This window comes from Ranitomeya imitator, chromosome 5 (genome assembly GCF_032444005.1).
Source record: "Ranitomeya imitator isolate aRanImi1 chromosome 5, aRanImi1.pri, whole genome shotgun sequence".
Taxonomy (NCBI): Eukaryota; Metazoa; Chordata; class Amphibia; order Anura; family Dendrobatidae; genus Ranitomeya; species Ranitomeya imitator.
Genome location: NC_091286.1, coordinates 63,857,106 through 63,929,194, shown reverse-complemented (window position 1 = coordinate 63,929,194; position 72,089 = coordinate 63,857,106). Strand labels below are relative to the sequence as shown.

Sequence of the window (72,089 nt, the reverse complement as noted above, 5' to 3'; positions counted from 1 at the left end):
TGGAAATAATTTAAAGGAGACGCGACAGGACAACACTCGGTGGATGCCATATCTGTGTTAACAACTCCAAAAAACTTTCAGTTAACTTCTTGCAGGAGAAAGAAATTGTAGCTGTTGGACCTTTGTAGTACAGTTCCAGATATTTGTTGTGTGTTTGTTTTGATTGTTAAAATGTCTGCATTTGAGATCTCAACACGATCTTATTTTTTATAATCAAATTAATTTTTTAAATATTTTATTAGGTTGGTTCAAGGGGTACACGGGCCGCAGTAGACAGGTCAGTGGAGGCCTAGTGGAAGGAGGGACCGCAGATGCGCCACTGTTTCACCCATACACAATTAGTAGGCCTAATGCAGCGTAGTTTCCAACAGCTACTAAACGAGAGCCGGAAGATCGAAGCTCAGGAAAGGCAACCTGGGGAACACCTTGGAGTGTAACACAACCTCTCTCTACACCACGGAAGGGCTGATTCTTAGGAAGGAAGGCTGTTTTAAATAAGCATTGCGCGTCCGAGGGTGATTATATTCTTATTCGGTATCTACTCACCCTCGGACGCGCCATGCTTCTTGATTTGTAATTAATGTTTATTTGCAATGTGCTTTTGACTTACTCAATTATTTTTTTAATTATTGATTTTATTAAATTAATAGTTTAACATCTTATTGGAAATAATTTAAAGGAGACGCGACAGGACAACACTCGGTGGATGCCATATCTGTGTTAACAACTCCAAAAAACTTTCAGTTAACTTCTTGCAGGAGAAAGAAATTGTAGCTGTTGGACCTTTGTAGTACAGTTCCAGATATTTGTTGTGTGTTTGTTTTGATTGTTAAAATGTCTGCATTTGAGATCTCAACACGATCTTATTTTTTATAATCAAATTAATTTTTTAAATATTTTATTAGGTTGGTTCAAGGGGTACACGGGCCGCAGTAGACAGGTCAGTGGAGGCCTAGTGGAAGGAGGGACCGCAGATGCGCCACTGTTTCACCCATACACAATTAGTAGGCCTAATGCAGCGTAGTTTCCAACAGCTACTAAACGAGAGCCGGAAGATCGAAGCTCAGGAAAGGCAACCTGGGGAACACCTTGGAGTGTAACACAACCTCTCTCTACACCACGGAAGGGCTGATTCTTAGGAAGGAAGGCTGTTTTAAATAAGCATTGCGCGTCCGAGGGTGATTATATTCTTATTCGGTATCTACTCACCCTCGGACGCGCCATGCTTCTTGATTTGTAATTAATGTTTATTTGCAATGTGCTTTTGACTTACTCAATTATTTTTTTAATTATTGATTTTATTAAATTAATAGTTTAACATCTTATTGGAAATAATTTAAAGGAGACGCGACAGGACAACACTCGGTGGATGCCATATCTGTGTTAACAACTCCAAAAAACTTTCAGTTAACTTCTTGCAGGAGAAAGAAATTGTAGCTGTTGGACCTTTGTAGTACAGTTCCAGATATTTGTTGTGTGTTTGTTTTGATTGTTAAAATGTCTGCATTTGAGATCTCAACACGATCTTATTTTTTATAATCAAATTAATTTTTTAAATATTTTATTAGGTTGGTTCAAGGGGTACACGGGCCGCAGTAGACAGGTCAGTGGAGGCCTAGTGGAAGGAGGGACCGCAGATGCGCCACTGTTTCACCCATACACAATTAGTAGGCCTAATGCAGCGTAGTTTCCAACAGCTACTAAACGAGAGCCGGAAGATCGAAGCTCAGGAAAGGCAACCTGGGGAACACCTTGGAGTGTAACACAACCTCTCTCTACACCACGGAAGGGCTGATTCTTAGGAAGGAAGGCTGTTTTAAATAAGCATTGCGCGTCCGAGGGTGATTATATTCTTATTCGGTATCTACTCACCCTCGGACGCGCCATGCTTCTTGATTTGTAATTAATGTTTATTTGCAATGTGCTTTTGACTTACTCAATTATTTTTTTAATTATTGATTTTATTAAATTAATAGTTTAACATCTTATTGGAAATAATTTAAAGGAGACGCGACAGGACAACACTCGGTGGATGCCATATCTGTGTTAACAACTCCAAAAAACTTTCAGTTAACTTCTTGCAGGAGAAAGAAATTGTAGCTGTTGGACCTTTGTAGTACAGTTCCAGATATTTGTTGTGTGTTTGTTTTGATTGTTAAAATGTCTGCATTTGAGATCTCAACACGATCTTATTTTTTATAATCAAATTAATTTTTTAAATATTTTATTAGGTTGGTTCAAGGGGTACACGGGCCGCAGTAGACAGGTCAGTGGAGGCCTAGTGGAAGGAGGGACCGCAGATGCGCCACTGTTTCACCCATACACAATTAGTAGGCCTAATGCAGCGTAGTTTCCAACAGCTACTAAACGAGAGCCGGAAGATCGAAGCTCAGGAAAGGCAACCTGGGGAACACCTTGGAGTGTAACACAACCTCTCTCTACACCACGGAAGGGCTGATTCTTAGGAAGGAAGGCTGTTTTAAATAAGCATTGCGCGTCCGAGGGTGATTATATTCTTATTCGGTATCTACTCACCCTCGGACGCGCCATGCTTCTTGATTTGTAATTAATGTTTATTTGCAATGTGCTTTTGACTTACTCAATTATTTTTTTAATTATTGATTTTATTAAATTAATAGTTTAACATCTTATTGGAAATAATTTAAAGGAGACGCGACAGGACAACACTCGGTGGATGCCATATCTGTGTTAACAACTCCAAAAAACTTTCAGTTAACTTCTTGCAGGAGAAAGAAATTGTAGCTGTTGGACCTTTGTAGTACAGTTCCAGATATTTGTTGTGTGTTTGTTTTGATTGTTAAAATGTCTGCATTTGAGATCTCAACACGATCTTATTTTTTATAATCAAATTAATTTTTTAAATATTTTATTAGGTTGGTTCAAGGGGTACACGGGCCGCAGTAGACAGGTCAGTGGAGGCCTAGTGGAAGGAGGGACCGCAGATGCGCCACTGTTTCACCCATACACAATTAGTAGGCCTAATGCAGCGTAGTTTCCAACAGCTACTAAACGAGAGCCAGAAGATCGAAGCTCAGGAAAGGCAACCTGGGGAACACCTTGGAGTGTAACACAACCTCTCTCTACACCACGGAAGGGCTGATTCTTAGGAAGGAAGGCTGTTTTAAATAAGCATTGCGCGTCCGAGGGTGATTATATTCTTATTCGGTATCTACTCACCCTCGGACGCGCCATGCTTCTTGATTTGTAATTAATGTTTATTTGCAATGTGCTTTTGACTTACTCAATTATTTTTTTAATTATTGATTTTATTAAATTAATAGTTTAACATCTTATTGGAAATAATTTAAAGGAGACGCGACAGGACAACACTCGGTGGATGCCATATCTGTGTTAACAACTCCAAAAAACTTTCAGTTAACTTCTTGCAGGAGAAAGAAATTGTAGCTGTTGGACCTTTGTAGTACAGTTCCAGATATTTGTTGTGTGTTTGTTTTGATTGTTAAAATGTCTGCATTTGAGATCTCAACACGATCTTATTTTTTATAATCAAATTAATTTTTTTTATATTTAATGATGTTGGTTCAAGGGGTACACGGGCAGCAATAGACAGGTCAGTGGAGGCCTAGTGGAAGGAGTGACGGCAGACAGGCATCAAAGGCCTAACATTGGGCTGGCTGTAGGCAAGTTAAAATTGGTTCCAGGGGAACACGGCCATCAGTGGCCTGGTCAGTGTAGTTGTAGTTGAAAGAACGGGACGCAGACAGGCTTCGAAGGCCTAACATAATAACATAGGGCTGGCTGTAGGCAAGTTAAAATTGGTTCCAGGGGTACACGGGCAGCAGTGGTCTGGTCAGTGTAGTTGTAGTTGAAAGAACGGGACGCAGACAGGCTTCGAAGGCCTAACATAACAAACTTGGGCTGGCTGTAGGCACTTTTAAATTGGTTCCAGGGGTACACGGGCAGCAGTGGTCTGGTCAGTGGAAGTCTAGTGGAAGGAGTGACCGCAGACAGGCTTCCAAGGCCTAACATAACAAACTTGGGCTGGCTGTAGGCACTTTTAAATTGGTTCCAGGGGTACACGGGCAGCAGTGGTCTGGTCAGTGGAAGTCTAGTGGAAGGAGTGACCGCAGACAGGCTTCCAAGGCCTAACATAACAAACTTGGGCTGGCTGTAGGCACTTTTAAATTGGTTCCAGGGGTACATGGGCAGCAGTGGTCTGGTCAGTGGAAGTCTAGTGGAAGGAGTGACCGCAGACAGGCTTCCAAGGCCTAACATAACAAACTTGGGCTGGCTGTAGGCACTTTTAAATTGGTTCCAGGGGTACACGGGCAGCAGTGGTCTGGTCTGTGGAAGTCTAGTGGAAGGAGTGACCGCAGACAGGCTTCGAAGGCCTAACATAACAAACTTGGGCTGGCTGTAGGCACTTTTAAATTGGTTCCAGGGGTACACGGGCAGCAGTGGTCTGGTCAGTGGAAGTCTAGTGGAAGGAGTGACCGCAGACAGGCTTCCAAGGCCTAACATAACAAACTTGGGCTGGCTGTAGGCACTTTTAAATTGGTTCCAGGGGTACACGGGCAGCAGTGGTCTGGTCTGTGGAAGTCTAGTGGAAGGAGTGACCGCAGACAGGCTTCGAAGGCCTAACATAACAAACTTGGGCTGGCTGTAGGCACTTTTAAATTGGTTCCAGGGGTACACGGGCAGCAGTGGTCTGGTCAGTGGAAGTCTAGTGGAAGGAGTGACCGCAGACAGGCTTCCAAGGCCTAACATAACAAACTTGGGCTGGCTGTAGGCACTTTTAAATTGGTTCCAGGGGTACACGGGCAGCAGTGGTCTGGTCTGTGGAAGTCTAGTGGAAGGAGTGACCGCAGACAGGCTTCGAAGGCCTAACATAACAAACTTGGGCTGGCTGTAGGCACTTTTAAATTGGTTCCAGGGGTACACGGGCAGCAGTGGTCTGGTCAGTGGAAGTCTAGTGGAAGGAGTGACGGCAGACAGTCTTCGAAGGCCTAACATAACAAAATTGGGCTGACTGTAGGCACTTTTAAATTGGTTCCAGGGTAACACGGCCAGCAGTGGCCTGGTCAGTGTAGTAGTTGTAGAAAGAAGGGACCGCAGACAGGCTTCGAAGGCCTAACATAACAAAAATGTCAAAACAATGGTATTGTCAGTGCCAGGCATTGAAGGATGTCAGCGCCTAGACTACACATTGGTGAAGCTGTGAGAGATAATTTTGCTAGTGGTAGAGCACTGTTTGAGCTGGGGGGGGGAACTGTCTTGTGGCCGGCGGTACAGGCACAGGGCCCCTCATATTACAACGGTGTGTCTGACGTTGGGTGCGCACCACCACCGCCAGAGACACTTTATTGTACTATGAGGGACCCAGTGGCAGTGCCGTCGACCAAAAGCGGCCACACCCACCTCTTCAGACAAACAGCACTCTCAAGGGTCCAAGCGCAAAGTGGCGATAGCACGGCCCCGTGTGGGGAGTTTGGCCATTTCGTGAGGTGGAAACATGTCGTATGCTGGACAATCAGGTGAAGAAAATTACGAGATTGGAAAAGTCATTCAGAATAGTCCACAGGCAAGACCTTTTCATAGGAAAGCTAGGTGTCAGCCGGGCAGGGTGGGGCAAAAGATTTTGAAATCCAGTTGTGGTTCATTTTAATGAAGGTTAGATCATCTACATTTTGGGTAGCCAGACGAGTCCTTTTTTCTGTTAGTATTGAACCTGCAGCACTGAATACTCTTTCTGATAGGACACTAGCTGCCGGGCAAGCAAGCTCCTGCAATGCATATTCTGCCAATTCTGGCCAGGTGTCTAATTTGGATGCCCAGTAATCAAATGGGAATGACAGTTGAGGGAGAACGTCGATAAGGGATGAAAAATAGTTTGTAACCATACTGGACAAATGTTGTCTCCTGTCACTTTGAATTGATGCTGCAGTACCTGTCCTGTCTGCGGTCATAGAAAAATCACTCCACAACCTGGTCAGAAAACCCCTCTGGCCAACGCCACTTCTGATTTCTGCCCCTCTAACACCTCTGGTCTGCTGGCCCCTGGAGCTCGTGTGAGAACGATCACGGGCGCTGTGTGCAGGGAATGCCAGAAGCAAACGGTCAACAAGAGTTGATTGTTTTGTTGCTAATATTAGTTCCAAGTTCTCATGTGGCATAATATTTTGCAATTTGCCTTTATAGCGAGGATCAAGGAGGCAGGCCAACCAGTAATCGTCATCGTTCATCATTTTTGTAATGCGTGTGTCCCTTTTGAGGATACGCAAGGCATAATCCGCCATGTGGGCCAAAGTTCCCGTTGTCAAATCTGCGGTTGTGCTTGGTTGAGGGGCAGTTGCAGGCAAATCTACGTCACTTGTGTCCCTCAAAAAACCAGAACCCGGCCTTGCCACGCCACCAATTTCCCGTGCCCCCGGGAAAGCTTCCTCATTAAAAATATACTCATCCCCATCATCCTCCTCATCCTCCACCTCCTCTTCGCCCGGTACCTCGTCATGTACACTGCCCTGACCAGACAATCGCTGACTGTCATCAAGGCTTTCCTCTTCCTCTGGTGCAGACGCCTGATCCTTTATGTGCGTCAAACTTTGCATCAGCAGACGCATTAGGGGGATGCTCATGCTTATTATGGCGTTGTCTGCACTAACCAGCCGTGTGCATTCCTCAAAACACTGAAGGACTTGACACATGTCTTGAATCTTCGACCACTGCACACCTGACAACTCCATGTCTGCCATCCTACTGCCTGCCCGTGTATGTGTATCCTCCCACAAAAACATAACAGCCCGCCTCTGTTCGCACAGTCTCTGAAGCATGTGCAGTGTTGAGTTCCACCTTGTTGCAACGTCTATGATTAGGCGATGCTGGGGAAGGTTCAAAGAACGCTGATAGGTCTGCATACGGCTGGAGTGTACAGGCGAACGGCGGATATGTGCGCAAAGTCCACGCACTTTGAGGAGCAGGTCGGATAACCCCGGATAACTTTTCAGGAAGCACTGCACCACCAGGTTTAAGGTGTGAGCCAGGCAAGGAATGTGTTTCAGTTGGGAAAGGGAGATGGCAGCCATGAAATTCCTTCCGTTATCACTCACTACCTTGCCTGCCTCAAGATCTACAGTGCCCAGCCACGACTGTGTTTCTTGCTGCAAGAACTCGGACAGAACTTCCGCGGTGTGTCTATTGTCGCCCAAACACTTCATAGCCAATACAGCCTGCTGACGTATGCCAGTAGCTGCCCCATAATGGGAGACCTGGTGTGCAACAGTGGCAGGTGCGGATGGAGTGTTTGTGCGACTGCGGTCTGTGGACGAGCTCTTGCTTCTGCAGGAGGACGAGGAGGAGGAGGAGGAGGAGGGGGTGCGAACGGCTACAGACAACTGTTTACTAGACCGTGGGCTAGGCAGAACTGTCCCAAACTTGCTGTCCCCTGTGGACCCTGAATCCACCACATTTACCCAGTGTGCCGTGATGGACACGTAACGTCCCTGGCCATGCCTACTGGTCCATGCATCTGTTGTCAGGTGCACCTTTGTGCTCACAGATTGCCTGAGTGCATGGACGATGCGCTCTTTAACATGCTGGTGGAGGGCTGGGATGGCTTTTCTGGAAAAAAAGTGTCGACTGGGTAGCTCGTAGCGTGGTACAGCGTAGTCCATCAGGTCTTTGAAAGCTTCGCTTTCAACTAACCGGTAGGGCATCATCTCTAACGAGATTAGTCTAGCTATGTGGGCGTTCAAACCCTGTGTACGCGGATGCGAGGCTAAGTATTTCCTTTTTCTAACCATAGTCTCATGTAGGGTGAGCTGGACTGGAGAGCTGGAGATCGTGGAACTAGCGGGGGTGCCGGTGGACATGGCAGACTGAGAGACGGTGGGAGATGGTATTGTTGCCGCCGGTGCCCTAGATGCAGTGTTTCCTACTACGAAACTGGTGATTCCCTGACCCTGACTGCTTTGGCCTGGCAAAGATACCTGCACAGATACAGCAGGTGGTGCGCTAAATGGTGGTCCTACACTGCCGGAAGGGATGTTGCGTTGATGACTAGCTTCATTGGCCGAGGGTGCAACAACCTTAAGGGACGTTTGGTAGTTAGTCCAAGCTTTCAAATGCATGGTGGTTAAATGTCTATGCATGCAACTAGTATTGAGACTTTTCAGATTCTGACCTCTGCTTAAGGAAGTAGAACATTTTTGACAGATGACTTTGCGCTGATCAATTGGATGTTGTTTAAAAAAATGCCAGACTGCACTCTTTCTAGCATCGGATACCTTTTCAGGCATTGCAGACTGAGCTTTAACCGGATGGCCACGCTGTCCTCCACCAGGTTTTGGCTTTGCCACGCGTTTTGGGCAAGATACGGGCCCGGCAGATGGAACCTGTGGCGATGTTGATGCCTGCTGCGGCCCCTCCTCCTCCTCTGCTTCAGAACTGCTGCCGCCTGCACCCTGTTCCCCCAATGGCTGCCAATCGGGGTCAAGAACTGGGTCATCTAATAACTCTTCTTGTACCTCCTGCGCAACTTCGTCTGTGTCACCGTGTCGTTCGGTGGTATAGCGTTCGTGATGGGGCAACATAGTCTAATCAGGGTCTGATTCTTGATCAGCACCCTGCGAGGGCAATGTTGTGGTCTGAGTCAAAGGACCAGCATAGTAGACTGGCTGTGGCTGTGCGTCAGTGCACTCCATGTCAGATTCAATTTGTAATGGGCATGGACTGTTAACTGCTTCACTTTCTAAGCCAGGGACGGTATGTGTAAAGAGCTCCATGGAGTAACCCGTTGTGTCGCCTGCTGCATTCTTCTCTGTTGTTGTTTTTGCTGAAGAGGACAAGGAAGTGACTTGTCCCTGACCGTGAACATCCACTAACGACGCGCTGCTTTTACTTTTACCAGTTTCACGAGAGGAGGCAAAAGAGCTAGAGGCTGAGTCAGCAAGATAAGCCAAAACTTGCTCTTGCTGCTCCGGCTTTAAAAGCGGTTTTCCTAATCCCAGAAAAGGGAGCGTTCGAGGCCTTGTGTAGCCGGACGACGAACCTGGCTCCACAGCTCCAGACTTAGGTGCAATATTTTTTTCCCCACGACCACCTGATGCTCCACCACTACCACTACCCTCATTACCAGCTGACAATGAATGCCCCCGGCCACGACCTCTTCCACTAGACTTCCTCATTGTTTTAAAAACGTAACCAAACTAACGTTATTTGTTGCAGTCACACAACTTACACGGTGAGCTATAACTTCAGTATGATTTAGCTACCCCTTTACAGGTTGGTGAGACCACAGCGAAAATCAGGCCCAATGTTACACACTCTTTTTTTGGTGGCTGCAAATTAGAGAGATGCCCCACACGCAGGACTGTCACTGAAGCACAAATGTTAATATTAATGTCACACTATTATTTTTTTTTTATTTTTATTTTTTTCAGGAACACTTTAGAAACCCCCCCCCCAAAAAAAAATAGATTTTTGCAGGGAGAATTTAGAAAACAAATGTAACAAACTATATGCTTTCTATGGGCCACTGAGTGAGAGATGACGCACACAGGAATCAGGAGTGGCACACAAGCCCAGAGGCCAATATTTTTCTACCAATGATTGATGGAGTTATTTTCTCTGGTAGATTTTGGAACCCAAATCAAGGAAAAAAAATATAGGCTTTCTATGGACCACAATTGGAGAGAGAGAGAGAGAGAGAGAGAGAGAGAGAGAGAGAGAGAGATGGCACACCCAGGAGTCAAGACTGGCACACAAGCAGAAAGGCCAATATTAATCTCCCACTGTTTTTTTTGTTTGTTTTTTTTTTTTTTTTTTCAGGGAGACTTTAGAAAAAAAAATAATAAAAAAAATATGATTTTATCAGGAAGAATTTAGAAACCAAATAAAATAAAATGATTTTTTCAGGGAGAATTTATAAAACAAATAAAAACAAAAATAGGCGTTCTATGGCCCACTGACTGAGAGATGACGCACACAGGAGTCAGGAGTGGCACACAAGCCCAGAGGCCAATATTTTTCTACCAATGATTGATGTAGTTATTTTCTCTGGTAGATTTTGGAACCCAAATCAAGGAAAAAAAATATAGGCTTTCTATGGACCACAATTGGAGAGAGAGAGAGAGAGAGAGAGAGAGAGAGATGGCACACCCAGGAGTCAAGACTGGCACACAAGCAGAAAGGCCAATATTAATCTCCCACTGTTTTTTTTGGTTGTTTTTTTTTTTTTTTTTTCAGGGAGACTTTAGAAAAAAAAATAATAAAAAAAATATGATTTTATCAGGAAGAATTTAGAAACCAAATAAAATAAAATGATTTTTTCAGGGAGAATTTATAAAACAAATAAAAACAAAAATAGGCGTTCTATGGCCCACTGACTGAGAGATGACGCACACAGGAGTCAGGAGTGGCACACAAGCCCAGAGGCCAATATTTTTCTACCAATGATTGATGTAGTTATTTTCTCTGGTAGATTTTGGAACCCAAATCAAGGAAAAAAAATATAGGCTTTCTATGGACCACAATTGGAGAGAGAGAGAGAGAGAGAGAGAGAGAGAGATGGCACACCCAGGAGTCAAGACTGGCACACAAGCAGAAAGGCCAATATTAATCTCCCACTGTTTTTTTTGTTTGTTTTTTTTTTTTTTTTTTCAGGGAGACTTTAGAAAAAAAAATAATAAAAAAAATATGATTTTATCAGGAAGAATTTAGAAACCAAATAAAATAAAATGATTTTTTCAGGGAGAATTTATAAAACAAATAAAAACAAAAATAGGCGTTCTATGGCCCACTGACTGAGAGATGACGCACACAGGAGTCAGGAGTGGCACACAAGCCCAGAGGCCAATATTTTTCTACCAATGATTGATGTAGTTATTTTCTCTGGTAGATTTTGGAACCCAAATCAAGGAAAAAAAATATAGGCTTTCTATGGACCACAATTGGAGAGAGAGAGAGAGAGAGAGAGAGAGAGAGATGGCACACCCAGGAGTCAAGACTGGCACACAAGCAGAAAGGCCAATATTAATCTCCCACTGTTTTTTTTGGTTGTTTTTTTTTTTTTTTTTTCAGGGAGACTTTAGAAAAAAAAATAATAAAAAAAATATGATTTTATCAGGAAGAATTTAGAAACCAAATAAAATAAAATGATTTTTTCAGGGAGAATTTATAAAACAAATAAAAACAAAAATAGGCGTTCTATGGCCCACTGACTGAGAGATGACGCACACAGGAGTCAGGAGTGGCACACAAGCCCAGAGGCCAATATTTTTCTACCAATGATTGATGTAGTTATTTTCTCTGGTAGATTTTGGAACCCAAATCAAGGAAAAAAAATATAGGCTTTCTATGGACCACAATTGGAGAGAGAGAGAGAGAGAGAGAGATGGCACACCCAGGAGTCAAGACTGGCACACAAGCAGAAAGGCCAATATTAATCTCCCACTGTTTTTTTTGGTTGTTTTTTTTTTTTTTTTTCAGGGAGACTTTAGAAAAAAAAATAATAAAAAAAATATGATTTTATCAGGAAGAATTTAGAAACCAAATAAAATAAAATGATTTTTTCAGGGAGAATTTATAAAACAAATAAAACCAAAAATAGGCGTTCTATGGCCCACTGACTGAGAGATGACGCACGCAGGAGTCAAGACTGGCACACAAGCAGAAAGGCCAATATTAATCTCCCACTGTTTTTTTTTTTTTTTTTTTTTTTTCAGGGAGACTTTAGAAAAAAAAATAATAAAAAAAATATGATTTTATCAGGAAGAATTTAGAAACCAAATAAAATAAAATGATTTTTTCAGGGAGAATTTAGAAAACAAATAAAACCAAAAATAGGCGTTCTATGGCCCACTGACTGAGAGAGAGAGAGAGATGGAACGCTTAGTACTGGCACACAAGCCCAAAGGGCAATATTAATCTCCCTTTTTTTTTCAGGGAGAATTTCTAAAACCCAAAAAAAAAAAAAATAGGCTTTCTATGGCCCACTATTTGTGAGAGAGATGGGACGCTCAGGACTGGCACAGATGGCACGCTCAGGACTGGCACAGAAGCCCAGAGGCCAATATTAATCTCCCTTTTTTTCTGGGAGAATTTATAAAACCAAAAAAATATTTAAATAGGCTTTCTATGGCCCACTATTTGTGAGAGAGATGGCACGCTCAGGACTGGCACAGATGGCACGCTCACAACTGGCACACAAGCCCAGAGGCCAATATTAATCTCCCTTTTTTCAGGGAAAATTTATAAAACCAAAAAAAAAATTAAATAGGCTTTCTATGGCCCACTATTTGTGAGAGAGATGGCACGCTCAGGACTGGCACAGATGGCACGCTCACAACTGGCACACAAGCCCAGAGGCCAATATTAATCTCCCTTTTTTCAGGGAAAATTTATAAAACAAAAAAAAAAATTAAATAGGCTTTCTATGGCCCACTATTTGTGAGAGAGATGGCACGCTCAGGACTGGCACAGATGGCACGCTCACAACTGGCACACAAGCCCAGAGGCCAATATTAATCTCCCTTTTTTTCAGGGAGAATTTATAAAACCAAAAAAAAAATTAAATAGGCTTTCTATGGCCCACTATTTGTGAGAGAGATGGCACGCTCAGGGCTGGCACAGATGGCACGCTCAGGACTGGCACACAAGCCCAGAGGCCAATATTAATCTCCCTTTTTTTCAGGGAGAATTTATAAAACCCAAAAAAAAATAAAATAGGCTTTCTATGGCCCACTATTTGTGAGAGAGATGGCACACTCAGGACTGGCACACAAGCCCAAAGGCCAATATTAATCTCCCACTGTATTTTTATCAGGGAGAATTTATACACCCCACAAAAAAAAATACAGAAAAATGAAAAGGCTTTCTATGGCCCACTATGTGAGAGAGATGGCACACACAGGGATGGCACTCTAGCAGAAATGCCAAATTGCCAATCTTAATCTCCCACCAAAAAAAAAAAAAAAAAAAAAACAGGGAATGTCCTACAATTACTATCTCCCTGCCTGCAGTAATCTCAGCCAGGTATGGCAGGCAGCTACTATCTCCCTGCCTGCAGTAATCTCAGCCAGCTATGGCAGGCAGCAATAAGGAGTGGACTGATGCACAAATGAAATAAAAAGTGTGGACAAACAAAAAAGATAGCTGTGCAGAAAGGAAGGAACAAGAGGATTTGTGCTTTGAAAAAAGCAGTTGGTTTGCACAGCGGCGTACACACAGCAATGCAGCTATCAGGGAGCCTTCTAGGGCAGCCCAATGAGCTACAGCGCTGAGGGGAAAAAAAAAAAAAAAAAAACTTCCACTGTCCCTGCACACCGAGGGTGGTGTTGGACAGTGCAAATCGCTGCAGCACAAGCGGTTTTGTGGTTAATGGACCTTGCCTAACGCTATCCCTGCTTCTGACAAAGCGGCAGCAACCTCTCCCTAAGCTCAGATCAGCAGCAGTAAGATGGCGGTCGGCGGGAACGCCTCTTTATAGCCCCTGTGACGTCGCAGACAGCAAGCCAATCACTGCAATGCCCTTCTCTAAGATGGTGGGGACCAGGACCTATGTCATCACGCTGCCCACACTCTGCGTTTACCTTCATTGGCTGAGAAATGGCGCTTTTCACGTCATTGAAACGCGACTTTGGCGCGAAAGTCGCGTACCGCATGGCCGACCCCGCACAGGGGTCGGATCGGGTTTCATGAAACCCCGACTTAGCCAAAAGTCGGCGACTTTTGAAAATGTTCGACCCGTTTCGCTCAACCCTAACAGTCACTTCTACGTCTTGATGATTTTGCTGGCTGTGGTTCCACGAGCCATCCACTTGTCCATGCCCCACAAGTGGAAGATATTGAGTGTGTGGCACCCCAGGAGACCGGTTGCCACAGTGACATTGCCTCCCTCACAGGGGGGTGATGACATGCCTGGAACCATGGAGGGTTTCCCTGACTTACATCCAACACCTTTCCTACTCAAGACCAGAAGGGGAGATCTAACACCTGATTTCAGGGGAGCTTCTCTACAAGTTCTGGCCTGGAAGGAGGAGTCAGTCAGTGTCTGGAAGAAAGAGAGAGACAGAGTCTGACTGAACAGAGGAGAGAAGTAAAAGAGAATCTGGGGAGTGGAGCTGTGACCAAGCTCATCTCAGAGTACAGCACTAGAAGTCGGACACCGGAGTCTGTGGCTGACGAGTACAATAGTCCTAGCTAAATCCGGAGGGCAGGGGATTGCAGGTCTCCTGGCCCAGCAGATACCCAAAGGCACAGCAGCAGACCAGAGCCCGAAGCCGCCATAAAGGAGCGATACCTGCAATTGGCTTAAGTTGCCTGCCATACGGGCAAGTACTTCAGAGCAATAAGGAACAGAGGACTGAGCATAGCTTTAGGCAGCAAGGACCTTAGAGGACAGCACAGTTAGGAGGCGTCAAAACCCATCTGGCTTAGTGAATCCTAAGTTGCTTCCAGGCTCCCTGGACCTCCATTGTCATCTGTAACTAGTGCCCCTGCCTGCACTTCAAACCGTGATTAAAGTGTGGAAACTGCACCCTGCTGTGTCCTCGGAGTTATTTACTGCGCCATTCACCCTGCACTGTATCCATCAACACCATGTTTAACAATATAAATGCCCTGGGAATAAGATCTACCTGTGGAGAGCTGTAACAACTCTGCTGCATCACCATAAGCCCCAGCGGTCTCTTTAAGCAGCGTCGGCCATCCCAAGCCGAGTACTACAGGTGGCGTCACGAATCATCTCTTATAAACTTTATTTCCCCTTTAATGATCATTTTTCATTGGACACCCAGGACCACGGACTGGGTCACTGTTGCTGTGACACATCCCATTAAGAACGAACCAGGTACCGAGTATCCCCAGGGCCCTGGCGTGAGCTCCAAGTGCACTGATGCTCAACTACTTTTTCAGTTGGAGGATGTGTATGTGGGAGGGTTAGTGGAAACGATCAGCGGATCACTGCAGCATATCTCTGTTGATGATGATAATGATGATGAAACACAGGTGCCAACTGTTGCGTCTTTCTACAGTGTGCAGACTTACAAGGAGGGCAGAGGTGAGGAATGGGTGTGTAAGATAATGCGGATAATAATGAGGTCCTAGAAGCCACATGGAGCGAAGGCCATCCTAGTGTCGTGCACAGTTCGGAGGAAGGGGAGGTGGCTATGCTGCTCCAGCAGTACAACAATAGAGAAAGCAATATGCAATGGCACAGCGGGCACCCCCTAGGCAGTATGTTGGCTGCTACTGCCCACTGCGCCACTGAAATGAGCACATGAAATGAAGCTCAAAAGAGCTCCTTGGCATGGCGTTTTTTCAGGGGATGTGCTGACAATAAGAAACAGGTGGTTTGCACTCTGTGCTGTCAGTACCTGAATCAAGGCATAAATCTTCTGAACCTGAGCAGCAAAATGAAAGGCTCCTGTACATGTTTGCTCATCCATGTGTCAGTAGTGAAATGCATATTGGCAGACACAGATTTTTTTCACAGAATGGGTGATGTTGTCTGCCACATTCTGGGGTAGAGTAGGCACAGATTTCTTAGAGAAGTAATGGTGACTGGGAAACTGGTACTGGGGGACTGCAATGGCCATCAACTTTTGAAACCATCTGTATCCACCAGGCTGAAAGCCAGCATTTCCATGGCCAACAGATTGGAGATGGTGGCGTTCAAGCTCTTAGCTTTGGCATGTTTAGGAGGAAACATTTTTTTATGGGACCAAACTGCAGGACCAAGAGATGGCTGCTGTGCTGAGAGAGGGTGGAGTAGAGTGAACAGGACAGACTGCTGGACTGTGAGTGAGGTGTAGGCAGAGATGTTATGGTGAATTGAGGAAGATTTGCTGTGCCAGGCAAGGCAAAAACAGCATGCATGCCCACTTCCACAGCTGATGACCTCTCACTCTCCCTGACTGTAGGGGGTAAACAGTGGATTTTCTGTAGCTGGAAACATGTGAGAACAGCTGGCATGGATGATTGGGGAGGAAGAAGATGCAGATGTGGTTGATGGGACGGACGGTGGTTTGCGAGTCATCATTTTTGCGCAGTGAGATTCCCAGACTAAGGCATGTTGATCATGCATTTGGCGGTTCATGCATGTAGTATTCAAATTATTGCAACTTTTGCCTCTACTGTTTTTTTCTGCAAATTTGGAAGATAATGTGAGTTGGGTCATGCTTTGCAGTCTCAAAAAGGCCCAGACCGTTGCTGGTCACAGCCAGAGTTGGGACTGAGGAGACGGTGCTAGTCGTGGTTGCATTACTTTGTGTCTTTTCATGAAGCTGCAGCATAACCTCTTTGTCTTCCTCCTCCACCTCCTCTGCTGAGCTATTCAGGTGTGTACCTCTAGGTTTACACCAATTGGGATCTACATCCTCATCGTCATCCTCTCTGTTCTCACACTTCTCACCGAGTCACCCTCCTCTTCCAGCCCTGACACCACAGTACAGTCCGTGTGCACCTCTGAGTCTTATCAGGATCACCTCCACCCCCAGAGGTTAACATCTGGTGGCGAGGGTCTGGATTCTGCTCGGACCCTACTTTGTCCGGCACCGAATCCAACATGAAAAATTATGGGCATCAGTGCAGATGCTTTTCTCCTCTGGATTCTGTGAATCTTTTGAGCAGACCTCTGATGCCTACGGAACATAATGTGTGAACACCTCTGCAGTATGGCCCCACAGTCAGTTGGGTGTTTGGAAATTTTTGACTTGGGGGGGGGGGGAAACAACTGTGATTGGGGTGCCACTACTGAGGATTGCACTGTGTGTGATGTTAAGGTGGAGGAAGAAGAGGAGAGGCCACTTGATGCAACGTTTGCCATCCACTCGAGCACATGCTTTTTCTGAGCCTCATCTACAAGGCATACAACTGTGCAGCTGCCAAGGAAAAGGATGGAGTAAGCCGTCCAGTAACAGATGTTGTCAGTGGTCTTTGGATAGAACAAGATGGTGTTTGCTCATTTGAGCTTTCATTCACATTAACACCTAACCCACGTACACATCGAACACCAAGCCTCTTCCCCTTTCCACCACGACCTTGCTTTTTCCCACTCATGTTGTAAGTAGCCATCCCCTTTTGTAACCTGCTGTTTCACAACCCACAGCTGTCTGTCACCTGTCACTAAATGAACAATCAATTTATTTTCTTAGCTAGTGTGCCCGAACAACACTGTTATACCTAACGATTTTTAAGTGGAAATATGGCCTTCTTATTTGCCACTGAAACACAGTTTTAGCACAAACGATTTGGAGTAGGTAATTGGGCCTCATGGCTGTACCACTATATTAGGCCTAACAATTCTTAATTGGAAATCTGGCCTTCTGATTTGCCATTGAAACACAGTTTTAGCATAAAAGATTTGGAGTAGGAAATGGGGCTTCCGGAGACTGCCACACAGTTTAACATGAGGTCTAATGTATATGCCAGACTATTATCGCAATCGATTTGGATTATGAAATGAGGCCTAGTGCCTGCACCAGACTATTATCCCAAACAATATGGATTATAAAATGAGGTCTGGTGTTTGCACCAGAGTGTTATCCCAAGCGATTTAGATTATTATCTAATGAGGCGCTGTGCCTGCACCAGAGTATTAGCCCAAACGATTTTGATTAGGAAATGTGGCCTTTTGATTCCTCACTGCAACACAGTTTTATCCAAAACTATTTGGATTAGCAAATATAGCCTCCTGGCTGAACCCTTTTGTTAGGCCTAACAATTTTTAAATGGAAATATGGCCTTTTGATTTCTCACGGCAACACAGTTTTATCACAAACAATTAACAAATGAACAAATGTTGCCTCCTGGCTGAACCCCTATATCAGGACTAACAATTTTTAAGAGGAAGTTTGGTCTTCTGATTCCTCACTGTAAGACAGTTTTTGCCCAAATGATTTTGATTAGCAAAAAGGGCTTTCTGAAACTGCAACACAGTTTTAGCACAATCTAGTTAGATGCTGGAAAAATCTATTTCACACATGACCGGATCCTACCTAGGTAGGTCTGACAAGCTCACGTTCAGCAGCAGCAGCACTAGCAGGAACGCCTTCTCTGCACGATGACACTGAGAAAATGGTGCCAGCAAAACAAGATGTCTGCTTATTATATGGAGAGGAACATGTGACTTCAGCAGTCAATCAAAGAAGCCCTTGTGTCATGACGTTACGGATGGTTCTGATTGGCTGCTGGAATGTACACACATTAAGTTATTAAAACAAATACACTCTGCAGCTCCTCTGACCTAGACACACTCTCTCTTCTCATCAAATATGTCCCCCCTTCACACCGCTCATCCTACAGCACCACTATCCTAGCCAAAGGCATAACAAAAACATTAGTGGAAGCGCAATGATTTACTGAACTGTGACCAAATTTTGCCAATTTTGAGTTAAAAATGCTCTTGAAATCGAACATGAATCTGAATGTGCTTCGCTCATGCTGAATTTGAGATTGGCAAACATTTTCCTAGCAAGTTCGCTCATCTCTAGACATGGTCATCAGGGATTGGGCGTTAAGGTGAGTTTACGTTGTTTTTGTATTTAATTTTTTTTTAGAAGAAAAGGCCATCGGGGATTTGGTGATGGGTGAGTAAAATGTGTTTTTTTTATTTTTATTTGAATATGCATTTAATTATTTTAAGTGTTTTATTTATTTATTTTTTTTTAAGTTTGAGCACAGACACCGGCTGGCGAGAGACTACCTCTCCCATCAACAGCACCTGCTATCACTGTTATCAGTGACAGCAGATGTCGGCTGATAGGAGCAGTAATCTCTCAGCAAGAGGATCCATTTTGTGCATGAGGACACTGCAGTACATGGTCACCCTGAGTAACGGTTCCCTCGGAGTTTCAAAGAATTCATGAGACCTGTCCGGCCCCTATCTGAAACTAGTTGCATGCACATAACACAAGGTAGTTTTATTTAAAGCATGACATACCAAAAAGAGACAGAGTATGAAAAAAAACCCTGTTAAAAACACATGTAAAAAAAGCAGATAACCTAATTTATCTAACTGGTGTAGAAAATCTGCAAGATCAAAAGCTCACCAAATGCTCATTGTGGGAACTTAGTCTTAGGTTACATTCACACATCGGGATGACATGTCTGAGTGATGTCCAATTTTTTTCCCTTTGGCAGCATACTGTCCCATAGCGAAGACTGGATGTATTCACAAATCATGGATCCTGATCGTGAGATCCATGTGACTCAGAGCGGGTCCTATTCTCATCTGATTTGCACATCACACTCAGCCATTCAAGTCTATGGGAATCTGTTACTTTCAGTGGGTACGGAAAGTATTCATACCCCTTTAGATTTTCCACTCTTTGTTTTATTGCAGCCATTTGGTAAATTCAAAAAAGTTCATTTTTTTCTCATAAATGTACACTCTGCACCCCATCTTGACTGAAAAAAACAGAAATGTAGTAATTTTTGCAAATTTATTAAAAAAGAAAAACTGAAATATCACATGGTCATAAGTATTCAGACCCTTTGCTCAGTATTGAGTAGAAGCACCTTTTGAGCTATTACAGCCATGAGTCTTTTTGGGAATGGTGCAACGAGTTTTTCACACCAGGATTTGGGGATCCTCTGCCATTCCTCCTTGCAGATCCTCTCCAGTTCCCTCAGGTTTGATGGTGAATGTTGGTGGACAGCTATTTTCAGGTCTCTCCAGAGATGCTCAATTGGGTTTAGCTCAGGGCTCTGGCTGGGCTAGTCAAGAATGGTCACAGAGTTGTTCTGAAGCCACTCCTTTGTTATTTTAGCTGTGTTCTTAGGGTCATTGTCTTGTTGGAAGGTGGACCATTGGCCAAGTCTGAGGTCCAGAGCTCTCTGGAAGAGGTTTTCAAGCAGGATATCTCTGTACTTGGCCGCATTCATGTTTCCTTCAATGACAAACAGTCGTTCTGTCCCTGCAGCTGAAAAACACCCCCATTGTATTGGTCAGGTGATGAGCAATGCCTGGTTTTCTCCACACATACCGCTTAGAATTATCACCAAAAAGGACTATCCTTGTCTCATCAGACCAGAGAATCTTATTTCTCATAGTATGTGAGTCCTTCATGTGTTTTTTTTAATAAACTCCATGTGGGCTTTCATATGTCTTGCACTGAGGAGAGGCTTCCATCAGGCCACTCTGCCATAAATGCTCGACTGGTGGAGGGCTGCAGTGATAGTTGACTTTGTGGAACTTTCTCCCATCTCCCATACTGCATCTCTGGAGCTCAGCCACAGTGATCTTGGGGTTTTTCTTTACCTCTCTCACCAAGGCTCTTCTCCAACGATTGCTCAGTTTGGCTGGATGGCCGGACAGGTCTAGAAAGACTTCTGGTGGTCCCAAACTTCTTTCACTTAAGGATTATGAAGGCCACTGTGCTCTTAGGAACCTTGAATACTGCAGAAATTGTGTTGTAACCTCGGCCAGATCCGTGCCTTGCCACAATTCTGTCTCTGAGCTCCTTGGCCAGTTCCTTTGACCTCATGATTCTCATTTGGTCTGACATGCACTGTGAGCTGTGTGGTCTTATATAGGCAGGTGTGCGCCTTTCCAAATCAAGTCCTATCAGCTTAATTAAACACAGCTGGACACCAATGAAGGTGTAGAACCATCTCAAGGAGGCTCACAAGGAAATGGACAACATGTGACTTAAATATGAGTGTCTGAGCAAAGGGTCTGAATACTTGTGACAATGTGATATTTCAGTTTTTCTTTCTTATTAAATTTGCAAACATTTCTACATTTCTGTTTTTTTCTGTCAAGGGGTCTGAATACTTTCCGTACCCACTGTAGTGATAAGCTAGAATAAAAACGTGACCTTCCAAAGGGTTTTTGTTGGCTTGGAAGCAAGCACCTCTTCAGTGGAACAGAACGGAAGAGAAAAAAGCCGAAGCTACTTGGGTGACACCCGAGAAAAAATTGGTCCTTTTCTCTTGGATTGATATTACTAGTAGGGAGCGTGACCACTTAAAGTGCCTAGGGCAGCATGAATGCCAAATACGGCCCTGCCATATTATCATATGTAGAACATTGTCTTACTGCTTTATTTGTCTTATTTTTTTTAGCAAAAGAGGGAGAAATGTAAGCTTACCGTATATTGTTTAAATGACAGTGAATTTTTGGAAAATAAAAACATTTATAAAAACAAACTAAGAAAATTTGTTGTTACCCTTCGCGACCAATCGGCACTCAGCTTTCATTTCTTAAACTGCTGTGATGATGTGAAAGTTGCGCTGTGTTATTGGCACTTTTTGACAGATGAGGCCATATGTGCACAACTTATATAGTTTAGCTTATTTTTTTTTACTTTTTAATCAATATACAACATTTATATTTTATAGTGCTTGGAAGAAGACTTTAATGTGATATATTAGCAAAATCGCTTAGCTCTACCATTAGCCTAAGTCATAAACCATGTATCATGTTTGTCAAAGTGACATCTTTGATAATGGAGAATCATTGTAAATAAAGTTCCATTACTCTGGCAATGTACATTAATGGAGCACAAAAAAGAATAATTTTCTTCTTTTTTTTTGTTTCTTTTCATAATATGAGATACAATTCAGAAGGCCATTTTAGTTAAATGGATGATTTTAGAAACCTGTAATGTCAGGTTGCTCTGTCCATTAACTTAGACAAAAGATTTTTCGTCACCATACTTTTTTTTTCTATTTTGACCATATTGTATGACCTGAGTGTTGTCTTTCTATGAGAAATAAAATGGAAAATACAAGTACAGTAAGAATTTCAGGTTCTTTGCTAAACAGTATTTTGTATACAGTATTTTAGGTGAAAATTAATGGTATTTTGTGTCTTTTATGAAAAATTGTACTGCTTTTTATTATCAAATTAATTGAAATGAAAAAAAAAAACAAGACAATGTGTAAAGCATGAATTCCTTTTGCGTCTGTGTATATTACTTTGTGCTATATAACCTATGTAAAAATATTAAAATGGTTTCATTTTTTGGGGCAAATTTATATCTTGAGGGTCACATCTAGGGCAGGTACGGACGAACGTGTATTCTCTCGTCCAAGAGAATTGGGTCGATTATGCAAATGACACTCTGATCAGGGTTTGATCAGAGTGTGATCATATTGTGATCTGATTCTCCTGGGTGAGGAGAAGATGGAGAAAAAAATTCTCCATCTTCTTCATCCTGTCAGTGTGTGGAAATCAGACTGCACTAAGATGTCATCCAAGTTCAGTTGGATGATTCCTAAGAACTCATTGACTGGCATGGCCAAGAGAGATCCAAATATCGGAGAAAATTAGGACACACAAAACATTGGACATTTGGACATGTGCACGGCCCCATGGGGTAACATTGGTCTGAATGCAATTGGATGTTTTGTTGGATAGCACTCGGACCGAAAATAGGCTCGCCTGCACCTGCCCTTTTACTGTATTTATATGCAAGTATTGCTGCACCTTAGTTATTGAATACTGGCAGAGGATGAGGAGCACTGAACAGTAGGATCTGTTTTTGCACTATATTTTATTGTGCTTGGAAGAAGACTTTAATGTGATATATTAGCAAAATCGCTTAGATCTACCATTAACCTAAGTCATAAACCAGCATGTCAGCATGCTATGTAATTAGACAGCAGCGTGAGGTAGCGACAACAGAGACCCTGATTCCAGCTATCTATTACTTAATTTACTGAATGCGGCAGCTTTGATACAATCATAGCTTTCTCTGTTGCAGAGCTAGAAAAGCTTAGAATGCTGAGCTCTGTGTAACCCTGTCCACACCACTGATTTACAGCTCTCTGTGTACAATGTATATTGACAGAAATCTGCTATTCATTGATGGAGGGCCATTTTGGACCGGGAGGCATGAGGCAGATTGTCCTGTAGTGATAACCTCCTGCTGATAAAACACTGATTGTCTTTGAACAGTAAAGGTACCGTCACACTGAACGATATCGCTAGCGATCCGTGACGTTGCAGTGTCCTGGCTAGCGATATCGTTCAGTTTGACACGCAGCAGCGATCAGGATCCTGCTGTGATGTCGTTGGTCGCTGCAGAAAGTCCAGAACTTTATTTCGTCGCTGGACTCCCTGCAGACATCGCTGAATCGGCGTGTGTGATGCCGATTCAGCGATGTCTTCACTGGTAACCAGGGTAAACATCGGGTTACTAAGCGCAGGGCCGCGCTTAGTAACCCGATGTTTACCCTGGTTACCAGCGTAAAAGTAAAAAAAAACAAACACTACATACTTACCTTCCGCTGTCTGTCCCCGGCGCTCTGCTTCTCTGCACTGGCTGTGAGCGCCGGCCAGCCAGAAAGCAGAGCGGTGACGTCACCGCTCTGCTTTCCGGCCGCTGTGCTCACAGTCAGTGCAGGAAAGTACAGCGCCAGGGACAGACAGCGGAAGGTAAGTATGTAGTGTTTGTTTTTTTTACTTTTACGCTGGTAACCAGGGTAAACATCGGGTTACTAAGCGCGGCCCTGCGCTTAGTAACCCGATGTTTACCCTGGTTACCGGCATCGTTGGTCGCTGGAGAGCTGTCTGTGTGACAGCTCTCCAGCGACCAAACAGCGACGCTGCAGCGATCGACATCGTTGTCGGTATCGCTGCAGCGTCGCTTAGTGTGACGGTACCTTAAAACACAGTTCAGTATATGATTAAGGATGCGCGAATAGCATGCATGTGTTGGACTGCCACACAGCTGCGAAAAATATTTAGAATTGAGAGTCCTCAGTGGTTGATACCTTTTAATAGCTAACTGAAAAGATGGTAACAAATTGCAAGCTTTCCAGACTACACAGGTCTCTTCATCAGGCAAAGACTAAAAGAAATTCTGAAGAATCACATATTTATACACAACACAGCACAGAAATAATGCAATAGATAAGAAAGGTGACGTGAAGCACAACTACCATTATGTGAGTGATAAACAGTTATGTCCATAAATATTGGAACAGTACATAGATAAGGAGTGTGAATGTTTTATTGTCTTCTGATTGGGGTCTGGTTCTATGTTATGATGCCCCCACATGGTCTGAGGAGGAAATTCCTTAACTGATTCTAAAAAGACATAAATCCATGTGACACATGCAGCTGCGGCACCAAACACCTAATTATTGGGAGAGCTTCAGGTATCCGGGTTCCCGATGCAGCTATTTGGCAAGTGCTATAGCTATTCGGATAATGAGCTATCCAAAGCCATTCGCTCATCCCTATATGTGATTCATCTATGTAATCAGAGTGTCTTGATCTACATCATGGTGCTTTTAGGTTACGCAGCAAAAACCTGCTGATACATTTCCTTTAAGCCCTGCTAGCAATCAGTATCTTGCTCCAACAGGAAAGCCCCATTCTGAGAACATATCCTGTGCATCTCAAAATGCCAATTCCTTCCGCTTCTTGGTCAAGGAGGCCCAGAAAATGTAGAAGACTTGGCAACTATGCTAACATGTATGGTAGTGTCCGTACTATGCAGGGAATAAGGATAGTGCTTTTGGATTTTAATATATCTGATCCTTCAATCATTTAGGAAGAAGAGCTGCTACTAGAAGTGTAAGACGTACATGGTTGCAATAGTGGGGATGTTCTCTGATTACTGCTGTCCAATTCCTGCTGCCTCCTATTACCCAATTATAAGCAAAATCTATAATATAACGCTGGGAGCGTCACTCTGTCCGAAGCCTTTATAGACTGCGCAGGCGCAAGCGCCGGCGCAGTCTGGGCCTCACAGAGTGACGCTCCCGGGAGATCGCGGTATGCGTTCACACTGAACGCACACCGCGATCTCCAACAGAGAAGCAGGGACCGCCAGGAGGGTGAGTATCGGCCATATTCACCTGTCCCGTTCCACCGCTGAGCGCCGCCATCTTCCTGGTCTTTGGCCTGTGACCTTCAGTTCAGAGGGCGCGATGACGCGCTTAATGCGTGCCGGCGCCGCCCTCTGACTGACCAGTCACAGCCAGGAGACCGGGAAGATGGCGGCGCCCAGCGGTGGAACGGAGGACAGGTGAATATAGTAAGTGCTGGGGGGCCTGAGCTGGTGGCGATACCGGCACCTGACCCCCACAGCGCGCCGGTGTCCCCGCCTGCTGAGGCCCCCGGATGGGTGCAGCACATGACCGGATGGGGACGCAGGATGGGTGCAGCACATGACAGGATGGGGACGCAGGATGGGTGCAGCACATACCAGGATGGGGACGCAGGATAAGTGCAGCACATACCAGGATGGGGACGCAGGATGGGTGCAGCACATGACAGGATGGGGACGCAGGATGGGGACGCAGGATGGGTGCAGCACATACCAGGATGGGGACGCAGGATGGGTGCAGCACATGACAGGATGGGGACAGCACATACCAGGATGGGGACGCAGGATGGGTGCAGCACATGACAGGATGGGGACGCAGGATGGGGACACAGGATGGGTGCAGCACATACCAGGATGGGGACGCAGGATGGGTGCAGCACATGACAGGATGGGGGCGCAGGATGGGTGCGGCACATGACAGGATGGGGACGCAGGATGGGTGCAGCACATGACAGGATGGGGACGCAGGATGGGTGCAGCACATGACAGGATGGGGACGCAGGATGGGTGCAGCACATACCAGGATGGGGACGCAGGATGGGTGCAGCACATGACAGGATGGGGCGCAGGATGGGTGCAGCACATGCCAGGATGGGGACGCAGGATGGGTGCAGCACATGACAGGATGGGGACGCAGGATGGGTGCAGCACATGACAGGATGGGGACGCAGGATGGGTGCAGCACATGACAGGATGGGGACGCAGGATGGGTGCAGCACATGTCAGGATGGGGACGCAGGATGGGTGCAGCACATGACAGGATGGGGACGCAGGATGGAGCAGCACATACCAGGATGGAGACCATATACCAATATAAATGCTCGCCACCCGGGCGTAGAACGGGTTCAATAGCTAGTTGTCAAATAATGCAGGAAGTACGAGGACATGTGCCACCAGACTTAAGGCACCCATCTCGTTTCTTGACTTAATATCGTATTTAATTGATTCCACAAAGAGGTTATCCACTACATTGTATAATGCCCCTACCGATTTACACCTTGTAAAGAAGTATTTTTGTAAATACCTCTTGTTGCCATCCGTGCCTGTGAGCGATGCTATCGTTGACCGCTTACTCGGCATCACGTGACCCCAGTTGCAGCCACCTCTGACATCCACTGATGTCACATCAAGTTCCGGATGCCTTCCCCCGGGTGCACCCCAGGAGAATGCAGGAGATCCGTTACTTGACGTGACATCACTGGATGTCAGCAGTGGCTGCGGCCGCAGCCATGTGATTCCGAGTGAGTGGTCAGTGATAGCGCCGCTCACAGCCATGGATGGCAACAAGAGATATTTACAAAAATACTTTTTTACAAGGTTTAAATGAGTGAGGGCATTGTAAAATGTAGTGGACAACCTCTTTAAAAAAAAGGAGATGGACTAATAAAACTTCAAAAATGTAAACTCACTCTGTTCCTTGGCCTTAAATTATTATCATTAAACGACCTAGTAATAATCATATGTGGTGAAATAATTTAGGAATGACACCTAATCCTCCCGGATTTGAAACAATATGGCATTTAACAGCCAAAACCCTTCCTGTGTGAAGAGCTGTAAATGTTTTGTTTTTTTGAGGCTTAACACTATACGCTTTGTGACTTCACGTTCTATGTTCCGTGATGGCTTGAAAATGTTCCCCTGGTGCTAAAATGTAACTCTGAAGGCTATAGCTCCAGACTCTTTGGTTGTCAGGAAATTAGAGAAACAATTAACAACTGCTGCCCCAGCAGCATATAGACATTAGAAATGAGCAGGTTGTCAGAATCTATTAATCTTCATTAATATAAGAGAAAACAAGACACTTAAAGTGCTGAGTATTTTAAATGAGTCATCTCTATAGCAGTGTGTGTGTCAAGTTGTCCTTTTTTCCTTTCTTTCATGTTTAACCTCCCCGCCTAATGTGGTTTATTTTGTTTCATGTCAACCAATTAAAAATCAAAAATAAGTGAGGAAAAAAAGTAATTTGATGTACGGCTATAAAAACTTCACTACAGGGGCTTCATCAGTCATATCACAGTGCCTGGGCCTTATCAAATAGACCGCAAAACGTAAATATTGCTCACTTTCACTAGTGCAGAAATTGTTTGCTTTGGATTAATAGTAGAGCTTGGCATCCGGACATTTGGGGCTGGTGAATTTTATATTCTGACTGTGTTAAGCTCACTTAGAGATTTTTCTCTTTTAGCCTCCAAGAAGTTTAGAGGTGAAAACCATGCAGATCTGGCAAGCACATCCAAACTGTGTGCCGCATTGTCTGCTACAGTGTTAACTGTATCAGCATCTCCAGGCTGACAATACTTTTAAGAGTTGTGGTGTATCAGAAAGCCACTAACTCCATGCTCCATGCTCAGTCACTTTCTCTGGCCATGCTCCTTCATTTACTCCAGCAGGCCAGAAGATGCTTTTCTGCCAGCTAGAGCCGGCACCATGCAGGGCATGTCGGGTGACATGATGACTTTACATCATTGCGCCGCATGCATCCACTGCGAGGTAGGATAAAAGAGGAGATGCAGTGGAGACTGGCTTAGGTGAGTATAAGGGTTTTTTTTATTTTTGGGGGCGTTGTGGGGGACCATCTGTTAGGAGTCGAGTTTCCTCTGCTGCACAGGGGGAATCTCGATCTGTGTCTGCTGCGGTCTCCCATTCTGCATCGGCCGCAATGGAGCCTGCTCAGAAGAGACGTCGCTCCCAGCATCTCACTGAGACTGGTACTGTGCAAAGGGTTACTACTGCCTCTCCAGGCTCAGCTATTGTACCCTGCACTGATCTGCAGCGAGCAGGCTTTTCTGGGTCTAAGTCCTGCTTTGCACACACTGAGTATGCCCAGGGCAAGTTCTCTCAGTGGAGATCTAGGGTCACATGCTCAGGAAGGTCCTGCAGGTGCCAAGACTAAATCCTGCTTTGCACACACTGAGCATGCCCAGGGCAAGATCTCTCAATGAAGATCTAGGGTCACATGCTCAGGTACTGCTACAAATCCATTGGTCTTTCTTTGAAGGGTCCTGAACGTGCTGCCGCTATATAAGCTTGGCATGACCGCACGGCCATGAGCTAGTATACTATTGTTATCATGTGTGTGTTGATCAGTGCAAGTCGTTCCTTAAAAAACCCATCCCTTGTGTATGACTGTTCGCATAAGGTGTATGGTTGCAATCTAGCGCCCGGCTGAACTCACAGCTTTAACACACGAAGCAGCGTCTACTGCTGTGACCACCAGTGCAGCGCCGTGCGCTATTAGTGCGCTTACCTTACCCAAGTCTGGGTGGTTAGTGGCGTCCGCTAGTGTGGCACAGCATGCACTTCTGTGCCTAATAGTTTCCTCGGATACCCAAATGTGGTGTTGATCGCAAGAGGTCTACACTAACTCCAATCCTGTGTCCTGGGATAGAGTTCTGTGGTTCCTTGCTTGCGCTCTCTGTGTGGTACCGCGACCCTGTAACTTAACAGGGATTGCTTCCTTCACACAGGGTGAAGTTAACCCGTGTGTGTAATCACATTGTACTGCCATATAATGCCGCCATTCACTTAGCAGCAGGTTCTTTCCTGCACGGTGGATCCCGGGTGGCAAACGCCCCAATCTTACCTAATAAATATATTCGGTGTATTCCACCAACCCTAACACCATCATACTATATGGGTGGCTTTGGGGGAACAATAATACTGTTTAGAGGGCTGTGAGGGGACCATCATCTCAAATATGGCACTCTGGGGGGGGGGGAACCATCATACTGTATTGAGGCTGAGGGGGACTATCATGCCATATAGGAGGCTGTGGAGGACCATCATACTGCGTGGGGTGGCCGTGTAAGGGTGGGATTACTATACTGTGTGGAGTGATGGTGGGACGACCATTATACTGTGTGGCATGGTTGGGAGGGGATCATCATATTATATATGGGGCTTTGGGGGACCTTAATACTATATTGGGGCTCTTGGGGACCAACGAACTGTGTGGCGAGACCATCATACTGTATATGGCACTGTGAGGGAAGGACCATCATACAGTATGGGAGGCTGTGAAGGAAGATGTAATTCCCTTAAAAAGTAAATGTTTATTTAATATATTTATTTAAAATACACCAAGTAGAAACCTTGCTTGTAGCCATTAAGAGTAGACAATGAAGGTCACAGGCACTTATCTCCAGAATGAGCCTGTGGCCTTCATTGCCTACCTTTAATAACAACAAGCGTCTAGATGAGCCTGGAAATATTTGGAAACGTTTCGAGGCACAAGCAATGAAAGATAAGTTGTTATCTTTATACCTATGATTGCTTTTCAAACTGTGGGCTCTCAGTAATATACTTGATAAGTGTTGTACTATTGTTACCATTATCCCTATCTATAAGGGATATTTTATTACAACAGGGTCTCCTAAGGCTATCTAGGGAGAGCCACCATCTGAGCGGTGACACCACGTCTTGTTTATTTATAAGGTAGCAACCTCTGTGGCTAGGTAGTACTAGTTTAGACTAGATAAGGGATTCACAGGGTTCTCAGCATTGCCTGGTGTTTTTGGTTGAATTAATCTATTTCCACATTTCTGGACCACAACATCATAGGTCCATAAGGCTAACTAATATATTAAATAAACATTTTAAGGGGAATTACATGTTTCACAGAATATAAATTCCTTCCAGGTATCAGCTATGTTATATACAACTAATTAGGCTGTGGAGGACCATCATACTTTGAGGGGTGGCTTTGGGGGAACCATCATACCGTATGGTGGTCCATCAGATTGTGGGAGTTGGCTGAGAGGGGAACCATCATAATGATGTGTGGAGTGGCTGTGGATGACCATAATACTATGTAGGGTGGCTGTGTTGGACTATCATGCTGTATTGGGGGCTGTGGAAGCCATCACTCTATGTGGAAGTCTATATGGGCCATTATACCATGTGGGACTCATCATACTGGATGGGAAGCTGAGGTGGCCATCATACTGCACAGGGACTGTGGTGGACAACATATTGTATATAGGGGGCTGTGGTGGACATCATACTGTATATTGGGGAAGTGGTAGACATTATACTGTATGGATGGCTGTGGTGCACAGCATTCTCTTTATCATTAGCTGTGGTGAATACCATACTCTATGGGGGACTGTGATAACAATCATACTGTGCTGTGGGCCATCTTACTTTGTGTGAAGATTATGGGGCAATCATACTGTATGGGGATCCTTCCGTATGTGAGCATCCTACTGTGTTCGGCATCATACTCTATATGGGCCATGAAAGGGTTTTATAGTCATTGAGAACACTAAGGGGCTTCAGTAGGGGTGACTTTACTGTGTAAATACTGCAATACATATCCTTCTCCATTTCTTAAAAAGCTGGGAGGTATGCCCTGTGACTGCACTTTTGTGTTGTGATAGAGCTTTTACTATGGGGTTGTTATTATTAAGGAGGGTATTATTATAAGGAGGAATTATCACTGTAGGGGAAGAAGAGGAGGCATTATAATTATTGTTATAAGAAAGCACAGGTGAGGTTTATTATTAAAAGAAGGTACTGGGTCATTGTTATAAGAGGTCAAGGTGGAGTATTATTAAAGGGGGCACAGATGAATTATAAGACAGCACATTGGGAAATTTATTATTTGGTGTTTTATAGCTGACAAGAGGCACATGGAAGCACTATTACTATGAAGAGGCACAGTGGGGTATTTCTATAGGGTGCTGAAAAGAAGCACAGTGGAGCATTATTACTATGAGGAAATACAAAGGGGCACAGAGGGGGACCTGTTTTCTGAGGGGCACAATAGGAAGGTACTATCACTATACAGAGCACAGAAGGGGCATTATTACTGTATTGGCTCCTGTTAATAACTATATGGGTGGGTGAATGTGAGACCAGTCAGTCCTAGAGAAGCAGTAAACCAAAGATGTCTGTTACATTTTACCTGCCCTGCCCACTAGTCCCAAATTCAATTCATATAAGCAAAAAACTCTATTTCACTATTGAGTCCTGCTGGCATAAGAGTTTATGCTTTATTTTTTGTGAATAGATTTTGGCTTAGCTATTTATTTATGGCCATATATACCACCATAATCGAAACATTCTTAACCCCTTTACCCCCAAGGGTGGATTGCACGTTAATGACCGGGCCAATTTTTACAATTCTGACCACTGTCCATTTATGAGGTTATAACTCTGGAACGCTTCAACAGATCCTGGTAATTCTGACACTGTTTTCTCGTGACATATTGTACTTCATGACAGTGGTAAAAATTATTTGATATTACCTGCGTTTATTTGTGAAAAAAATGGAAATTTGGCGAAAATTTAGAAAATTTTGCAATTTTCCAAATTTGAATTTTTGTGCAATTAAATTACAGAGATATGTCACAAAAAAAACTTAATAAGTAACATTTCCCACATGTCTACTTTACATCAGCAACATTTTGGAACCAAAATTTGTTTTTGTTAGGGAGTTATAAGGGTTAAAAGTTGACCAGCAATTTCTCATTTTTACAACACCATTTTTTTTTTAGGGACCACATCTCATTTGAAGTCATTTTGAGGGGTCTATATGATAGAAAATAACCAAGTGTGAGACCATTCTAAAAACTGTACCCCTCAAGGTGCTCAAAACCACATTCAAGAAGTTTATTAACCCTTCAGGTGTTTCACAGGAATTTTTGGAATGTTTAAATAAAAATGAACATTTAATTTTTTTTCACAAAAAATGTATTTCAGCCCCAATTTGTTTTATTTTACCAAGGGTGACAGGAGACAATGGACCCCATATGTGATACCCCATATGTGGGGGTAAACCACTGTTTGGGCGCATGGCAGAGCTCGGAAGCAAAGGAGCGCCATTTGACTTTTCAATGCAAAATTGACTGGAATTGAGATGGGACGCCATGTTTCATTTGGAGAGCCCCTGATGTGCCTAAACATTGAAACCCCCCCACAAGTGACACTATTTTGAAAAGTAGACCCCTAAGGAACTTATCTAGATGTGTGGTGAGCACTTTGACCCATTAAGTGATTCACAGAAGTTTATAATGCAGAGCCGTAAAAATAAAAAATAATATTTTTTCACAAAAATGATTTTTTTGCCGCAAATTTTTTATTTTCCCAAGTGTAAGAGAAGAAATTGGACCCCAAAAGTTGTTGTACATTTTGTCCTGAGTACGCTGATACCCAATATGTGGGGTAAACCACTGTTTGGTAGCATGGGAGAGATCAGAAGGGAAGGAACGACGTTTGACTTTTCAATGCAAAATTGACTGGAATTGAGATGGGACGCCATGTTGCGTTTGGAGAGCCACTGATGTGCCTAAACATTGAAACCCCCCACAAATGACACCATTTTGGAAAATAGACCCCTTAAGGAACTTATCTAGATGTGTTGTGAAAACTTTGAACCCCCATGTGTTTCACTACAGTTTATAACGTAGAGCCGTGAAAATAAAAAGTCTTTTTTTTTCCACAAAAATTATATTTTAGCCCCCAGGTTTGTATTTTCCCCAAGGATAACAGGAGAAATTGGACCCCAAAAGTTGTTGGCCAATGTGTCATGAGTATGCTGATACCCCATATATTGGGGTAAAGCCCTGTTTGAGTGCACAGGAGAGCTCGGAAGGGAAGGAGCACTGTTTTACTTTTTCAATGCAGACTTGGCTGGAATTGAGATCGGACGCCATGTCGCGTTTGGAGAGCCCCTGATGTGCCTAAACAGTGGAAACCGCCCAATTTTAACTGAAACCCTAATCCAAACACACCCCTAACCCTAATCCCAACCGTAACACTAACCACACCCCTAATCCTAATCCCAACCCTATTCCCAACCGTAAATGTAATCCAAACCCTAACCGTAACTTTGGCCCCAACCTTAACCCTAACTTTAGCCCAAACCCTAACCCTAACTTTAGCCCCAACCCTAACTGTAGCCCTCACCCTAGCCCCAACCCTAACCCTAGCCATAACCCTAGCCCTAACCCTAGCCCTAACCCAAACCCTAGCCCTAACCCTAACCGTAGCCAAAACCCTAGCCCTAACCCTAGCCCTAACCCTAACACTAACCCTAACCCTAACCTTAGCCCTAACCCTAGCCCAAACCCTATCCCTATCCCTAACCCTAATGGGAAAATGTAAATACATTTTTTAAATTTTTAAATTTTTCCCTAACTAAGGGGTGATGAAGGGGGGTTTGATTTATTATTTATAGCGGGTTTTCTAGCGGATTTTTATGATTGTCAGCTGGTACACACTAAAAGACGAATTTTATTGCAAAAAATATTTTTTGCATTACCACATTTTGAGAGCTATAATTTTTCCATATTTTGGTCCACAGAGTCATGTGAAGTCTGGCTTTTTGTGGGACGAGTTGACGTTTTCATTGGTAACATTTTCAGGCACGTGACATTTTTTGATCACTTTTTATTCTGATTTTTGTGAGGCAGAATGACCAAAAACCAGCTATTCATAAATTTCTTTTTTTTTTTGGGGGGGGGGGGGGGGTTTATACCGTTCGGCGTTTGGTAAAATGGATAAAGCAGTTTTATTCTTCGGGTCAGTATGATTACAGCGATACCTCATTTATATCTATTTTTTTATGTTTTGGCGCTTTTATATGATAAAAACTATTTTATAGAAAAAATAATTATTTTTGCATCGCTTTATTCTGAGGACTATAACTTTTTTATTTTTCGCTGATGAAGCTGTATGGCAGCTTGTTTTTTGCGGGACAAGCTGACGTTTTCAGCATTACCATGGTTATTTATATCCGTCTTTTTGATCGCGTGTTATTCCACTTTTTGTTCAGCGGTATGATAATAAAGCGTTGTTTTTTGCCTCTTTTTTTACGGTGTTTATTGAAGGGGTTAACTAGTGGGACAGTCTTATAGGTTGGGTCGTTACGGACGCGGCGATACTAAATATGTGTACTTTTATTGTTTTTTTATTTAGATAAAGAAATGTATTTATGGGAACAATATATATATATATTTTAGGAATTTTAAAAAGAATTTTTCTACACGTCTGAATTTTTTTTTTTACACTATATCATTGCCCCGGGGGGGGGCATCATGTTAGAGTGTAAGAACGCTGATCTGACACTTTGCTGTGCACTGTGTCAGATCAGCGATCTGACATGCACTCCTGGAGGCTTCCCGGCGCCTACTCTGAGCAGGCGCTGGTATGCCACCTCGCTGCAGGACCCGGATGCAGCCCCGTGGCCATGTTGGATCCGGGCCTGTAGGGAGGAGGAGGTAAGAGACCCTCGGAGCAACGCGATCTGTTGTGAATTCTGTGGCAGAGCTCCCTCCTGTGGTCACAAGTGGTACTTCGGCTGATTCTCTCTATGAGCTTCCGTTGGTGGAGGAAAGTGGTACTGCGGCTTCTGAGTTTCCTTCCTCAGGTGATGTGGTGAAGTCGTTAGGTGCTGCTCTATTTAACTCCACCTAGTGCTTTGATCCTGGCCTCCAGTCAATGTTCTAGTATTGGACTTGCTTCCTCCTGAATCGTTCCTGTGGCCTGCTGCTCTGCATAGCTAAGTTGCTCTTGTGTTATTTTTTGTTTGCTGTTTTTTCTGTCCAGCTTGTTTATTTCTTTTTCTTGCTTGCCGGAAGCTCTGGGACGCAGAGGGTGTACCTCCGTGCCGTTAGTCGGTACGGAGGGTCTTTTTGCCCCCTTAGCGTGGTTGTTTGTAGGGTTTTGTGTTGACCGCAAAGTTACCTTTCCTATCCTCGCTCTGTTCAGAAAGTCGGGCCTCACTTTGCTAAATCTATTTCATCTCTACGTTTGTCTTTTCATCTTAACTCACAGTCATTATATGTGGGGGGCTGCCTTTTCCTTTGGGGTATTTCTCTGAGGCAAGGTAGGCTTATTTTCTATCTTCAGGCTAGCTAGTTTCTCAGGCTGTGCCGAGTTGCATAGGGAGCGTTAGGCGCAATCCACGGCTGCCTCTAGTGTGGTTGGAGAGGATTAGGGATTGCGGTCAGCAGAGTTCCCACGTCTCAGAGCTCGTTCTATGTTTTTTGATTATTGTCAGGTCACTGTATGTGCTCTGACTTCTATGTCCATTGTGGTACTGAATTACCTGATCATAACAGCGGTCACATTGCGTTGCTCCAAGGGTCTCAGATAAGCACACAGGGAGCCCCCTCCCTGCGCGATGCTTCCCTATATCGCCGAAACACTGCGATATTGTTTGATCGCATTGTGCCGGGGGTTAACCTTCCTCTAGTGTTAGCTTTCTGTTACTCTTTCTTATGTTAACGGGTCGGTTTTGACCCGTGTCTTAAATCACCACTAGGATACACTAAAAACAGTTATTTATGATCCAATTTGATTCTTACCTCTTAGTTACCTTGATAGGGTTTCTCATCCATGGAAGGATTGATTTTTATATTTTTGTTGTGGCCCCCTGGGCCTTTCATTTGAGAGCATACCCTTCATTTTCAATATAAAAATATAGTCAAATGAACCTCAAGAGAATAATATAAACTTAAAAAAGTTTGTTGTATTACCTGACTATTACTGAAGGGTTTTAGAACACATTTCTTAAATGTAAAAAAAATATACATATATATATTTTATATTATTAACTCTAGTAACATCTATGGTGTTACGGGTCAATTTTGACCCATATCTAACTACTTTATGAAAAAGGCAAAAAAACAGATTTTTTTTATAGAACTTTAATACAAATAAAAGATGAAAATTATATTAACATTAATAGCAATAATAATAAAAAGTAGCTTTTCTAGGTCAAACAAACAAACAACAATCAATCAAGCAAATCAAATCAACAGAAATCAAGTACTAGTTTTTAGATGCATTAGTATTTAGATGCATGTGTGGCAAAAAGTGACACTTTTTGTGTGTTCTTTGCAGAGGTATTTTTTGCAGGCGAAGCACTATGTGTTTGTCATTCTGTCCTTATTGCTAGGGCAGACCTGACACCTCTTTCTTTTAGAATCAGGTGGTCTCACTGGGGTTGTGGCTGTTGTGGTTGATGTTGAGGCAGGCCTGGTTGAGGAGGATGCTGGTGATGATGCTCTTTGTGTTGCTGTGGGTGTGGACGAAGCTCTTGTTGAGCTCTGGAGTTGTCGGACCAAGTCTGCAGCGGACCAAGTCACGGGGCACTCGTTCACTTTGGTCAATGTGTGCCTTGACAAGGGATCTCCCTAGTTCCTCAAGAAACATCCTCCGCTTGTTTTTTTTCTTTGAATTCCATCCTTGGTGAATGTGGGTCCACAACACAAATGAATTGCATGCTGACACATCAAGGATGTTGTAAAATACAACCATTGGCCATCTCCTAGTCATTCGCTGGCAAGTGTAGGTGGCAGTCAGCTTGTCCAGGTTGTTCACTCCTCCTTTGTTTTTGTTATGGTCCAGGATAATTCTGGGCTTTTTGTCACTTCCTGATGACACAGCTTCATCTTTGTGAAGTGTGGACATCAGTACCACATTCCATCGCTTTTTGGGGCAGTATGAAACAGCAGTGGTGGTGTCTGTAAAAACAAACTTTGAGGAAAGTGGAGCCCTGTCCTTCATCTGCAACAATTCAGCGGGCAGCTCAGGTTTGTTTTTTTTCACTGTGCCCACCATGGTGATTTTCCTCCTGAGAAGTTCTTGTCCAAGGTCATAGCTGGTAAAACAATTGTCACAAGTAATGTTGTGACCCTGCAGTCCAGTAGTCATATCAAGGACTACACGTTTTCCTTGTTTTTTTCAGGGATGCCGCTTGCAGACTTGCCTGTGTAAATCTGTAGATTCCTTGCATAGCTAGTTTTTGCATCACAGGCTGCCCAGATTTTTATGCCGTATTTACCTGGCTTACTTGGCATGTATTGCCGGAAGGGGCATTTTCCGCAGAAAGGGAGAAAACGTTCGTCTACTGTCACCTCTGGCCCTGGGTAGAACATCAGTTGAAGGAGCTGCACCCATTTCTCCCAAACATCCCTGATGGGAGCAGGTTTGTCAGATTTTGTTCTGGTGTCTCTGTTGTCAAATCTGAGGACTCTTGATATTATTTGAAACTGTTGAAGTGACATTGTTGCCCGGAAAATATTCCTGCCTGTTGATGCGTCCCAGAGACTATCAATGGCCTCATTGCAGGATTTGTACACTCCAGCAAGGAGAAGAACACCAATGTAGGCATCCAGGACATCATCATGAGGGTCATTCCACATGTTGCCGTGGACTTTTTTTCCTTCAAGGTTTGTCATAGCAATAATGACTTCTTTTATTGACAATGGCATAAACAGATCAAAACATGTCTTGATGTCACTTACTCTTGTCACAGCAAACCTTGTGATCCCAGGGGTCATTTTTATGACATTTGCAGCATCTGCCCTGCCATGTACATCTGGAGGTACTGAGCTCCAACTGATCTTGCCACTTTTGGATTTGAATCTTTCAGCGGGAGCAGCTTCAGCACCAGTGACCTCCTCATCAGACTGATCAGAACTGTCTGTGTCTTCCGGTTTATACTCGACATCATCTTCCTCCTCAGAAACCTGTTCATCTGTATCAGTTTGCTTCTGTGTGTCCTCTGATTCATTATCATCTAAGATATAATCCAGAATTTGGCTTACATCAAATCTTCTCCTCATTGCATGTGTAAACTGGAGATGTATACTCTGCAAAGTACCAACTCTAAGCTGATTTGGCCATCCATGCCTGGACATGTCCCTAACTCAAGTTGTTGGAGGTAGAGCTGGCTGTGGGCTATTGTCTTGTTTATGAGTTTTGTTTATGAGTTTTGTTTATGAGTTTTGTTTGTGTTTATGAATTCAGTTTTGGGACTCATTATTGTTTTTTTACTCTTATATTAGACCTGGCTCGAAATTGACCCCAACAACACAAATGTTATAATTTTAACAAGAGCATTTTGCAATTTAGTAAAATAGTTTTATTTTATTGTAATTTGTTTAACAATAAGTTCCTGAAAAAGTCAAAAAGTCTTGATGCAATAAACAAATGTATGTAGAATTTGTATGCATTTCAAACCTAAAATGGGTCGGTCACAACCCTACCACTAGAGGAAGGTTTTAATGTGACAGGGCGGTCCGTGACTGCTCCCGGCACATAGTGCCGGATGTCAGCTGTGATAGTCAGCTGACACCCGGCCACGATCGGCCGCGCTCCCCCCGTGAGGGCGGCCGATCACTATGACCTACTATCCTGTCGGTGGGCATACGGGTCCACCCCACCTCGATGGGATAATACATCTAATGTCAGAAAGGGGTTAAGGAGCTTTTACTGACAGTATGCATTCTAAAAAATGGAACTTATTGATATACAAATAAAAGTAGAAAACCTTTTCTAAGTCCTTGTTTTTTCAGGCACCCATTTATTGGCTGCAATTTTGATTTACTAATACATACCACCAGGAGCCAATACGTTCTAGGATTAACCACACAGGCAGAGACACACAAAGATAGATACAAAGACAGACAGACACACAGAGACACAGACAAAAGAGAACGTACCACCAGTCCATCACCTCTTCAGTTCTACTGACTCCCGTGGAGTGCCGGACCTGTGGAGACATCACAGTCAAATTATCATGATGTCACCAAAGGTCCTGAAGTCCTTCAGAGTACAAGACCTGTGATGACATCACGGTCACATGACAGGTCATATGATCGTGATGCCACCAAAGATTCTGAACCAGTCTCCACCTTAGAAGTTACACTGATAGTTTAGCAGTTTAGCTTCTACTTTAGATGCTGGAGGTCCCTAAGGGATTGGGGGCCTTGTGCAATTGCCCAGACTAGGACCCTAACAATGACCCTGTGGCTTTGAGCTGGATTTTGTTTATTGGAGGAAATGGAACAAAATAAAAAACTTGAATTTAACCTGAATCCTAAAACTTTTGTCTCAATAGTGTAGTTTCTTATGTTTCCATTACATCCTTTTTCAAGTATATTTCATGGATGTTCCTTTATCAATCACTGACCTAATACATTTGTTTGTGCTATTAGGCCCCAATGTTTTTTTTAAAGAACAAAAGTAACTGATTACACCTTACAAGCATAGCATCATTCAATATCTTCAGTAGTGAAAATGGCACAAGAAAAAGAACAGGAAATCTACCTGTTACTTTTACTATAGATCAATACTCATCCGACACCTTCTAAGCCATTTACTTCAATCTTCATTTAATTGCTGTTGTGTGCTACAGCCTACAAATAATAAGTGTAAGTTAGGTGAATTGGGTTTAATTTGTTGTGCCATTTAGGAAACTCATGCCTTGGACATGTCCAATGCTCACTTACTAAAATGTGCTTGTTCACACATTTAAATGTTGGGGAAGTTTCCATACAATCTCATTAATAAAGGATTTAAATAAACTGTTTTTTTCATGTATGTTTGCTAAAGAATAGAATATGTATTCAGCAAAATTTGACATACTGTTATTCTGTAGCTCAACTGCCTACAAGAGAAAACAGCAGCAGAGTCACAGGAACCCATCTTAATCTTCCTGCCCGGCTTTTTCCCTATGACTCCTTAATTTACTAAAAAGGAAAGGAGCAATGCTGCAGTGAAGTGAGTGATTATTTTTTTTAATGCAGTGGAGAGAACATGATGGGGGGAAATGGTGTATAATATGCTATATAGGGTTTCATGTCTGCCATCAGGAATTTCAGGGCCCCATACTGGCAAAATCTTCGGGCCCCCTTGAGACTCCGTCCAAGTTCCAACCCAGCTTCCCCTCCATCCCTTCCACGGTCCCATCGCCCACTCTTGGAAAAACTCCACTTCTGCACCTTGTTCTCACCAATCACACATTAATAGTTTCCATTAAACACCACATCACATTCACAGCCATCAGCTTGTTTTGGCCAAAAGATGTTTTAAGCTAATGTAGACTCTTTTGGCCGAGCCCTACTCTACTCTAACCTATTAAACATTTCTTAAAGTATCTAATACTCTTTTTAGATAAATGTTTATTTATTTTTCTTTAAGGGTTTGTATCGCATACATTTTTTAAAATGACCATTAATACCACATGCAAGGAACAAATACCACCACACCATGACGACCACATATTACCACCACTCAGTGACCAAATAATACCACACACAAGGAACAAATACCACCAAACCATGACCAGACCAAATTTTACCACCACATAGAGACCGAATACTACAATACTGATCATTAATAAAGAAAACAAAATAATAATATTACCACAAGTGCCATTATACAGGAACTCTGTATATAGTATACAGGTAATACAGGTATCACCATTGACATTATACACAGGAGCTGCGTCGGGTCTTATGATGTGTGCTGTATCCTACACTACAGGTATTGCTTCATGTGTAATACATTTGTATACTGCTGCTGAAGTGGAATGGGTCCTTTTGTTTTGCATTAGGTGTGAGTTTATCAGAGTGGCAAGTAATGTTTGGCCATGTAGTGTCCTTGGTTAACATTTAACTATAGGTACTTACTCCCTTATTTGTATGCATATCCCCACCATAGGTATCTGTTTAACTGCCCTATTTTCAATTACAACTTAACAATGACTCTGTAAGCTTTGTGTGTGGAGGTGATTTCACGGTATGAGGGGGCACATTTTATAAGTGTTTATTTCAGCGTATGCAAGGAGCATAACTAAAAGAGCCACCTTGTCCAAATGCAGCATTAGTGCTGCACAAGGTGGCTCTTTTAGTTACAAATGCCTGGGGGGTGACAGGTTCCCTTTAAACGTTGACCAGAGATTTCTAATTTTTCCAACAAAATTTACAAAACCATTTTTGTAGGGACCACATCACATTTGAAGTGACTTTGAGGAATCTATTTGACAGAAAATAGCCAAAAGTGGCACCATTCTAAAAACTGCACCCCTCAAGGTGCTAAAGGACATTCAAGAAGTTTATTAACTCTTCAGGTGCTTCACCGTGAACTGAGGCAATGAGGAAGGAAAAAGTGAACATTTAACTTTTTCCGCAAAATTTTTATTCAGACCCATTTTTTTATGGTTACAAGGGTAAAAGGTAAAAATTGACCTAAAAAATGGTTGTGCAATTTCTCCTGAGTACGCCGATACCCAATATGTGGAAGAAAATTATTGCTTGGGCACATGGCAGGGATCGAAAGGGAAGGAGTACCATTTGACTTTTTGAATGCAAAATTTGCTGGAATCATTAGTGGATGCCATGACATATTTGAAGAGCCCCTGATGTGTCTAAACAGTAGAAACTCCTCACAAGTATCACATTTTGTAAACTATGTTCCTCAGGGAACATGTCTAGATGTGTGATGAGCACCTTGAACCCACAGGTGCTTCACAAAATTTTACAAAATTGATCTGTCATAATGAAAACATTTTTTTTCCCACAAACATGTTGTGTTAACCCCCATTTCTTTTCATTTTCACAAATATAACAGGAGAATGGATCTCAAAATTTGTTGTGCAATTTTTTCTGACTATACCTATACCTCATATGCGGTCGAAACTACTTTTGAGGCACAGTGCAAAGCTCAGAAGGCAAGAAGCACCATATTGGAGTTCAGATTATGCTGGACTGGTTTGAGGGTGCCATGTCATTTGGCAGAGCCCCTGAGGTGCCAGAAAAGCAGAACCCCATATAAGTGCCCATTTATTTTGCAAACTACACCTCTCATTGAAATCATCTAGGGGTGCAGTGATTATATTGACAACACAGGTGTGTGACAGAGCTTTATACCATTGGGCAGTGAAGGAAAAAAATTACAATTTTTACCACCAAAATTTCGTTTTAGCCCCAGATTTTAAATTTTCACACTTGCAAATGCTTAAAAATGGCAAAAAATTTGTCCCACAATTTCTGCTCAATGTAGAAATACCTCATATGTGGCTGTACAGTACCGCTTAGCCACACAACAAGACTCGGAAGGAATGGAGTTCTATTTGCCTCCTTGAGTGCAGATTACCCTAGAATGGTTTGCGGACTCCATCTACAGAGCCCCTAAGTGATAGAAGAGCAGAATCCCCTCTTAAGTGACCCCGTTTTGGAAATGATACCCCTTTGGTACCTTATCTGCAGATGTAGTAACAATTTTGACCACATGTGTGTTTTCCAGAAACAAACAGTAGTGGATTTGGGAGCACAGAATTTGCTGAATTTCTTTTTGGGGGCAAGGAGCCATAGTGTTTTTCCAGAGCGTTTGTACTTCCAGCAATGTGGAAGCCCCCTATATTTCCATTAGCAAATTACGGACATGAGTGGGGACTTGATTATTTTGTGGATTGAGTTGAAGCTTTTACTGGAAACATTTTGCATAATGTTTAGAATCACATTCATCCGGCGCTCTGAGCTGAGAGTGTATATCAGAGTTTCCATCTAAATCTTGGAGTGACGTGATTCAGATGAAACTCCTTTTTCAGAAGTGCACAAAACTGTGGCAGACCGTGCTTTTTACACCCCTAAAAAGACAAACACCTTTGGATCACAGGCAAGACACAGTGTCTCCATCTGCCTCACTATAGGGAATCTTCTGCTGGGGGTTCCTTCTTAATCACATATTTCAGAGATTTACACGGAAACTCTGGTGTACATAAGCACTCAGCATAGAGCGCAGGATAAATGTGAGCCGAGTCTTATTGCGATCTTTTGGAGGCAGAATGAACAAATCAACAGCAGGTATAGAATTTTTTTTATTTAAATTTTACACAGTTCCTCATGCAGTATAAATGAAAAGGCAACTTTATTCTTCAGGTTGGTTGAATTACAGTGATACCAGATTTAATTTTGTTTTATGTTTGGCTGTTGTCACAAACTGAAATTGCGCTTCCCATATTTAGATAGCTATAATTTCTGCATATTTCGGCTGACACTGTAATGTGAGGGCTTTTTTTCGGGCAAATGACATTTCTTTATCACTTTCTATTTTGTTTTTTGTATTTCAGAGTGTGGTAAAATTCATAAGGAAAATTTATTCTTCGGGTCTGTACAATTACAGCGGTACCACATTTATATCTTTTTTATGTTTTTGTGATTTTACTCAATAAAAACTATTTTATAGAAAAAATAATACATTTTGCATCGCTTTATTCAGAGAGCTATAACTTTTTTTTTCCGATGACTGAGCTGAATTATGGGTTGTTTTATGGAGGACAAGATGACATTTTCAGATTTATCATTTTTGTTCAGGAAAGATATATATCTTGGTTCCGTGTTAGACAGTAGATAGAAAAATATTTAGAATTGAGGGTCCGCAGTGGTTGATACCTTTTAATGGCTAACTGAAAAGATGGTAACAAATTGCAAGCTTTCGAGACTACTCAGACCTCTTCATCAGGTATAGACTAAAATAAATTCTGGAGAATCACATATTTATGCACAAGACATCTCAGAAAAAAAACATGGATAAGACAGGTGACATGAAGCAGAATTACCATGGGTGGTAAACAGTTAAGTCCATAAATATTGGACCAGTTCTTAGATAGGGAATGTTTTATTGTCCTCTGATTGGGGTCTGGTTCTTTTGTGATGACTTCACATGGTCTGAAGGGCAAATTCCTTAGTTCCTTAGTTGATGTAAAAAGACATAAATCCATGCGACACATTCATTCCTGCACTAAGACTGTCAAATGTAGTCATTAGCTTATATTCCCACATTCTTCTGTCTCTTTGAGATTTGAAGTTACCTTTTAAAACAAGAAATTTTTTTGTCCATAATGTTATGGTTGGGGAGACAAAAATGTATTGCCACAGGTATATCCATTCTTTTTTCTCTTATTGTATGGCGTTGAGAATTCATCCTTGTCCTCAGTTTTTGCCCTGTCTCCCCCACATACAGACCCCCAGTTGGACATTTAGTACAAATAATTAGGTACACCATATTAGAAGCGACACAGCTGAAAGTACCTGGTATCTTGTAGTCCTGATGTGAATTGGGGATCTTTATCTTGTCCATGTTCATTATAAATGGACAGCTTTTACATTTTTTCTAATTGCAAGGCAAGGTACCTGCAGCTGTTGGAGAGGACTGGGAGCTTTTGACAATGATGCTTCTTAGATTTGGGGGCTGCCTAAAACACAGTATTGGGAAAATGGATTGCAAGCAGGCATCTTTTTGTAGTAAAAAATTGTAATTTCCGTGCAGCTCCCCTTAGCACCTCCAGACATGGATTGTAAGTAACTATCAGAGGCACCCGGTTATTTTCTTCTTTAGCTTTGTAATGTAGCAGGTGATTCCTTGATATTCTGGTGGCTCTTGTGATTTGGTTTTCAATTTTTCCTTTTCCTTCAGTCCCGATGGGTTCTGAATCTTCTGTATCATTGAAATATTCCTTCAAGCGCAGTCTCCTGAAAAAATGCTCCATATCACTGCAGAGTTCAGTTTTATCCAGGGCCTTAGTTGGACAAAATGAGAGTCCTCTGGAAAGCACGGCCAGCTCCACTTTGTTGGGTTTATAATCTGAGAGAATAATGACACAATTAGATGTCTTTGTGTCTGGAATGGAGTGGTCCTACTAAGGCTGAACAATTAAATAGAGACATCTCTATATCAGGAGCCAATCGACTGTCCAACATACCTTAAATGGAACAGTTTCCATCCAAAACACATAAAAACTCTATTGTCTGCATCAGATACAATCATATATGTTCCAAAACCAATGGATAGGGATGAACACCTTGGTTGCCTCAGAAAGACCTTTTTGAATCAGGGCTACCATCCAAGAACATTTGAAAACCAGATCACAAGAGCCACCAGCATATCAAGGAATCACCTGCTACATTACAAAGCTAAAGAAGAAAATAACCGTGTGTCTCCAGTAGTTACCTACAATCCATATCTGGAGGTGCTAAGGGGAGCTGCACGGAAATTACAACCTTTACTACAAAAAGAAGGCCCCTTACAATCCATTTTCCCAGACCCCCCAATACTGTGTTTTAGGCAGCCTCCAAATCTAAGAAGCATCATTGTCAAAAGCTCCCTGTTCTCTCCAACAGCTGCAGGTACCTTTCCTTGCAATCACTTCTAATGTGGTGTACCTAATTATTTGTACTAAATGTTCAACTGGGGGTCTGTATGTGGGGGAGACAGGGCAAAAACTGAGGACAAGGATGAATTCTCACCGCCATACAGTAAGAGAAAAAAGAATGGATCTATCTGTGGCAATACATTTTTGTCTCCCCAATCATAATGGGCATGAAATTACTTGCTTTAAAAGGTAATTTCAAATCTCAAAGAGACAGAAGAATATGGGAATATAAACTGATGATGACCTTTGACAGTCTTAGTGCAGGAATGAATGTGTCGCATGGATTTATGTCTTTTTACATCAACTAAGGAACTAAGAAATTTGCCCTTCAGACCATATGGGGTCATCACAAAAGAACCAGACCCCAATCAGAGGACAATAAAACATTCCCTATCTAAAAACTGGTCCAATATTTATGGACATAACTGTTTATCACCCATGGTAATTCTGCTTCATGTCACCTGTCTTATCCATGTTTTTTTTTCTGTGATATCTTGTGCATAAATATGTGATTCTCCAGAATTTCTTTTAGTCTATGGCTGATGAAGAGGCCTGCATAGTCTCAAAACCTTGCAATTTGTTACCATCTTTTCATTTAGCCATTAAAAGGTATCAACCACTGAGGACTCTAAATTCTATAATACTAAGATATGGGGGCACCACAGTATATCCAAGAAGGGATCCAACCCTGACCTGAGAATACAGATATGCAAGAAACAAGAGAAAGCACAGGCCATACAAAAATGGGGATCACCAAGATGTAATACAAATACACAGCTTTATTAAAGGTACAACACGGGAAAAAGAAGACCATTAAAAACATTTAAAAAACACATAGAAACTAATGCCTAAAATAGGGCATATGCCTGTACTCAGGTAAAAGGGGAAGAGAAGATACAAGGCAAAAATAACAACAGATCCTCCTAGAAGTACTATATGGACAGCATATTACTCAAACTACAAAGCGTAGAGAAATGTGTAAACGCATGTTCAACAGATGAGACACATATACATATACTGTGTTTAGAAAGACATGCAGTACAATATAGGTGCTCTGAAAGAGCTGGAAATAAAGCTCAGAAGCCTAGGGTAGTGCACACATAATAGGGTACAATCACTCAGGTATATGTTGGCAAATAAGGCAGGGAAATAAAGCTATGTCACGCTCCCATTCTTCCAATCATGAAAAAATAGATAGAACAAGCATAATATACCTACATGCCCCAAAACTAGAATATAGCGGTATGTAACCAAAATAAAGCATCCTGAGTGAACACACTACCTACATGCAGTGCTAAAAACCCTGCACATGAATCATTTCCCCAAACAACCAAAGGGTACAATAACCCAAATAGGCAAACAGGCATACAGAGAGCAAATACCCGACGCGTGTCGCCACTACGGTGGCTTCATCAGGGCTATGGCTTTTGCTCTGAGAACCCATGTATAAATACCTCATAACATGATGTCTAAGTAGACGCAGCTGTAAAGATCCATCCGGAAATGGCAGAGCAGAGACACACACGGCGTCCAGCATGATGTATTGCGCAGGCGTCGGCGCCCTAACAACCGGAAATCACCGGTGCTAGGCAACAGTAAACAGCGATACTTCACCATATGAGACTGGTGGAGCAGAGACACTTGAGCGGCGTTCAGCATGATTGATTGCACATGCGTCGGCGCCCCGATAACCGGAAGTCACCAATGCTAGGCAACCACACACAGACAATAAGCAGTGAAAGCCCCCGCACAGACTGACCAGCGGGATGTAATAGCGTAATATTCCCGGCGGTCAGATCTGCACAGGCGTAAGCATGCCAGAATAGTTAGTAAAACAGCTGTCACTTACTCTAACTGCCCACTGTGTGGGCGCCGGTAAGCTGAAACCGGAAGTAGCCGGCGCCTAGCAACAAGGAATGCTACCAAGTTGCCGAGAAGCCCAGACGGAAAGCAGCGATGCTCATATACAGTGAAGATACCGAGCCCGCACATATATGTATCATCTTGCTCACAACTATGGAATTTGATTGTGGCAAGATTAGATTAGAAGTGCCAGAGCAAACAGGTATCTAAGAATGAACCACAGATTTAGAACACCGATCTTAACGCTCAATACCCATCTGGCAGAGACAGATATATATATAGACCCAAGATAACTAGCAACGAAAGAATGCTGTAAAATCATTCTCAGCAACAGTAAACACAAATATATATCCACTGATATGTGAGCCTGCAAGGGAATATTGCAAAGAAATATTATTAAAGCGGTCATGTGATAACATTATTACTAAAAGCAGCTCGATTCATTCAGGCATCGGACTATGTATTTTTCATCTTTTTCAGTTTTTTTGGCGTGTTTTATTCCACTTTTTGTTCAGCTGAATGATGAGAAAGCATAGTTTTTTGCCACTTTTTTTATGGTGTCCACTGAAGGTGTTAATTATTGGGTCAGTTTTATAGGCTGGGTCATTCTGGACACGGGATAACAAATATGTGAACTTTTTTTGCTTATTTTTTGTCTTTACATAGATACAGTGCCTTGCGAAAGTATTCGGCTCCCTGGAACTTTTTAACCTTTTACCACATATCATGCTTCAAACATAAAGATACCAAATGTAAATTTTTGGTGAAGAATCAACAACAAGTGAAACGCAATTGGGAAGTTGAACGAAATGTATTGGTTATTTAAAATTTTTGTGGAAATTCAAAAACTGAAAAGTGGGGTGTGCAATATTATTCGGCCCTTTTACTTTCAGTGCAGCAAACTCACTCCAGATGTTCATTGTGGATCTCTGAATGATCTAATGTTGTCCAAAATGCCTAATGATGATAAATATAATCCATCTGTGTGTAATCAAGTATCCGTATAAATGCACCTGCTCTGTGATAGTCTCAGGGTTCTGTTTGAAGCACAGAGAGCATCATGAAGACCAAGGAACACAACAGGCAGGTCCGTGATACTGTTGTGGAGAAGTTTAAAGCTGGATTTAGATACAAAATGATTTCCAAAACTTTAAACATCCCAAGGAGCACTGTGCAAGCGATCATATTGAAATGGAAGGAGTATCATACCACTGCAAATCTACCAAGATCCGGCCGTCCCTCTAAACTTTCATCTCAAGCAAGGAGAAGACTGATCAGAGATGCAGCCAAGAGGCCCATGATCACTCTGGATGAACTGCAGAGATCTACAGCTGAAGTGGGACAGTCTGTCCATAGGACAACAATCATTCGTACACTGCACAAATCTGGCCTTTATGGAAGAGTTGCAAGAAGAAACAATTTCTCAAAGATATCCATAAAAAGTGTTATTTAAAGTTTACAACAAACCACCGGGGAGACACACCAAACATGTGGAAGAAGGTGCTCTGGTCAGATGAAACCAAAATTTAACTTTTTGGCAACAATGCCAAACAATATGTTTGGCGTAAAGGCAACACAGCTCATCACCCTGAACACACCATCCCCACTGTCAAACATGGTGGTGGCAGCATCATGGTTTGGGCCTTCTTTTCTTCAGCAGGGACAGGGAAGAATGTTAAAATTGATGGGAAGATGGATGGAGCCAAATACAGAACCATTGTTGAAGAAAACCTGTTGGAGTCTGCAAAAGACCTGAGACTGGGACGAAGATTTGTCTTCCAACAAGACAATAATCCCAAACATAAAGCAAAATCTACAGTGGAATGGTTCACAAATAAACATATCCAGGTGTTACAATGGCCAAGTCAGAGACCAGACCTCAATCCAATCGAGAATCTGTGGAAAGAGCTGAAAACATATTCACAAACGATCTCCATCAAACCTCACTGAGCTCAAGCTGTTTGCTATGGAAGAATGGGCAAGAATTTCAGTCTCTCGATGTACAAAACTGATAGAGACATACCCCAAGCGACTTGCAGCTGTAAACACAGCAAAAGGTGGCGCAACAAAGTATTAAGTAAAGGGGCCGAATAATATTGCACGCTTTTCAGTTTTTGAATCTCCACAAAAATTTTAAATAACCAATAAATTTCGTTCAACTTCACAATTGTATTCCACTTGTTGTTGATTCTTCACCAAAAATTTACATTTGGTATCTTTCTGTTTGAAGCATGATATGTGGAAAAAGGTTGAAAAGTTCCAGGGAGCCAAATATTTTCGCAAGGCACTGTAAATATATTTACTGGATTAATATTTTGGCATATTTTATTTGTTCTTTATATTGTGATTTTTTTAAAATATATATTTTACAATTTTTAATAAATTCTTTTTAACTTTATAACATTGTCACAGGATGGGACATCAACTTTCCCTGCCCTGAGAGCTGATGTAATACTATGCAATGATTTTGGAATTGCAGAGCATTAGCTCAGCATCTCATAGGCAGAGAGGAGGCACATTAGCTCCATTTCTGAGCAGGAGATTACAGGCCACCGTTCTTTGGTGACCCCATGGCCATCTTTCATCCCGGAGTCACCATGGAGACCATCAGCACAATGCGATCGCAATCGCATTGTGCAGAATGTAGCAGAGAGAGGGCTCCCTCCCTCTGCGATGCCCATCAATGTTTCTGCAACTACTGATAGCAGCATCAAAGGATCACCGATTTAGGACAGTGCTGCAGGGTATCAGCAGTGCCCTAAATATATGATGCTTGTCATGAAGGGGTTAAGAGGTGTGCAACAGTCTGGATGAATCAGGGCCTCTGTTTGATATGTTTATCTTTGATGGAGCCAGCAGGACATTTAATCAGAAGACAATTTGAAAATACATTGCACACAAACAACACATGGTGAGCACTTATGTTTACTTGTTTAAGCAATGCAGCTAAATGTATACAAATTTTACTTATTACAGATCTTTTCTTCTACTTTGAATTAATTGAATTTGGACATGTCTTTATGCCATAGCATTGTAATGAGAGCCCTTGGATGGTCAGAGTTTTTAATTGATCAAAAGCTTAACCTTCCACCAGCTCACTTTATTGTGTCAGTTATTTGACACTTGAGTATCTCAAAGTCTTGTACATGCCACCATGGTAATTGGAGAATGAACAAGAAAATGCCACCTTATAAAAAATATATTCAAGAACAACTGAGGATCATTGCTGTTATGATAAGGTAATTCAGTACCACAATGGACATAGAGGTCAGAGCACATACAGTGACCTGACAATAACCCAAAAAACAAGAACGAGCTCTGAGACGTGGGAACTCTGCTGACCGCAATCCCTAATCCTCTCCAACCACACTAGAGGCAGCCGTGGATTGCGCCTAACGCTCCCTATGCAACTCGGCACAGCCTGAGAAACTAGCTAGCCTGAAGATAGAAAATAAGCCTACCTTGCCTCAGAGAAATACCCCAAAGGAAAAGGCAGCCCCCACATATAATGACTGTGAGTTAAGATGAAAAGACAAACGTAGAGATGAAATAGATTTAGCAAAGTGAGGCCCGACTTTCTGAACAGAGCGAGGATAGGAAAGGTAACTTTGCGGTCAACACAAAACCCTACAAAAACCACGCAAAGGGGACAAAAAGACCCTCCGTACCGAACTAACGGCACGGAGGTACACCCTCTGCGTCCCAGAGCTTCCAGCAAGCAGGAAAAAACCAATAGACAAGCTGGACAGAAAAATACAGCAAACAAAATAGCAAAGTAGAACTTAGCTATGCAGAGCAGCAGGCCATTGGAACGATCCAGGAGGAAACAGGTCCAAAACTAGAACATTGACTGGAGGCCAGGATCAAAGCACTAGGTGGAGTTAAATAGAGCAGCACCTAACGACTTCACCACATCACCTGAGGAAGGAAACTCAGAAGCCGCAGTACCACTTTCCTCCACCAACGGAAGCTCACAGAGAGAATCAGCCGAAGTACCACTTGTGACCACAGGAGGGAGCTCTGCCACAGAATTCACAACAGTACCCCCCCTTGAGGAGGGGTCACCGAACCTTCACCAGAGCCCCCAGGACGACCAGGATGAGCCATATGAAAGGCACGAACAAGATCGGGAGCATGGACATCAGAGGCAAAGACCCAGGAATTATCTTCCTGAGCATAACCCTTCCACTTAACCAGATACTGGAGTTTCCGTCTCGAAACACGAGAATCCAAAATCTTCTCCACAATATACTCCAACTCCCCCTCCACCAAAACCGGGGCAGGAGGATCAACAGATGGAACCATAGGAGCCACGTATCTCCGCAACAATGACCTATGGAATACGTTATGTATGGAAAAAGAATCTGGAAGGGTCAGACGAAAAGACAAAGGATTAAGAACCTCAGAAATCCTATACGGACCAATGAAACGAGGTTTAAACTTAGGAGAGGAAACCTTCATAGGAATATGACGAGAAGATAATCAAACCAAATCCCCAACACGAAGTCGGGGACCCACACAGCGTCTGCGATTAGCGAAACGTTGAGCCTTCTCCTGGGACAAGGTCAAATTGTCCACTACAAATCTGCTGCAACCTGTCCACCACAGTATCCACACCAGGACAGTCCGAAGACTCAACCTGCCCTGAAGAGAAACGAGGATGGAACCCAGAGTTGCAGAAAAACGGCGAAACCAAGGTAGCCGAGCTGGCCCGATTATTAAGGGCGAACTCAGCCAAAGGCAAAAAGGACACCCAGTCATCCTGATCAGCAGAAACAAAGCATCTCAGATATGTTTCCAAGCTCTGATTGGTTCGTTCGGTCTGGCCATTAGTCTGAGGATGGAAAGCCGAGGAAAAAGACAAGTCAATGCCCAGCCTACCACAAAATGCTCGCCAAAACCTCGAAACAAACTGGGAACCTCTGTCAGAAATGATATTCTCTGGAATGCCATGTAAACGAACCACATGCTGGAAGAACAATGGCACCAAATCAGAGGAGGAAGGTAATTTAGACAAGGGTACCAAATGGACCATCTTAGAGAAGCGATCACAGACCACCCAAATTACTGACATCTTTTGAGAGACGGGAAGATCTGAAATAAAATCCATAGAGATATGAGTCCAAGGCCTCTTCGGGACCGGCAAGGGCAAAAGCAACCCACTGGCACGAGAACAGCAGGGCTTTGCCCGAGCACAAATCCCACAGGACTGCACAAAAGTACGCACATCCCGCGACAGAGATGGCCACCAAAAGGATCTAGCCACTAACTCTCTGGTACCAAAGATTCCAGGATGACCAGCCAACACCGAACAATGAACCTCAGAGATAACTTTATTCGTCCACCTATCAGGGACAAATAGTTTCTCCGCTGGGCAACAATCAGGTTTATTAGCCTGAAATTTTTGCAGCACCCGCCGCAAATCAGGGGAGATGGCAGACACAATTACTCCCTCTTTGAGGATACCCACCGGCTCAGATAAACTCAGAGAGTCGGGCACAAAACTCCTAGACAGAGCATCCGCCTTCACATTTTTAGAGCCCGGAAGGTACGAAATCACAAAGTCAAAACGGGCAAAAAACAGCGATCAACGAGCCTGTCTAGGATTCAACCGCTTGGCAGACTCGAGATAAGTCAAGTTCTTATGATCAGTCAAGACCACCACGCGATGCTTAGCTCCTTCAAGCCAATGACGCCACTCCTCGAATGCCCACTTCATGGCCAGCAACTCTCGATTGCCCACATCATAATTTCGCTCAGCAGGCGAAAACTTCCTGGAAAAGAAGGCGCATGGTTTCATCACCGAGCAATCAGAACTTCTCTGCGACAAAACAGCCCCTGCTCCAATCTCAGAAGCATCAACCTCAACCTGGAACGGAAGCGAAACATCTGGTTGACACAACACAGGGGCAGAAGAAAAACGACACTTCAACTCTTGAAAAGCTTCCACAGCAGCAGAAGACCAATTGACCACATCAGCACCCTTCTTGGTCAAATCGGTCAATGGTTTAGCAATACTAGAAAAATTGCAGATGAAGCGACGATAAAAATTAGCAAAGCCCAGGAACTTTTGCAGACTTTTCAGAGATGTCGGCTGAGTCCAATCATGGATGGTTTGGACCTTAACAGGGTCCATCTCGATAGTAGAAGGGGAAAAGATGAACCCCAAAAATGAAACCTTCTGAACACCAAAGAGACACTTTGATCCCTTCACAAACAAAGAATTAGCACGCAGGACCTGAAACACCGTTCTGACCTGCTTCACATGAGACTCCCAATCATCCGAGAAGATCAAAATGTCATCCAAGTACACAATCAGGAATTTATCCAGGTACTCTCGGAAGATGTCATGCATAAAGGACTGAAACACTGATGGAGCATTGGCAAGTCCGAATGGCATTACTAGATACTCAAAATGGCCCTCGGGCGTATTAAATGCAGTTTTCCATTCATCGCCTCGCTTAATACGCACAAGATTATACGCACCACGAAGATCTATCTTGGTGAACCAACTAGCCCCCTTAATCCGAGCAAACAAATCAGATAACAACGGCAAGGGGTACTGAAATTTAACCGTGATCTTATTTAGAAGGCGGTAATCTATACAAGGTCTCAGTGAACCATCCTTCTTGGCTACAAAAAAGAACCCTGCTCCTAATGGCGACAATGACGGGCGAATATGCCCCTTCTCCAAGGACTCCTTCACATAACTCCGCATAGCGGCGTGCTCAGGCACAGATAAATTAAACAGTCGACCTTTTGGGAATTTACTACCAGGAATCAAATCGATAGCACAATCACAATCCCTATGCGGAGGTAGGGTATCGGACTTGGGCTCATCAAATACATCCCGGTAATCAGACAAGAACTCTGGAACCTCAGAAGGGGTGGATGACGAAATAGTCAGAAATGGGACATCACCATGTACCCCCTGACAACCCCAGCTGGACACAGACATGGATTTTCAATCTAATACTGGATTATGGACTTGTAGCCATGGCAACCCCAACACGACCACATCATGCAGATTATGCAACACCAGAAAGCGAATAACCTCCTGATGTGCAGGAGCCATGCACATGGTCAGCTGGGTCCAGTACTGAGGCTTATTCTTGGCCAAAGGCGTAGCATCAATTCCTCTCAATGGAATAGGACACTGCAAGGGCTCCAAGAAAAACCCACAACGCCTAGCATACTCCAAGTCCATCAAATTCAGGGCAGCACCTGAATCCACAAATGCCATGACAGAATAAGATGACAAAGAGCAGATCAAGGTAACAGACAGAAGAAATTTTGACTGTACCGTACCAATGGTGGCAGACCTAGCGAACCGCTTAGTGCGCTTAGGACAATCAGAGATAGCATGAGTGGAATCACCACAGTAGAAACACAGCCCATTCAGACGTCTGTGTTCTTGCCGTTCAACTCTGGTCAAAGTCCTATCGCACTGCATAGGCTCAGGTTTAAGCTCAGGTAATACCGCCAAATGGTGCACAGATTTACGCTCACGCAAGCGTCGACCGATCTGAATGGCCAAAGACATAGACTCATTCAGACCAGCAGGCATAGGAAATCCCACCATGACATCCTTAAGGGCTTCAGAGAGACCTTTTCTGAAAATAGCTGCGAGAGCACCTTCATTCCATTGAGTGAGTACGGACCACTTTCTAAATTTCTGACAATATACCTCTATCTCATCCTGACCCTGACACAGAGCCAGCAAATTTTTCTCTGCCTGATCCACTGAATTAGGTTCATCGTACAGCAATCCGAGCGCCAGGAAAAACGCATCGATATTACTTAATGCAGGATCTCCTGACGCAAGAGAAAATGCCCAGTCCTGAGGGTCGCCACGTAAAAAAGAAATAATGATCCTAACTTGTTGAACTGGGTCACCAGAGGAGCGAGGTTTCAAAGCCAGAAATAGTTTACAATTATTTTTGAAACTCAGAAATTTAGTTCTATCTCCAAAAAACAAATCAGGAATAGGAATTCTCGGTTCTAACATAGAATTCTGAACCACAAAGTCTTGAATATTTTGTACTCTTGCCGTGAGCTGATCCACACATGAAGACAGACCTTTAATGTCCATCGCTACACCTGTGTCCTGAACCACCCAAATGTCTAGGGGGAAAAAAAGGCAAAACACAGTGCAGAGAAAAAAAAATGGTCTCAGAACTTCTTTTTTCTCTCTATTGAGAATCATTAGTACTTTGGGCCTCCAGTACTGTTATGATAAGGTAATTCAGTACCACAATGGACATAGAGGTCAGAGCACATACTGTGACCTGACAATAACCCAAAAAACAAGAACGAGCTCTGAGACGTGGGAACTCTGCTGACCACAATCCCTAATCCTCTCCAACCACACTAGAGGCAGCCGTGGATTGCGCCTAACGCTCCCTATGCAACTCGGCACAGCCTGAGAAACTAGCTAGCCTGAAGATAGAAAATAAGCCTACCTTGCCTCAGAGAAATACCCCAAAGGAAAAGGCAGCCCCCACATATAATGACTGTGAGTTAAGATGAAAAGACAAACGTAGAGATGAAATAGATTTAGCAAAGTGAGGCCCGACTTTCTGAACAGAGCGAGGATAGGAAAGGTAACTTTGCGGTCAACACAAAACCCTACAAAAACCACACAAAGGGGACAAAAAGACCCTCCGTACCGAACTAACGGCACGGAGGTACACCCTCTGCATCCCAGAGCTTCCAGCAAGCAGGAAAAAACCAATAGACAAGCTGGACAGAAAAATACAGCAAACAAAATAGCAAAGTAGAACTTAGCTATGTAGAGCAGCAGGCCACAGGAACGATCCAGGAGGAAACAGGTCCAAAACTAGAACATTGACTGGAGGCCAGGATCAAAGCACTAGGTGGAGTTAAATAGAGCAGCACCTAACGACTTCACCACATCACCTGAGGAAGGAAACTCAGAAGCCGCAGTACCACTTTCCTCCACCAACGGAAGCTCACAGAGAGAATCAGCCGAAGTACCACTTGTGACCACAGGAGGGAGCTCTGCCACAGAATTCACAACACATTGCCTGTTAATATAGTTTAGGCTTGAAATTATGGTTGATACTGCCGATGAGTGTATGCAGTCGGAAATGTTGTGGTTCTATGGAAAATTATCAGATACATTGATGACATAATATCTACATTATCTACATAGTAAGAATAATCATAGTAAAGACATTTTTCGACTTTTGGCCTGGTAGTTTCTTGTAGCCTTGTTAAGATAATCATAGAGCCCCAAAGTTTGGATCTCTATTAGTGATGAGTGAATATACTCGTTACTCGAGAGTTCTCAAGCATGCTCGGGGGTCCTCCGAGTATTTTTTAGTGCTCTGAGTTTCAGTTTTTCTTGCCGCAGTTGAATGATTTACATCTGTTAGCCAGCATAAGTACATGTGGGGGTTGCCTGGTTGCTAGGGAATCCCCACATGTACTTAAGCTGGCTAGCAGATGTAAATCATTCAGCTGCGGCAAGAAAAGCTAAAACTCCGAGCACTAAAAAATATGCTTGAGAAATCTCGAGTAACAAGTATATTCGCTCAAATACTTCAGATTTTGTAATAGAGGAAACCTACAAAGATTTTTTTTAACAATTTCTCTATTTATAAAGAATATTTACTTATTGGAAACACCCCTTTAATGGTTTGTTCTGAGCATTATTAATGCATTGCCAGCAATAATGTACTTATTAAGTGCTAATTTGGTAGCCTTTTGCTATGCTTTCATCTGTAGCCATATGAGCTCGCTTTACTAAACACCATATCGAATGAAAATGAAGTATACGCCTAACACGTAATTAAACTGTTTTTCTAAATAGCCGGAATTTACGCTGATACACCAACACTACAATTCATCTATATTTTTTGACATATCCAGCCTTGTTATTTATATACAACAAAATTATAATTTCCCGTTTTTTGTTTTTTTTTGCATCTGTAATTTTTTTTGTGCGTTCAAGCTTTCAGGAGAAAATGAAAGCAGTTTATAATTGATTAGAGCTGGTATACTCTGCAATTTCCTGCTAATCTTTTTTATTGTGCTTTCTATAAATTGACACTGCCAAAAAAAAAAATCCAGTTAAAATCAATCTGTAAAGTGCTGTTAGTATTACATTTGTTGTAAGGATGAAAACATCACACACGGTGGGATTTGTCATGCTCAAATTCTTTTTCTTTTTCCAGGGCAGGAAAATCATTGTGGCCTTTGCTTTTCAATACTAAGGTTGCATGTAATATTTTACTTAACTCACCATGAAAAGACACATCTATAATTAATGCTGATATTCATCTCTTTCCTAGAGGCTCTTTCCATTACGTTAATGATTAAAAGGATGTATCTTCAGAAATATTTTATTGACATTAAGTCAAGGCTTAATAAAAGTTTCCAAAAAAAAGTTAGTTTATGTTACAGAAAAATTGATTTGGAAGAAATGTCTTATATTTCCATAAACTGTAAAGGTCATTATGTTACCATAGGGTAGGTCTTCCTTGCAATTTATTTTCTTCATTGTTGGCTGCTTGGTAATTTTATAATCTGTGTCTCATTGGGTAAAATATATGATCAGTGACTTTGTCTAAGCCAATGTTCTCATCTGTATTGGAGGTTCCATTGTTGGCACTGTCTCTCCCGGGGCTTGCATGACATTATTATGTCACGTGATGTCTGTGGCAAATCAGCAGCTTCACCTCTCCGACTTTGAACAAAACACATGCACTGAGAAAGTGACAGCTGCTGCTTTTCTTACTTCCTCAGGATTCATGTGATACATCCCCGAAGGCGAGGAGAGAGAAGCGGCCATTGATTGGCCACAGGAATTGGATGGCATAATAATGCCATGCAAGCCCTGGGAGAGTCAGTGCAAACACAGCTGGAATAACACCTGCACTGGAGGTGAGTATAAGCTTTCTTATTTTACTGGATAAGGATTGAGCAAGGTTTGACTGAGTAGTGGACATCACCTTTAATGATTAATGTTTTTATAGAAAAAGAACTACCAAATTAAACTTAGTTCAAAATAATCTGCAATATAGTATTGTTATTGTATATTCCATTTTCCAAAAAGGTTGGGGCAGTGGTAATGCCAAAGTCATAGCAAAAAAAATGTATAGCAATTCTGCTCATGAACCTAGCATTTGCAAATATTAGATTACTTGGTTAAATATACTATGCAATTTATCAGGCACAAAGTACAATTCACAGACTATGCGGGTAGTGTGAACATATTTATTTAAGGTTAGGGTATATTGTACAAAAAAAAAATATAAAGGCAATTCAACTATTATTTTATCACAATTTATAGTATCAGTAGTCCTTCAACCTGTAAATATTAGGCTGGGGATAATTCTGCTTCACAACATTGAGAATACAATGTAATGGGACATTGCATCTAATAACTTCCTATGGTGTCGCATTATGAACGGTGGCCTTCTGTGACTGCAGCATCATTTCACAAAATTCATGACTGTGTTAAGATTTGTGGTGAGTTACAAGCAGGCGCTCACCACTTCTCGTGTGCCTCTAAATGAATCAGAAGCGTCTTACTCCAACACACCTCATCAAGAATGGCATTCACACGTCTTGATGAATCGAGGCCAAATACTTTCCATTCTGCATGCTGTTTCAGGCATGTTGAGCCGTGCCCTGCAGAGCAGCTTTTGAGTGTTTGGTGTGGATTCCTTGGCTACGTCTTATTGGCATTATATGAGATAATCAGTGATGTGCAGCTGCTCCATGGTGGCTTAGGTCTACAGTACCTACACTTAGCAGTGTTTCATATACATTGTATGTCTGTAAATGTATTGCAGAGCGGCGGTCCATACGGAGCACTCAAAACACTGTAGTGTAGACATGCTCCTGCACGAGCGCATGCACACAGCAATGTAAAGTTTTGAGCCAGTTCGGTGCTCTGCGCACATGATCATATTGGAGCTTCTCCCTCCAAAGCTATGTAATGATTTCAAAACTAAGGCACCTTTTAACCGGCAGGACGCTGAGGGACATGCAATATATAAAAATGCTATAAAGTATATTTATACTATTGATGTCACTGGATTGTTTTGTACTATTAACTTTAAAAGGTTATTTATTTTTTCTTGTTTTGATTTTTTTTCTGGTTTGTAATACAAGCCTACTTATCTGTTTCTCTACTACTGCACTGCATTTGGTAATTGTCCCTTGGTTCAATCAACACTTCAGTAAAATGAACTTCAGTAGACGGAACATCCTTAAGATACTGTGCGTCATACTTTCCAATTTATGATTTTCAAGTAGCCCTTGCTTCTGGCCCTTCACACCATGTAATTTGTTAGATTGTAGTGTTTCCCTAATAAGCTCTTGATGTTGCCCTATTGCAGTTTCTTCTCAACTCTCTTATTTTTTACAATAATATCCTTGAATGACTAGCATCATAAATTCTATTTAGTTTGTATTTCCTTTTATGTGGCTATTACTAATCACTCACACTAATCGCCCTGATCATAGCCCTTTCATTGCTCACTTAGGAAGCTGTTGGCTAGATTACCATTTACATACAAGAGTTCACAGTGAATACTTGCCAATATTTCCTATTTTTGACCAGTGAGAATACATGCACTATCTATCTTAATATACAACAATTTTAGATGAAATTTCTATTTGCCATAAATGTTTAGCCTCATATACTGTAATTTATTTTCAATACAATATGCTCAAACCCAGATTGCCACCATTTGGCCGGATTGCTTTTAAAGTTCAGAACAGGTTACGAAATAAAAAATATTATACACACCTTATCCCTCACCTGTCCTACCACTGCATGACGCCAACAAGGCTTCAAGGTCACAGGCTAATCTACAGGTGAAGTCATTTGAGGCTTAGACAGTGCCATGTGAGGCTTAGACAGTGACAAAGATGCAAAAGTCAAGATTGATATGAATGACACCAGAGCAGGAGGGATAGAACTCGCTGAGGACCAAACGCGAAGCTGAGGCAGCTTGAGTTGTGAGTTGTAATATGTGTTTATTTTTTAAAAGTTTTTTTACTGGCAATCAAAATTCATTCAATTCACAATATAATCCAAGAACTGCGCAAATCTGCCAAATTCAAATTTGCACATCTCTATTCAGGAGAGAAGAAACTCAACAAAAGAACAAATGGCACAATCTGAAAATATTTGGTGGAATATCATTAGCAAAATTAGCTGTTAGGTAATTCAGAGATGAGGACATTTATTTGAGTTGAATTGAATTCTCAAATTTTACATAAATTCCTATTTTCCAGAGTGCAGATTTTTTTCCAATCCACACCATGCAAATTCATGAAAATAGAAGCAAGCTGTCCACCATTTTGCTAAACCACGGTGAACTATGTCAAAAGTTGAAAAAAAAATAATGCACTGCTAAAATGAATGCACCGCTGAGCCAACTGTCAGTCTGTGCTGGAGCATGGCAACAGCCACAGCTCACTATGTACTGAGCGGTGACTGAAGTCATGAATCTATGACTGAAAGCCAGAGGCTGCAGGGAGGAATATAGTTCATTTTCTCCTGGTAGCGAGAGCCGCATGGCTTCAGAACGCTACTAACCTGCAGATGAACCTCACATCTGGAGGTTAATAGTGTTTTTCATATGACAGTTCCCTTTAACTGAAAGAATAGTAAATCCTTGGAATAAACTTTTGGTAAATGTGGAAGTAAAGTAATTGAATTTAATCACTTTGGATTAACATTAGTGATGAGTGAATATACTCGTTACTCAAGATTTCTCGAGCACGCTCGGGGGTCCTGCGAGTATTTTTTAGTGCTCGGAGATTTCGTTTTTCTTGCCGCAGCTGAATGATTTACATCTGTTAGCCAGCATAAGTACATGTGGGGGTTGCCTGGTTGCTAGGGAATCCCCACATGTAATCAAGCTGGCCAACAGATGTAAATTATTCAGCTGCGGCGATGAAAACTAAATCTCCGAGCACTAAAAAATACTCGGAGGACCCCCGAGCATGCTCGAGAAATCTCGAGTAACGAGTATATTTTCTCATCACTAATAAACATGTATCTAATTATAAAATGAAATAATATAGAGCAAACTAGATTGATCAAATGCTCATTTTCCCCTGTTGCCTTTTGCATTCTGTCTGTATAACACTTCCGAAAAGAAAAATGTAAAAATAAAAAAAAATGGACTTTTATATGGATAAGAAAACAAGAAAAAAGGTAAAAACAGTAATGTTTGTATTAAAATATATTTTTTATGATAATACTTTGCTTGCTTGTGTTTGTTTGCTTTCTTGTTTAGAAACACCAAAACAACATGACATTTCCAGGAGGCGTGAGTCTAGATTAATTCAGGAGGAGTGCTGATTTTTGATAGTGCTGGTAAAAATGTACAATATTCAAAGGTCTCTGGAGTGGAGATGAGCAGTGTTCGAGTCGAACTGTTCGCCAATTTCAAATTCGAGCTGTTTTGGGCGGTGTTCGAGTCGTTCGTCGAACTCGAACAATTTGCTTAAAAGAACCTGAAGACCCACCTCTTCAGACAAGCCTACAACCTGCAGCTACCACCGATCGACCAAACCGCTGCATGACCATCTCTACCCTCACCTACTGTATTCTCACCCATCCCTTGTAGATTGTGAGCCCTCGCGGGCAGGGTCCTCACTCCTCCTGTACCAGTTATGACTTGTATTGTTTAAGATTATTGTACTTGTTTTCATTATGTATACCCCTCCTCACATGTAAAGCGCCATGGAATAAATGGCGCTATAACAATAAATAATAATAATAATAATAATAATAAAATTCGGCTGTTCGAGTTTCTGTCCGATAACTATTCATTCACCAAAAGCCTAACTTGATTTGCACATTAAAGCTGTTTATCATTGTTAATAGACTGTTTCAGTGTATAGTGGGCGGGGGATAGATCTGTGCTGAAATAATGCCGATCTCCATTTTTTTTCTTTCCCGCATTTACAGTGGGATGGTGCAGTCTCTCAGCCTATCAGCAGTGCACACACACACTGCAATGTGCATGTGATGCACACAAGCAAGAGCATGTGTCATTGGCTGTGTATGTCGCATGTCCTTGCCCTATAAGAATCAGCCATTTTCCCCGTCGCTACCATTTCCTCACTGCTGCAGCTTAGTGTTAGACGGCACCGCTGCTGCTGTGGGCGCTATACAGACTAAGTCTTTTTTGGGAGCGAGTTTTCAGAGAGATAGCGCTATACAGACTAAGTCTTTTTTGGGAGCGAGTTTTCAGAGAGATAGGTTTAGGGAGTCGGGACTAGTTGTAATATCAGCCCTTTTCAGGGTAGGTTACAGTAGTAGCCCGCCTGTGAAGCTAGCTACACCGCCTGGGTATCTAAATTTTTACTGCATCTAACCCAGTAAACAGTTTTGGGGCTAGGAGCAGTGTCTGCACGTCAGTGGAGTTGCCTGCCTGCAAAGCTAACTACACCGCCTGTGTATCTAAATTTTTACTGCATCTAACCCAGTAAATTGTTTTGGGCCTAGGAACAGTGTCTGCACGTCAGCGGAGTAGACTGGCTGTGAAGCTAACTACACCGCCTGTGTATCTAAATTTTTACTGCATCTAACACAGTAAATAGTTTTGGGCCTATTAGCAGTGTCTGCACGCCTGTGTATCTAAATTTTTACTGCATCTAACCCAGTAAGTCTTTTTAGGCTTAGTAGCAGTGTCTACACGTCAGCGGAGTAGCCCGCCTGTGAAGCTAGCTACACCGCCTGTGTATCTAAATTTTTACTGCATCTAACCCAGGAAATCATTTTGGGCTTAGCAGCAGTGTCTGCATGTCAGCGGAGTAGCCCGCCTGTGAAGCTAACTACACCGCCTGTGTATCTAAATTTTTACTGCATCTAACCCAGTAAATAGTCTTGGGCCTAGGAGCAGTATCTGCACGCCTGTGTATCTAAATTTTTACTGCATGTAACCCAGTAAATCTTTTTGGGCTTAGTAGCACTGTCTGCACATCAGCGGAGTAGCCCGCCTGTGAAGCTAACTACACCACCTGTGCATCTAAATTTTTACTACATCTAACCCAGTAAGTTGAAGACACAAAAAGAGCACAGCGAGGTCAAAAATACTCTGTTGTAAAGAAGTCACAGTAAATGAGCAAGTGCTAGTCAAAAAATGAAAAAAATACAGGGTATTTAGTTAATACTTTTTTTTTTGCAAAAAAATGTATATTAAGCTGCTCCACCAATCGCCAAGGTATACCCATAATAGAGCAGTCCTATCTAATGTATATAATCCCTATCTGATGTATTTAAAAACCTGATCATCTGTATAGTACCTGTATAAGCTGGGTTCAGAGAGGGAATATCCATGTGGACATGCAGGATGGAACAGCTTTAGCGCAAATGGCCCTCAGAGGAGTGGTGGACTCCCCAGTCTTGTAGAAACAAGAGAACAATTATAGAACCAAAAACACATGGGCTACTTGCACAGTGAACAAGTGTGTAGAAACCTGTTCACACCACCAAGAAACTTGAAGACACAAAAAGAGCACAGCGAGGTCAAAAATACTCTGTTGTAAAGAAGTCACAGTGAATGAGCAAGTGCTAGTCAAAAAATGAAAAAAATACAGGGTATTTAGTTAATACGTTTTTTTGCAAAAAAATGTGTATATTAAGCTGCTCCACCAATCGCCAAGGTATACCCAAAATAGAGCAGTTCTATCTAATGTATATAATCCCTATCTGATGTATTTAAAAACCTGATCATCTGTATAGTACGTGTATAAGCAGGGTTCAGAGAGAAAATATCCATGTGGACATGCAGGATAGAACAGCTTTAGTGCAAATGGCCCACAGAGGAGTGGTGGACTCCCCAGTCTTGTAGAAACAAGAGAACAATTATAGAACCAAAAACACATGGGCTACTTGCACAGTGAACAAGTCTGTAGAAACCTGTTCACACCACCAAGAAACTTGAAGACACAAAAAGAGCACAGCGAGGTCAAAAATACTCTGTTGTAAAGAAGTCACAGTAAATGAGCAAGTGCTGGTCAAAAAATGAAAAAAATACAGGGTATTTAGTTAATATGTTTTTTTTTACAAAAAAATGTATAGTAAGCTGCTCCCCACCATAGGATAGGGATTATATACATTAGATAGGACTGCTCTATTATGGGTATACCTTGGTGATTGGTGGAGCAGTTTAATATATAGCAGTACTAATTTTTAACTGCATCTAGCCCAGGAAATCCTTTTGGGCCTAGTAGAATTTTGTGCTACTCAGCAGAGTACCCCACCCATGAAGCAAGCTACACCTCCTGTTTATGTAAGTGCTAATTTTTTACTGCATCTAACCCAGGAAATCCTTTTGGGCCTAGTAGCATTTTGTGCTACTCAGCAGAGTACCCCACCCATGAAGCAAGCTACACCGCCTGTTTATCTAAGTACAAATTTTTAACTGCATCTAGCCCAGGAAATCCTTTTGGGCCTAGTAGCATTTTGTGCTACTCAGCAGAGTACCCCACCCATGAAGCAAGCTACACCGCCTGTTTATGTAAGTACTAATTTTTAACTGCATCTAGCCCAGGTAATCCTTTTGGGCCTAGTAGCATTTTGTGCTACTCAGTAGAGTACCCCACCCATGAAACAAGCTACATCGCCTGTTTACCTAAGTATTATTTTTTAACGGCATCTGGCCCAGGAAATCCTTTTGGGCCTAGTAGCAATTTCTGCTACTCAGCAGAGTACCCCACCCATGAAGAAAGCTACACCGCCTGTTTACCTAAGTACTATTTTTTAACTGCATCTAGCCCAGGAAATCCTTTTGGGCCTAGTAGAATTTTGTGCTATTCAGCAGAGTACCCCACCCATGAAGCAAGATACACCGCCTGTTTATCTAATTACTAATTTTTAACTGCATCTAGCCCAGGCAATACTTTGGGCCTCTTAGCAATTTCTGCCACTCAGCAGAATACCCCACCCTTGAAGCAAGCTACACTGCCTTCTTCCTTTTTCAATCTAACCCCTCGGCTCTGGGGTGTCCAGTCTCCCTCCAGCTTTCTCCTTCTCACAGGTGGACTACCACGTGTATTCACACTATGGCGAATCTTTTGGGCCCAGGCATAAGAAGTCGTTGAGGTAATGGATAATATGTGCCGCTTTACAAACGTCCATGACGACACATTCGAGGAAGCAACTAAATGCCTCAAATAGTGAGCAGGATATGGAGCACCCCATGGGCAAACAGCGATCTTTGTAGTATGCTCCCTCACAGAAGCAGCCCAATGGGAGGACACTATTCGGAGGCACAGGTAGTAACCGGAACGCCCCCTCAATGTCTGTTTTGACTATTAGGATGCCCCTTCCCAACTTCTTGACCCGCCTTAGTACTATACTTGGTTCCACGTCGATGTTGTCATTTACTGACCTGCCCCTTGCTTATGACAAATGGTGGATTAGCCTGAATGTATTGGGTTCCTTTTTTGTCACAACTCCCAACGGGGGTACCACTACGTCTACGGAAAGTGTTCTGAATGAACCTGCCGCCATTCTACCTAAAGATATTTCTTTTTTAATTTTTTTTTGTCACAACGTCTGGGGGTTGGTAGGCTGATTTTAGATTTTTTCTCCAGCCTTTCTAGATTTGAGAAGGACATGACATGCCTATATCTGTGTCTCGTCCTCCTTTTACTCCACCACCTCTTTTGTTTTAGCATGACTATTTGTAGTTGTGACTTTTCCATGTGTTTGTTGTGTCTTCTGAGCAGTTTGTCAGCTTTTGGATACCTTTTAAGGTGTTTTCCATGTGTTTTCTATGTGTTTGTATGTGTTTGTGTTTGCCTGCCATTGGTTTCAATGGGGTTCGATGGTGTTCGTCGAACGTTCGACGAACATTCGTCGAACACACCCCAGTTCGACTAACCGAACCGAACTCGAACACTAGGGGGGTGGCTCAACACTACTCTGGAGCTACTTTGCAGCTGTCTTAAAAGCAGTGCATTTTTTTTCTTAAATTCTTTATTTATACAAAAAAAAGGAAGAATAAGACTGGCGGGACCAATAAACTAATACCGCACCGCAATTAAATGAATAGTGAAATGCAATCAAGATTAATCTAAAAAACAAAATTATATTCACATTGGGACAGTGAAAACAATATATGAAAAACAGTTGTTACACAAGGTAAACATCAGAAAAAAGCAATGCAAACAGGAATTGTAACACAGTAAGAAAAGTTCTCCCTACAAGTAGTGTATTTCTCACTGTAATGCTACATTCCCATGATGAGCTTTTGATGCATTTTTTACGTTGAACCATTTCTGCACCTATTATTTAAATTAGGTTCCTTGCGGTTTTCCATGGCGTTTTTATGTGATTTTTTTAACATGCGTTTTTGACACTGCGCTTTTTGTCTCTGTTTGGTGTGTCATTCTGTAAATAAAGCTGCTTTGTTTTTGATACTTCCTAGTTTTTTGCTTTCACAAAACTTTATTGACATACTTACATTCATTTTTGATGCGTTTCCACCTCGGAAGAGCTCTAAAAACATACGTGCCTTTTTTACCTGTGGAACTTACGCACCTAATGCAAGTCCATGTGGATAACCTGCACGTTATACAAGAGACATTGACATGCTGCAGATTTGAAAAACTCACTGCAGTTGAGTTTACCCAGAGTTAAAAAGAAGCACAGTGGGCATAAAATTTCTATAAATCCCATCCACTTTTCTAGAACTGTAAGACGTTGTATTTTTGACATAGCAAAAACAAAAAAGTCCAAAACACACCAAAAGCTCATTGTGGGGACACAACTTTACTATGAGAAAGTCTAGGGGGAAAAGACATAGAGAAGAAAGAAGAAAGGAGAAGAAAAAAGGAGGTGGGGGAGAAGGTAAAGGGAAGATGGTGGAGAAAAAATAGGGAAAGAATTGGTGCCTAAAACAGGTGCCCTCTAAAAGAGGGAAAGAACAGGTGCATTAACCATCTGTCCAAAAATGAAAGAACACATTAAAAAAAGATTAGGAGCCCGATGGGATTAACTTGCAATATTCCCTAGAATTCCATCCACCAATACCAGGCTTTATACAATGTATCCTGTGAACCAATAGAGGACAATGAAGGAACAGTATGATCTAAATTGTAAATTTATTATAAATCACAGAAAATACAAATACAAAGAGACAATATTATAAATATTTTTTACAAAAAATGTAAGAAGTACATGCAAAATAGTGTCACCTAAATAAGGGACTGGCTGCAAATCAAGAAAAAAGATAGGGCCACACATCTGTAAAAATTTCCTGCTTAAAGAACACCTCATGCCCATCAAGGAGACACTAGAAAAAATCTCAGTAAAATACCGTATGCAACTGTCTCCTTCATAGGTGCAAGAAAGGTTGCTCTGACGCATTAACATTTTACAATACTCAACTATAGAATCCTTGATCTAATATGCCCATAGAATAGAACATGTTTACAATTTATGAATCACGGAGCTGAAATGCAAGTATGCCCCCCAAAGCAGTAACATATGATGTCAACAGTGCAACATCAGTGAGGCTAAAAGTTACTTGCATTCATTATGCAACCTAGATGTGTGATCCACAAGCGCACCTCGACGCGCGTTTCACCGCCTATGCAGTTTCGACAAGGAGGTAAGTAAATGCTGTGTCTGTCGGTGTTTCAATCTTTTTTGCACCTATGTAGGAGACAGTTGTATATGGTATTTTACTGAGTTTTGTTTAGTATCTCCTTGATAGGCATGAGGTGTTATTTAAACAGGAAATTTTTATAGATGTGTGGCCCTATCTTTTTACTTGATTTACAGTCAGTCCCCTTTTTAGGTGACACTATTTTGCATGTACTTTTTTGTAAAAAATATTCATGATATTGTCTCTTTGTATTTGTGTTATCTGTGATTTATAATAAATTTACACTTTAGATCATACTGTTCCTTCATTGTCCTCTATTGGTTCATGGTTTTAATTGAAGGGATCACCACGTCATCATATGTGAGGTATATTTCTTTTGGATATTTTGTACAATGTATCCTGTCCATTGTAGGAGGAAGCTATTAAGTCTTCCATATACATAAGGTTATTATTAACCTTTGAAATCCAGAGAGAGACACTAGGTGGATTCAACTATTCTGATAACAGAGGAATGCACTGATATGCAGCCATTGCCAGGGTTCTCAAAAGTGAATATTTATAAGTGGAAGTAGGAGTCTCACAATGATGGAGGAGTAACAGTCCTGGTCACATCTCCACCCTATATCCTCTAATCTGTCTAATTATTTCCTTCAACTCATCCTGAAAAGGCTGTTCAAACCGGGCATGACCAAAAGATGTGCTGGAATCTGCCGTCAGGTCTCCTACGTCTCTACTATAAGTGATTAACCGAGGGGAACATCTTATAAAGTTTGACTGGTATCCTATACCACCTAGACAATATTTTGTAATTTGTCTCCTTTGAGGTGGGAACTTATAAAAGTCACTACGGCCATGGGCAAAATGTTGATTCTTTTTTCACTTATAATGGAAAGGCCTAATTTTTCTTCCCTTTGGATCAGAAATTTTAGAGGGATTGATCAGTGTGTAAAGCAAGGGGACAGTAGATGATGGATAATGTGTGATTTCGCCTATCTTCACCTGTACAGAGGGTTCCAAAAGTGGTAAAGCTACATAAGAATTAAAAATGATTCAGCAGGAAAAAAAGAAATGTCTAAGCTGTATGAATCGACAGTGAACCAATGGGGCGAGCACAACAACTACATGTAAGGAATCAGATGAAGGCAAGTCTGAGCCCTATCCCCACTGGCTGCAAACTTTGCCTTTAAAATATGGTATTCTATGTTGGTGGGTACAAGAGTGGATGGAGTAGGCAAGAAGTATTTACCTATTGCTGAGTTGGAGCACAGAAAATCATGGTGCTTATTGTGCATTGAGGTCGTAATTTAGAAAGTTTCGTACTGACTATCTAAGGTGGGGCAGAGACAGGAATAGGTGTAAAGGTGTGCCCAATCTAAACTCAAAGCTTCTGGAAGGCAAGGCGACACCAACAAGTCGAGACATATGGGCCACAAGATAGTAATATTTCACATCCAGAAGATCCAAAACCTCCCTGATATTTAGATCATCATACAGGGGACTGTTACAGTCTGGCAGGTTTATTTTCCCATATGGATGTTTTTTTAAATGAAACAATACATTTTAAAGGTGATCTGGGGATTCTAAGAGAGAGGGACTAAAGAAGTTAAAGTATACGCGGGAAAGATATTAATTTTCATAATTTTGCATCTGATTAACCTTGTAAATATTGTTTTAGACTACATCTCACAATCTTCCCAGACTGAATTGAAAAGACGAAGAAAATTAAGCCAGTAAGTATGATATAGGTCAGAATAAAAATACCAAGGTATTTAAGTGAATGGAAAGACCATCAAAAATTAAAAGATTGCAGTAATATGACCTCTAAATCATATGATAAGCTGACAATTCTTTTAAATGTTGACATTAGGTTTAGGAGAGAGGTAGTCTAGTAATAAAAAATAGCTAGTCATCTGCTTATGCAGATATTTTATACATTATATTTCTTCCGGATTTCTATCCCTGGATTGCTCTAATAGGCTATGATGTGATGCAGAATGATTTCTAACCGTGAGGATAAAAATTAGAGAAGAAAGCGGGAATCCCTGGCGAGTTCCATTGCAGATGGAAAAGTTCTCTAAGAGGGTACCAGTCGCCTGGATTCCAGTGAATGGAGTTCTGTATAAGGGAACCCAGTCCACTTTAGCATGGAATCCCTCAGACCACCTGCATTCAAGGTTTCATATAAATCACCATTTAACTCTGTCGAAGGCTTTTCCTGAAGTAGAAGAGAAGTGCATCAATGGTGTATCATCCAGTTTGGGTCAATGAATCAGATTCAAAGTTTTTGTGGTGTTAACTCTAGCTTCACTACCAGACATAAAGTCAGCTTGATCCAGATAAATTGTGCCCTCAGAGCAATGGATCCGGGCTAGTTGCCATGATTTTAGAAGACTTTAAGGTCAACATTAAGTAACAAGGTAAGGTGGTAACTAGAGCCTAGGGAAGGGTCCTTTCCACTTTGGATATTACTGTAATATGAGTGATTAGTGTATATTTAAGCAAAGAATGGACAGAATTATTGGGAATCATGTTGAAAGCTGAAAGTAGGAGAGAGTAGATTGTATCACTGAATTTTTCGCAATGCATTATAGAGAGGCCATCTGGGACAAGGGACATACTGGAGGGATAATTCATAGCAACCAATTTAAGCTCCAAATCATGAGATAGTTCTTTCAAGATCTTCAACATCCTCAGCCTGGACTGATGGAAGACGAGCTCTTCTAATATATTCTCATATGCAAGAGTGAAAATCCACCCGACTTTTTTTGGAATCAAATATATTTTATACTGAGGAACATTTGGACTTTGATCATAACGTAGGTTTCATAGTCAAAGATCGCTGCGACTTTGAAGAATCATTTAAGTGAATGTGGTTACATTGTGACTTACAAGGTACTGCTGCTGTGAAATTAAAATCACAAAAAATTCAACTGATTTGATTTTTTTTGCGAACTGCCTAATCTTGAGGTTTGCATGTATCGGACACTTAGGGCCTGTGCACACGTTGCAGATTTGTTGTGGGTTTTTTCAGTGCACAATTGTCACTAAACTTGAAGGGTTTCCTGATGCCATTAAAATGAATGAGAATCCTTAGACTCATGCACATATTGTTATTTTAGACTTGCAGATTTAACCCCTTTGCCTCAAAGCCTGTTTTCACCTTCCTGACCAGGCCAAATTTTCCAATTCTAATCAGTGCCACTTTATGAGGTAATAACTCTGGAATGCTTCAACTTATCTCAGCTACATAACCCATTGTACTTTATGGAGGTGGTAAATTTAGTCTATGTTTTTTGTGTTTATTTGTGAAAACATCAGAAATTTGGGGAAAATTTAGAAAATTTAGAAATTTTCAAAGTTTTAATTTTTATGCCCATAAACCACAGTTATATTACATAAAATAGTTACATCAGCATAATTTTTTAAACTTTTTTTGTTAGGAAATTAGAAGGGTTAACATTTTTCTCATTTTTCCAACATAATGTACAAAACCATTTTTTAGGACCACATCCCGTTTGAAGTGACTTTGAGGGGCCTATGTGACAGAAAATACCCAAAAATGAAATCATTTAAAAAAAAAGGGCTCAAAACTAAAGTTAGGGTACGTTCACATTTGCGGTTTGCGCCGCAGCGTCGCCGCCGCAACAAAACGCATGCGTCGTGCGGCCCTATCTTTAACATTGGCGCCGCATGGGGCCGCATGTGCATGCGTTGTGTTGCGTTGTGTTGCGTTTTACGCCGCATGCGGCGTTAGGGCGCACCTGTCTGGGCGCGGCAAACGCAACATGTTGCATTTTTCTGGCGGCGCCGACCTTTTAAAAAACGCATGCGTCGTGTTTGCGTCGTGTTTGCGTCGTCGATGCGCCTTTTTTCCCATTGACTTGTATTGACAACGCAGACGACGCAAGTACTTGCGTCGTGGTGCGTTGTACGACGCATGCGTTTTCCAATAAAAAATGCAAAACATTGTCTAGACTTTGTCTAGACACAAAAAAAACAACCTATATATATAAAGAAACGAGGGGTTTGCCATTGTCTTTCACAAGTCATCACACCAGACAAGACTAGACTGGAGAATCTGCTTTCCAAACTTGTAAGTATATATTTCTCTTTGCACATTTTGTATTCTGTGTTTTATTTCTTGATTTGTCTATATTTTTGTAATGTTTGGTCTGTGCTATTACGGTTATGGGTTGTTATTGAAAAATTGTTTGTCTGGTTCTGATGTTCTTCTGGGTTAATAGGATTGCATTTATTTTCTTTTTTTTTTTTTTTTATTTTATTTTATTTTTTTACGTTAGTTTGGGTTTGGTTATGTGTTTTGTTCTGTTGTCATGTGGTTGTTCAATGTATTGATTTTTGCTCATTTTGTCTTGTAAAATTTCTGGTGCATGTTTTTCTGGTTTCTATTGTTGGTGGTAACTGTGTGGCATTTTCTTGGCTCATGTCTTGCTGTGTTTTGGATTATGCTGTTGGCTTTATTTTTTCTTTCCTTGAGTGTATTCTCTTGCTGGTGGGGGGGCAACATTTATGATGTCTTTGTATTGTATAGTTCCGTGCTGCTGCTATGCCTATAGTTTCAATTGTACTTGAAAGTTTTGATATGTCCATTTTTGGACA

The 72,089-nt window shown here is 42.2% G+C and overlaps 1 pseudogene; it reads right to left on the bottom strand.

The window, feature by feature from the left end:
• Positions 1-35,975: 35,975 nt before the first annotated feature.
• LOC138637670 (piggyBac transposable element-derived protein 4-like) lies at positions 35,976-43,919 on the bottom strand (annotated as a pseudogene).
• Between the last annotated feature and the right edge of the window lie 28,170 nt (positions 43,920-72,089).